At 41.1% G+C, this 72,089-nt stretch overlaps 1 protein-coding gene across 1 annotated transcript; it reads left to right on the top strand.

Moving 5' to 3' along the window:
* Positions 1-54,195: 54,195 nt before the first annotated feature.
* Positions 54,196-71,029, top strand: LOC126456872 (uncharacterized). Its single transcript, XM_050092696.1, has 2 exons — positions 54,196-54,467; positions 70,795-71,029. The coding sequence occupies exons 1-2, from the start codon at positions 54,196-54,198 to the stop codon at positions 71,027-71,029; spliced, it is 507 nt and encodes a 168-aa protein (XP_049948653.1).
* The last annotated feature ends 1,060 nt before the right edge of the window (positions 71,030-72,089 follow it).

Below are 72,089 nucleotides of genomic sequence, written 5' to 3'. Positions count from 1 at the left end.
TATTTTCATTAAAATAAGTTCGGGACCACCGGTGCACATTCATTTTTACACATTTGTATTACGTTGGGCATTTATGTCTGCAGAGTTGCGTAATTTGAATTTGCCCCTGTGATAATTGTGAAGATGGCGGCAAACAATTGATAGAGACTTTATATTGTTAGAGCAAATAAGTATTTTAAATGCTTATTGAACTTTACAGAAACTCTACTTTCGTATTGTGCACTATTTAGACTTCATCAAGCAAACATTTGATTTGTTTCTAAGGAAAACACAGACAAAAACGCGATACAAATCGCTATCATCAATGGCTGCACTCCTTGCAGCGGAAAGAAACAATTAACACAGATAATGCTTACTGAGAGAGGAATTAAAGTTACAAATAATTATTCACTCACGTTTGTAATAATAATGAACTCTATTTTCAAGTAATAATTAACAAATAATTACAATTTCGTAACAGGCCTCAGTTTAATATGCGTCTTGCGTGCTGAACCTACAAAAGCCAATCAACAAAAGGTAAAAACAAAGGAAGACAAATCGCAGATCATAAAAGGAATTTACAATTAACATTGTCTTTGTATGATACGCATCGATATGTCTAATTACATCATAGAATATTATATAAATAATTAATTCACTATTTTTTCATATGCCGAATAGATAATTTTTATAGCTGTTACAGGCATAATTTCCTCTCGTCGCATTGTAGCCAAAAATTTACCTCGTGGATGTTACACTCGCCATAAATTCATCCTTTGCTGCTTCAGCAGTATCATACTAGTTGTTCTCTTCACTGATGCTTTCAGAGTAATAACGGCACTTACACCTGTTATTGCTGATTTATACGAAACACGTCTTTAGATTACAACGTTAGCTTCAGCTACTGTTGTTGTTCTCTACATGATGTCATTCCTTAGTGGAGACGTGTTGGTACTTGTTAGGACATGGAAAAATATGGCAGGGACAGTTATCTTGCTGGAATATACCATCACCATAAGCGAAGACATCAAGCTTGAAAGAGTAAGTAGGCTGTTTAGGTTTTTATATTGGTAACGCCACGTAGCGCTCTGTATGAAAATCACTGGCTGTGCTGTGTGCAGTCTGTGGCTGGTTGGCATTGTTGTAATATTCTCTGTTGTAGTGTTGGGCAGTTGGCTGTTAACAGCACGTAGCGTTGCGCAGTTGGAGGTGAGCCGCCAGCAGTGGTGGATGTGGGGAGTGAGATGGCGGAGTTTTGAGAGCGTATGATCTGCACGTGTGCCCGACAGAGAGAGTAAACTTGTAATATAGAGCGAATTTCCTTTGTAGTTGAAGTTTTTCATTGTTGTACAATAAAACAGTTGTGGCATGCATGTAGATTTGCACCAAGTATTTCGCAGCTGCGCTTGCAATTAACTAGATATTATTTTCAGTGCTATGTTAATGTGTTTTCTTATTTTTGCTCTTCAAATTGTGCTTTTCTTGTTATCATGTGAAATACGTGATAATTATGGCGTGTGAAAAACGTAACACTAGGCTCCAAAGTAAATTGAGAAATGATAGTGACGACGAGCGTAGCTTATCAGCACCACCGTGTAATGAATTAACAAACATTCAAAGTAGTAATTTGGTAACTGTGCATATGGAAATGGAGCGGAGAGCAAATAATGGTACAGACACTGAAACAATCAGTGAACAGGGAAGCATTATCGATCGATCGGTCGGCAACAGCTCGCCTCAGGAATCCGAAATGACACGACACAATCTCGCAAATACTGTACATTCAGGTTTTGGGCCCTCACCGTTTTCTCAAATGAGTCAAGACACATTTTCTGCTTTTCAAAATGCGAATATTGCCGGTTCAAATGCACTGCCGAATAGCACTGAGGAACATGTTACAGACACCAGTGCATTGTTATTACAATTAATGCAACAAATGGGACAAAAGCTTCAAAAGTTAGACACAATGGAACAAAATCAGTGACAAACACAGCAACAGCTTCAAAAGTTAGACTCAATGGAACAAACGCTTGAACAAAGACGTGAAGGTTTAACTACTGAGTTACTTAAAATCGAATCGAAATGTCAAAAAGTCTGTAATGACGTTAAAACACAAATTTGTGAGCATTTTCAAACTATTTTTTCGTGGTATGAAAATGCATTACAGAATCACGAAGCAGCCATAAAGGAACTGCAAACTATTGTTCATGAAAATCACGAGACCTTGCCGGCTCTAATTGACTCAGTTGCATCTACCGATTCGATTCCGCTACTTGCAAATCTCAGGAAAACTTAAAGGACACAGTAGATACTCCGAAAATTGGTTCAGAAAGATACATGGAGGAAATTAGTTCATTATCAGAGCAAGTAGTCGAACTTTCGGATCAGCTAAATAATTTATCTACGAAGGTAGATGATAATCTGAATGACACAAGACCGGTAGTCTTTAATGATACAGAAGATTACGAACAAATTAGGAAATTCAAACAACATCAAAATCAAATTAATACGCGACACCAAAGAGAAATCCGGGAAGTACAAGATCAGTTGACACAGGTAATACAAGAATTACATATTTCAGAAGACACTCGCACTCCAAGAGAAGAGGGACATAGAAATACGGAACAGCCACAAAATAATAACACGAGGCACTTCGTAAATTATGAAATAAATTGGCAAGGTACACCGAGTTTTGAGATGGAACCGCCGAAAAGAAGTAACAATGACCGATATGCGACTCGCCGACATGATGATTTTGACTATAAGCTGTTCATTACTACACGTAAATTCAAGACATTTAAGAATTCTGGCAACGACATTCATCCACAAGCATGGCTCCATCAATTCTTTCATTGTTTTCCTCCCATGTGGTCATTGGAGCACAGGTTAGAATTGATGTGTGGCTACTTAGAGAATGAACCAGCTGTAAGAATGCGATCGGTGATTCACGATTGTCACAGTGAAGGAGAATTTGATCATGCCTTTCTCTCAGCATATTGGTCTCAAGCTACACAAGACCGAGTAAAACATAGCATCATAATGATGAAACATTTCGAACAATTTGAATTTTTCAGTCTTGTGAAATATTTTGAAGATATGTTGCACAAGAATCAGTACCTGTCAAACCCATACAGCCCCTCAGAACTCATCCGCATTTGTTTAATCAAATTGCCTGAACAATTACGACATATTATTTTGGCAGGACGTTGCAAAGACGACATTCAAGCTTTTCAGGGACTGTTACAAGAATTCGAAATTGACACTGACAATCGCGGGACGCGAAAACAGGGACACAACAATTACAGGTCACATCCGTCACAATTATGCGATGAAAGAAAAAATAACCGGACACTACAAGGCTATTCATACAACGCAAATCGTGACCAAAACAGACACCACCCGTATGACAACTGTTGGCAGAGTAGTAATAATTACAGAGAAAGATCGCATTTCCATAGAGACAACTATAGAAACAGACAATATGGGAACCAAAACAATTATTATCAAGGGAGACAGAATAACTTCAGACACAACGGTCCTCCGCGCAGTAACGACTCAGGGAGAAGTTCTCCACCACGTGACCGACAAGAAATTAATTACAGAAATTACCGACGTGACGATAGACGATATAATCGTAACGACAGACCTGAATTTCATCAGAACTGGCGAGATTCAAACAGGGCAGGGCCTTCTCGTCAAGGTGAATTTGTAGAAGTTAGGTCTCTTAACCCTATTAACGACGCGCGCCAACAAAGACACAGACAATGACTCGCACCGCAGGCAGCCAAGTGCGGCAGCTGGCTCAGAGAAAAATGGCATAGACGTTAACCTTGAGAAAAATTTTAGCATTCCTTACCGACATATACAAAATGATAATTGCTTTGAAGTTGAAAGTCTGCTCACTAGAAAGGGTAAAAGATTGCACAATATTTCACATGTAAAACCGTTTATTGAAAGATAATCTGCTTTTTAACTTAGTCTTTGCCATAAAATTTTTCTCTTCACGTTACTAGTACACTTTGTCACACTTAGAAACTGTTAAAATGCAACTATGTTTTAGAGTTAACAATCCAGCCAAGAACCTAGGGAACTTATTTAGACAGTAATTACAAATGCATTGTTATAGTGAACAGACGACACAGTGTTATTGTGTGTGTACATTCTTGCTTGTTAGTTGCACGATTACGAAACGACTATAAGGCTTACATACTTAGAACATATACTGCTAATGAGATTTTAATGCAGCATTTTGGTTTACTTGAAAGGACATTCTTTATTTGAAGTACTTTCTGTGAGACTAAAGATGACTTAGTATTTAGTTTCTTTGACAGCTACATGATTATATCACGACGCTACTAATGAGTGACACAATTTACATTGTTGCTTTTGTGCTGTATCTGTTTTATACCTGCACAGTTTTTCTGAATTCTTCTGGAAAGTAAAACATGTTTTAGTAGTAACTTTTGCGGTATAGCAACAATGAGAAAGTCTTTTTTGTAGCACAACAATACGTTACAGTATAGTACTTTCTTGATCACGGTACTGTACGTGATAACTACGATATCTACACACATAGCATTTCACTTTTGTTTAATACGACGTAAGTACATTGACTTCTACAGAACTTTGCTTACGGACGACGATAGTTATGACACTTGCTACATTTTTACCCTTAAGTAATGACAGAGATTATCTTACAACAAGGCGCACAATTTAGCGCTACAGTACACGTATTTGAGTGATTAATTTTGTACTAAAACGTTTATTTTTAAAGATTTTTGAATTACAAAGACACCAAGGTTTACCGTGATATATTTCATTCCATTGCTGTAATCTGTAACACCTGAGGGTATAATTACATTAATCCTGAGAGCGGTACACGCCTACTTTATGTAACATGTGTTTGGCAAGCACAAGGAGCCCTAGCTAATATGGTATTTGCTTATACAACTTTACAAATCGGTACCTTATTTCTCTAACACAGAATTACAAAGCTATTTGATTATTTAACTGAGAGAGACAAACATTTCTTTCGACTGTGTCAGTGACAGATTTTTACGTAATTACACAGTTGGATAACTTCACACTTATGAAATTGTATTTTGTCTGTACTTTGTGTACTGTTTATATTTTTTCGGAACCATTGTGATACTGTGAGAGCTTTGAATGTCGTATTTGGTAAGGGATCATGATTTTTGAAGTACGTTTCAGGTAGATGACTTTATTGAAGGTTTTGAAATTTTTGAAAGAAGCTGCGACAATTTTGAGATGTGATTGATCTGTTATGATGTTATTATTATGACGACGATGTGTATTATGCTGTTGAGGTATGATCAATAAGCTGATGCTATATGAGGAATTTGATTATGCTATGTATCTATTATGATGAAATATTGAAGAAGTGTCGACGAATATGTATATGTGTAATAAGGTAAGGAATAATGAGTAGTGGTTAGGGACTCTGATTTGAGAAAAAGGATGTTGGAAACCAAGAATCGTACTTTAAGAGTTATGAAATGTGTGTATATGTGCGAATGTATAACGATGCTGGCGAAAATTTTTTGGACACTGTTATATTTATAGAATTTCGTTTCTACACATGTGTAACGCAAATTCTCGACTTGTGAATTTTTTTTTTTTATTTGAGACTGTCACTGTAGCGCAAACTGCTGTCATAAATATTTCGGTAAGAAAACTAAGTGACCTTGACGTAATGCGTTGTGGGTGCCCAGCTGAGCCACCTGCCTGAAAAAAAAAAAGCCATTAGGTGGAGAGAAAAAGAGGCCATTAAGCTCGCTATTGACATTCCTTTGTAGAAAGCATCGCAAATATGACACGCTATTACTTGGGAACATATGATTATACTGTGGAGCATGTACTTTGTGCTACTTACTGAAATGCTTATGAATTGATGGGAAATATTCTTACATCTGCACATCTGATTATGACAAGTGTCTTTCTACGAGAATTGAGAGAATTCTACTAACTTATGAAATGCCACATGGCTATTGAATGATATATTTATGCTTTGCTTTACATAGTTGCTTATTTCATTTGATATCTGGTTTCTAGCTGTGTTGCAGCAATGGTGTTATAAAATAAAATCAAATGCATTTGCTAATGTAAACACTTTATGTCAACAGATCTATTAAATAATAATTTTATGATCCACATTCTTCGAAAAAGGAGCACTTGGAAAGGAAAGAACAATAAGAAGGGACTAATAACAGTAACTGCATACATAATTTTCTTTTCAAGTACTTGGTAATTTCTTTTGTAGAATAAGTTGTGGTGCACCACTTTAATTATATAGACATTAAGATGTGAATAAACATTTCCCTTATCTGCATTGTTGTCTTTAGTGTACTATTATTTCTGCTTGAGCTTTGTCATGTTTAGATATAAGTTATAGCATTTGCTGCTGTTGTTTGTCAGGCATAATGCTACTAAATTTCACTTTGTATTACTCGGTTAAGCCAGTTTTACTACTGATTTATTTTTCTTGTTGCTGCACATTGGCTCATATTAGTTGTAATGTTGCATTTGTTCTGCTAATTTAGGTATGCTGCTGCTTGCTTTGCCAATTTCCATTTTTTTGTCATTGCTGTTTGTGTTAATTTGCTTGGTGCTGCTGCATTGCCTCCTCCCTTAGTATATGTATCTGAGGTCAGTAGATTTAAGTTAGCTTAAGAGCGGGTAGACTATATAAGAAACTAACTATCAAGAATAGGGAAAGAATGCATAGAGAAGTTATTTGAAAAAAGTTTGTAAAAAGAAAAGGTACTGTACAATGAAGAATAGTTACTCAGAAAGAGGATTTGAATAGAATACAGAAAGCAGGTATAGATAGGACTTTTTGGGAATAATGATGAATGAAGGGAGATCTCCAAGAAGTAAAGAAAGTTTTGTTTGGAAAATACTGCAGTAAAACAAACCCTGTCCTTTCCTTTTGTGTTATTCCGTTATGTGTTTGTGTACCCTTGTGTATTTGTGTTCTTCCTGTCTTTACATGTTTATCTTACAAGAGTTATGTTGTAGAATTTTTCTAATAATGTTATTTACTTTGTAAAGATGTATAGACGTTATTTATTCTGTTCTGTTTTATTGCTCATGTGTGAAATTAATGTTTCGAAAACTATTCTCACTATTTTATATATTTACTTATGTCATAATTCCTGTAATGCTGATGTATATGTTTATTTCTATTCTTTTGTAAAGCCTGTATTACTACAAATGTTATCTGTATTATTATGTTCTTTAATGATGTTTTCTGTACCTCTGTAATTGTATTCTCATGTTATAAAATTGTAATGGACACCAGTTCATCAAATTAAGTAACTTGTAAGCATACATTTCACTGCACACGTTTTTGTTGGTCATAGTACACGCAGAATATGCGAAAAAAAGGGGACTGTTAGCATTTGCATGTGTGTTGATAATTCAGCAAGGGACTGGTTAACAGCATTGCTGGTTCTAAGGACATTAAAAAAATTGTGAGTGCACGAGTGGTGGTTTATGGACTTGCTATACTATCCGCAAGACTCTCCGATGGTGATTGTGCACCTGCACAGTCGCAACAGATGGCTGCTGGCCGTACAAGGACTGCAGTGGGTCTGCACCTCTGCAATACCGTAATCTCTACAAGGACTACAGTGAGTCTGCACCTTTGACGGCCCACCAATACCATAATTTCATACATTGATGACTCACCAGTATCATTATTTCTACATGGACTACAGTGGGTCTGCTCTGTGATGACCTACCTACCAATATTCTTCAAAACTTCGACTGACACTGCTGTGGGTTTGCCCTGTTGTGACCCATTACCTGTCTGCATGTCAAGAGGCAGCATTGTCTTTCCGTTGGAAGAACAACATTACTTCTTCAAGACTGTATGGAAATTCACAACTTCCATGTGCATTTTCTTTTACTGCTCAGTCTTTGTTCATAAAATTGTTATTAATACTGTGATGAATGATCAGGACTGTCTTTATGGTCTGTGAGAAAATTTTAACTTTTGACCAACATTGTATCGATAAGTGTGTGCATTTGATATATTTGTTAACGCTAATATAAATTTTTTTTAAGAAATATGTATTGGTCAGTGCCCAAAAGAATTTGTAAAATTTTTTGTGGGGAGCATGGGGGCTATGTAAGTAGGATGTTTAGGTTTTTATATTGGTAACGCAAGGTAGCGCTCTGTATGAAAATCACTGGTTGTGCTGTGTGCAGTCTGTGGCTGGTTGGCATTGTTGTAATATTCTCTGTTGTAGTGTTGGGCAGTTGGCTGTTAACAGCGCGTAGCGTTGCGCAGTTGGAGGTGAGCCGCCAGCAGTGGTGGATATGGGGAGTGAGATGGCGGAGTTTTGAGAGTGCATGATCTGGACGTGTGTCCATCAGAGAGAGTAAATTTGTAGGTCTGGCTGTCACGAACTGATATATATATATATATATATATATATATATATATATATATATATATATATATATATATATATATATATATATAATGACTTTTGAACACTATTAAGGTAAATTTGCTAACTATGCCTATCAGTAGTTAGTGCCTTCAGTAGTTAGAATCTTTTATTCAGCTGGCAGTATTGGTGCACGCTGTATTGCAGTAGTTTGAGTAACGTAGATTTTTGTGAGGTAAGTGATTCCTGAAAGGTATAGGTTATTGTTAGTCAGGGCCATTCTTTGTAGGGATTATTGAAAGTCAGACTGCGTTGCGCTAAAATTTTGTGTGTGAGTTTAGTGAATGTCTGAGCACGTTCAGTTTTGCTCAGGTGTTTGAAAATCAAATAATGTAGATGTTTTCCAACACTGTCATTTATAAAAATTTTCTAAGGGGACGTTTCAAAAGGACGGAGGTGATACACAATTATGTTCACATAGTGCACATCAGTCATGGTGTTCTAGATTACAACAAACGACCCCATGGAAGCCATCATAAATATCCTCTATGGCTTAATAGTGCCCCATTGGCCTGAGTTCGATGTAACGACAAACATCCGGCCATGTTACACAGTTCCATCGATCGATTCTCTAATTTCGATAATCCCATTCCCAATGCAATAGTAAGTCAGATGTCATGTTGTCAACACGGGTAGACCGGGAGTCGTTTGCTTCAAAGCAGCATGTTCACCAGCGTGCGCTGAACAGTAGTCTCGAAAAGTATTCTGCTTATACAAGATTTTTACTCGTTGTTAGATCTGCCTGATATCGCCGTCTGTCGTTTCGATAATGAAGTGTGGACTTGCAACGCATTGTCGTCTACTTGTGTTTTAATATCCTTTCAACAACTTTCCGTAGATTCTCACCAGAGTTGCATGCGGACAGCTTACCACCTTCGCTATTTTCGAAATGCATGTTCCTAGTCATCTGGTCACAGCAATCTGCCCTTCGAGAGGGTCGCTTGCGTCATGATATTTCCCCCGTTGGAATGGTTACCCTTATGTCTCCACTCCACTTTTATGTTATGCTTGCCACGTCGCGCTCCCGCACTACAGCTAGTGGTATTGAACTTCGAAGTGGCCAGAGGTCATAATATTTTAGTATGTTAGTATATATTGTGCATGTACTCATAGATCGATTTTACATCCTTGGAAGGTGCCCGAAGATTATGCAGTTATGCTCTGAAATCTGTACCACATATATTGAATACAGTAAATGTTATGATGCGAGTCGGCAACCGTTATGTTCTGAGCAGCGATATGTCATGTCTTCGTTGCTAATGATAGATGTGGAAAATGGCCGAAGGTATCTGTGGCCTTAGGAACATGGGCAGCTAAGCAAAAGATTAGCTGACACAAGTGCACTTTAATAATAATAATAATAATAACTTTATTCAACATCGAATGGTACACTGCACATGTACAAAGAAACAATAATGATTCCAGTTATTTGTACAATACACAAGACACATTCTTCTGAATACATCATTAATTTACAGCAAAATTACAATAAGATGTTTACTGATTTCTATTTACATAATTTCACAAAGCATTTGTTGTTCTTCATATAAGTATGGTACTCTTCTAATGTGTAGAAATGGTGTTTTACTAAAAATTTCTTAAGCTGGTGTTTCAGTTTAATTGCAGGAAGAGCCATGACGGTATTAGGCAGTGCATTAGTTAATTTTATACCTGTGTACTGATGCTCCTTTTCGTAAAGTACTGTTCTGTGGTTGCCGATGTAAAATCTTTCTTTATTTCTAGTATTGTACTGGTGGAATTTGGGTGCAGTCTTTTCACAAAAAATATGGCTTTTAGAATGTATATGTTTATAACATTAACACCCCTGTTTCAGGAAACAAGTTGCGACAAGATTCCCTATATTTTGCTCAAAAGATTATTGTCACATCCCTTTTTTGAAGAATGAGTAGCTTATCTAAATTAGTTTTGCTTGTTTTCTCCCGAATTTCAATACCGTAATTCAAGTGAGAGTTGAAAAGAGCATGGCATGCAGTCTTTGGGACTACAGTGTCTTTACACGCCAGCCGTGGTGGCCGAGCGGTTCTAGGCGCTTCAGTCCGGAACCACGCGACTGCTACGGTCGCAGGTTCGAATCCTGCCTCGGGCATGGATGTGAGTGATGTCCTTAGGTTAGTTAGGTTTGAGTAGTTCTAAGTTCTAGGGGACTGATGACCACAGATGTTAAGTCCCATAGTGCTCAGAGCCATTTGAGTCTTTACAGAACTTGCTAGTAGTACCGATTGCAAATATATTTTTTTTACAACTTAGTTGCTAGGGAGTCAGTATATGTGTCTCATTTCAGGTTGGTTTGGATTGTTAGGCAGAGGAATTTTACACTAGACTCTTTCTTTACCAATTCGTTGCCAATGTATAATTTAATTTCATTATTCAAACTACATTTGTTAAACTCCATCAAACATGTTTTAGTGGCGCTTACATTGAAGTGGCTTTCATTAAAAAATCAAAGGCTTTTTCCAGGTGTAGGTATACACCCGCCACATGTTCCTTGCCTTCGATACGCCGTGACACCTCTGCAGTGCTAGTTGACTTACGTGTTAGGAATCCATTTTGATTTTCACACATCAGGTTGCGTTTGTTAAGAAAGTTTATAATCCTGTTGTATATAACATTCTCAACTATTTTGGAAAATACAGAAAGGATCGAGACTGGTCTGTAGTTTTCTATTTTTTTATTGTTACCTGTGCTAGATTTAGTCTATCTGGAAAGGTGCATGATACTATTATATTGTTGTCTGCTACAGACAGAGGCACAGAGACATTTTGGGTACAGGCTTTTAAAACATTAATATTTAGGCCATCGTGTGCAGCTGAATTGGAGGGCTTTAGAGAGCTAATGATGTCCATTATTTCTGCACAGTTTTTGGGGGCTAGATATATACTATGGTCACATGCATTACCTTTATAACTGTAGTGCATGTTTTTATGTTTGTCATTTATGGCTTCCCCTATGGAAGAAAAATATTCGTTAAAACTATTTACAATTTCCAGTTGGTCTTTTATGAGCATGACATTATGGTTAATAGTAAAGTCCATACAGGAATTGTCATTGCAGGTTCTAAAACTATTGAAATAAATATATTTTACTCAATTTGTTGCTGGGCAACTGCTACGACAACGTGTGTCAGCCGTGGCTAACTATAAGCAGGAGCCCGACTCGAGCGTGCGTCTACGTACACTGAGTGTTTGCCGGTAGAGCTAGCTATCAGCAAGTCGGTGTAACGTTCGGCGCCAACTAGCAACACGGAACTAATCTCGAACTAGCAAAAGGTAGTCAGGCGCCCGCCACTTACAACACCGTCCTTACGGTGTTACTTAATCGGCGGCTGGAGGTTTTCAATAGTCGGGTCATTCTATTGTTGGCAATGTTAAAAGCAACGCTCGCGGTTCCCGCAGGAATCTTTATTGAACCGCCAGCTCCAGCAGTACCGATAAGCCACGATACTACAGTAAACTCTCTGGAATGGGTAAAGAAAGAAAAAGGAAGAATGTTTGCTTTCTTCTGTGAAAAGTTTTAATTACTGAAACTGCCTTTTTTAATAGTAGAGAAGCGAAACTAGGTTATTTACTCCATACAGCGTTCTCACTTGTTAGTTTAATACACTTAAGAGCAATTGTGCGAGCTTGGCAGGGGTAGCTTCCTGACAAAGCGTAACTTTGGCGTACCAAAAGATATGAGATTTAACACAACTTTAAACCAGACTACGCTGGCCATACGTAAATTAGTGACGAGAACAGTGAAAATGCTATATTTCTTCTCCCTCTCCCCTCTCCCCTCCTCCGTCCGTCACCTCATCCTCTGAGTAGCATTGTTTGCAACTTAAATGTGCATCAACGGAAATTTGGAGGAAAACAAATGTGAAGTATTAGAAATGCTTCTGCAACTCAAGAATGATAAAAATCGAAAGTGAAGAAATACTAAACGGAAAAGGTGACAGAAGAAGTTTATTGAAGAGTGTGGCGTTCGCTGTGTTATTCAGCGGTTTAGTATTTAACTAATTTGTAAATGGAAATGATAATCTTATTTTATTACATTGAGTAATTACTAAATAATTTTTCTCCCTGCTAAAGATTTGGTCAAGTTGCTAAAGAACTCCAAGTTGACGTCGTGTTAAAGTGTTGCCTGTAAGTTGTGTAAGTGTCACTAAATCACAGTTCATACAACAGATTCTATACAACTATGGATTATGACGGAAACAGTTATCTTCAGCAAAATGACCATTAAAACCACAGAATATCAGCCGCGCACAACACTGACGTATGTTACCTGAAACAATATTCCTCTCAACTCGTGCGTAATTAATTTCGGCTCTATACATTAGCTAGAAAAGTTTGTTATGACGATCGTGCTATGAGCACTGTTTTTAAAGAACCAATCTGATTCGAATTATTTTCATTAAAATGAGTTCGGAACCACCGGTGCACATTTATTTTTACACATTTGTATTACGTTCGGCATTTATGTCTGCAGAGTTGCGTAATTTGAATTTGCCGCTGAGATAATTGTTAAGATGGAGGCAGACAATGGATAGAGACTTTGTATTGTTAGAGCAAATAAGTAAATATTTAAAATGTTTATTAAACGCTATAAACTATACTTTCATATTGTGCAGTATTTAGACCTCATCAAGCAAACATTTGATTTGTTTCTAAGGAAAGCACAGACAATAACGCGATACAAATCGCTATCATCAATGGCTGCGCTCGTTGCAGCGGAAAGAAATACTTAACACAGATAATGCTTACTGAGAGAGGAATTAAAGTTACAAATAATTATTCACTCATGTTTAGAATAATAATGAACTCTATTTTCAGGTAATAATTAACAAATAATTACAATTTCTTAACAGACCTCAGTTCGATATGCGTCAGCAACTTACAAAAGCCAACCAATAAAAGGTAAAAACAAAGGCAGACAAACGCAGATCATAAAAGGAATTTACAATTATTATTGTCTTTGTATGATACACATCGCTATGTCTAATTACATCATAGAATATTATATAAATAATTAATATTTATAAGTTTTCATTGTTTTTTCATACGTCGAATACATAATGTTTATAACTGTTAGAGGCATAATTTCCTCTCGTCGCACTGTAGCCAAAAATATATCTCGTGGATGTTACAAGAGCCCTAACGGAGCAAGGGACAAGTTAAAGGGGCATCTTCAGCTTTATCAAGGAACAGCTAAGTTTTCTCTTCATGGAGAAGTATAGGGGGAAAATAGCACAGACAAAGACCATAGGATGCACAGGAGATAGTAGAAAATGTAGGCTGTAGTAGATACGTAGAGCTGGAAAGATCAGACAGACGACAGCATCAAAGCAGACGAAAGATTAATGCCTTAACACTATGGACGTTTCCTTCTCAGATGTAAATCTACGAAAAATGGACTAGAAAAAATTGCCTCAATAATGCTTTAAGGGAACACAGTTTCCCGCCAGTGCCGTAGGTACATATACTTTAAGCTCCTAATTCATTTTCCCCTCTTTAGACAACTTCTTCTTAACTTTCCTGATCGTCTTTCTTCTTCAATTCACAGATCTGTGACAGATTATACCATCAAAACATTTTCCCCATTAATGGTGACTGTAATTACCAGCTTTTGCTCATGAACCAGCTGTTACAAAGGCTATGAGCTGCAGAAAGGGTTCTTTTTAATCGACGGGTACCAAGGGAGATTATTTTAAAAATGACAGTGAACTGTTAACATATGTATACTCGTTCAGTACAGCTTTTAATCATCATTCTTACATCGTGCACTAGATGTTGACGATTTTAAGAGCATACAAAAATCTGCACAAATGAACTCAGAATTTAACCTGTTACTACTTCAAATTAGTATAAAATTAATTTTAACCAACAGTGAAGACGTACATTTATTGGAGTTCATCTTTCATTAGCGTTTATCCTAGCAATTGGGAGCAGTCTTTTACCATTTTCGTATGCAATCTTTATCATATTGTATCCGGACTAAAGCCTATAGGAAGAGTGGGGTATTCGTTTTACTTAATTCTATCTTATACTTTATCAGTTGCCTCTTTTTTCTGAACACTACGTGTTTTGCATGAAATCCATTCTCTTACTTTGTCTGTGGGCTAAGGCGAATTATCTGCTCACTCCAAGCTTAGAAACGGAGGGCTCAATCACTGGAATGCACAGGACAATAGAAGGGGGGGGGGGGGGAGGAGAGAGATGGGAGGAATCGAAGAACAAGGAGATAAATGGTGGCAGAGAACCCCAGCGCTCTCTGTCTCGACGTACGTGTCTTGGAGCACGTAGGTGGAACGATCTTTCCCGCAGAAATAGTGGGCGACAGTTTCCACTGGTTGCTGGAAAACAGCGGTAGAAGCTTAGTATTTTACCTAGGAAATCTGTTAGTTGAAACGGACGAAAAAGGGGTCCGTAGCGTATGCTTTTTGATGCGAGCTGTTGTTTTGCACCCGGAAACTAGGTTCGTTATTTACCGGAAAGTAGAGCCAGAAGGTGCGCCCTCTCCGAAGTGTTGAGGAAGGAACGACAGGCAGTCGAAGAAGGGGCGAGCTACAGGCTGGATGCTGTGGGACTGTGGGTACACTCCGTGCAGATGCAACACGAGACAATGATGGCGAGAAGCAAAGCAGCTGCTTGCTGGCACGCTGCTAGTTAACTCGCGATAACAGCTTGTCCATAGTTACAGTTCTTTGTACCAAAATCCTTCCGAATCGCTGAAATCTTGGTCACGCGTTTGTCATCAGGCAAATTCTTTACAACGCCCTGTTCTAGGTTGACCAGTATGTTCGTTCCCTTGCTTCAGTAACTGTAAAGCGTATCCATTTTTCTCTCGCTTTGCTCTTGTCCCGCGCACACCGGGTAACGAAATTTTAGGCTTATCAGCACCACGAATCTCTGAGAATGAGTAATAACAACTTCCTCTCTGATTCTTCGCCCTCAGCAACGCAACACACAGAATTGCCGAGTGTGGGGATCTTCACCTCCAGTCACCGTGTATGACGTTCCTCTGTACGGTGAACGTGTCACTGCATGATGTGGCTTCAAGGCTACGTTCATCATTGGCTCAATCTGTTTTGAACAGGTTGGCGCTCAAGGACCATAAACGTGCAGTGCGACTGGCCAGCGTTAGTGCGGTGTGCTTCGCCACCGTGTCATACCCGCCCTACAGGAGAGAGACGCATTGGACGGAATAGTTGTCATGCAAGATGGGGCCCCTCCTCAGATCGCTCGTGAAGTTCACCTGCTTCTCCGAAACACATTTGGAAATGACCGGCTGATAATTCGATCTCACTCCCTGTGATTCTTGGTTTTGCGGCTACCTAAAGGACAGGGTTTGCCAAGGTAACATTCCAACATGCGCCGATCTGAAGCGCAGCATGTCAAGAGAGGCACCCAGCAAACATATGGACATGATTACTTCTGCTGTGCAGAATGGAGTCCTGCGCTCTCAGGTCCTTCTGGAAGCTGATTGGCGACATATTGACCCCCTTTTGTAGCAGTAATGGTACCAATATGTCATGGCATCATGTACCGTACCAGCACGTTAAAAGTGTTTGAGTTGAATTGATCCTGCATTATTTCTCTTCCCCATGTCCGTGTCATTAAAGCTACCAAGTTTGGTAATTGTACGGTAATTAGTTTCCGTATTATAACACGTTAAATGATGGAAGATTAATTATAACCACCGGTATTTCGTTTATTCGGTCACTTTTGTGGACAATAATATTGTGTCTGACAAAAATCAACTTGCAGCATGGCATCCCAGCATTGATTCATTATTGTTTTCTTTTGCTGACTATTGATTCTAAATATACAGCTACTCTTGCATTCTCACCTCCCATGATACTCAAAATGTTGGTTATTATTTATAATTAATGCGACGATGAGCGACTCTGGAATGAAAGATAAGAATTTCTCAGTACTACAGTGACGTTCTTCAAACAAGAATGATAAATATGCGTCATTACTTTTTTTCTAACTGTGGAATTCTGGAAGTGAATAAACCGTTCTGGAATCTCCGCACAGAACAGCACGGAAGAGTACTTTGGTAAAATGAGTTCAAATGTTCACGTTGTTTGAATTTCCAAGGGTCCATATTGCTGAGGTCGTCGGTCCCTGCATTTACACACTACTTAAACTAATTTAAACTAAAGCTAAGAACAACAGACACACCCTTGCCCGAGGGAGGACTCGAACCTTCTGCGAGAGGGGTCGCGCAGTCCGTGACATGGCGCCTCAAACCGCTCGGCCACTCCGCGAGTCTAAAATCAGTAACAGTTAATTCGAATAGTAAGTTTCAGAAGACACATTTATTTTAGAACAACAATAATACAGGGTAGCTGCCACACAGTAATTTTGAAATAGTACAATCTCTTGCTGCAGTGTTTTCTGTGTTATGTGTGTGCACTGTTGTGTGTACATATGCAAGTGTTGTATTGTCGAAGTAAATCCTGGATAACCTGTAACACCATAGCTCTAATGCTGTACTGATTTATTTTGCTTTTGTTTCATTCAATGTTACATCATTGAGTATCTGTAAATGTATGAATCGATAACATAAAATTGTATACTCCTTTCTTTGTAAAAACTTTGATGTCATGGTTTGGTTCTATACAATGTAGTATATGTCATTTAAATTCTTTGTCCCATTTGGAGGGAACAAAACTTACTATGTATAATTGTAATTTTTGTGTGAATAATTTTTTGTAGAAATGTCAATATGTGCAAATGTTCTGTTTTATTTAACATATTTGTTCTCTGTTATGTAAACTGCTGATCCTCACTTAGGGTTCTTAGTTAGTTTGTATGTAAAAGGTGTAGTGGTTCCCCTCGGGAACGGAACTGTGTAGCGCGCACAAATTGTGGTTGGCCTAGGTAGAAGAGGTGGAACAAGACTCAGTCTAGGACGAGCTACCAAACCGCGCACTGCCATGTAAATGTTGCATATTGTGGTGGTTCCGAGAGAGGTTTTTTTTGCTGCTTTCCAATGCCTCGGATGGATGGATAAATAGCTGGAACGATCGGGAATTGGTATTCATCATCGCCACCAAGAAGGGCCAGAGTCCAGCAGTTCTGCCTGTAAATCCACCTACCAACAAGCAGTTGCCACCACATTCTGCAATCACTGTAATGGAATACTATAATAATGTACAGTGAAGGATCAGCTTACTGGATGATTTAGTGTGCACAAATATAAGGTAATTTATATCTGAATTTATGTACCTACCTTGATTTTTCTCCTTATCATAACACCTCTCAGGTTCCTCTCCGTTTGAACTAAAGTGGTTTCCGAGTGTCCTTACTGAAAGAACTTTAAAGCCCAGTGTTTTGCTAATTGATGCCTCTTGAACATAGTAAAAAGAAAGTTAAAGTTAATGTGGCAAGAGAGTGAATTAGAGTTAATGATGCTTGATGAAAATAATTTTCCTAGTAAAACTGCTTATTAAAGTGTTGTTGCCAACTTCAAATTAAAAGTTCTTAAGACTGAGGCTTATAAAGTTTTGCTTAGTAAATGATCACATTACTGCCTTTTGTAAATCGCAGAAGGTGAGTCAGTATCTTACATATATGTTAATTTTGTGTCTCACTGTAGTAAAAGTGGAAAACTGCAGTTGTGAAACGTTATATACTCATGTTTGCTAAGTGTTTGTCTCTCTTGTGTATTAGAAGTGCATATTAATAGTATAACAGGATCCACAGTTTGTCTATTGTGTTAATGCTCGGTAACAAGTAACAGAAAGACCACTAATTAGGAAAACCATAATTTCTTTATTCAAATGATGGTGAGAAGCAACCTGTTTGTGGATTCCAATTAACTTTCATTTTAAATAGTAAAGTATTTAACTGAGAGAGACTTAACCTATATCCAATTAATGATTCTGCAGTGAATAGTAATAATAACGTTATAAACAACATTCAGTTTGTGTAAGCCCTGAAAGTAATAGTGTGTTTCGGTATCTAGTATAACTTTGCAAATAGTTTGTGCTGCTCTAACTATTAGTTTCAATCTTACCGTAAACATATGTATGTGTCAGAGGTCACTGTACTCGCGTGTGACAAAGTATAGGTTGTGTTTATCCATTAAAGTTAGTAATAACTATTTTCCTGAACGAGAATGTTAATTATTCTCTTGCCTAGTTACGCTGGCGATCGTTTTCTTTATCCGTTAAACAGTGCAGATAGGCAAAATTTTGTTTGTTACAGTTCAAGTATTTACGTAATTCTGACTTTCATTTCCGATAAGCCGCCTCCGTTAGGTACAACACGGTCAACATAACAAAATTCCTCTCAGAGGATAACACTGTTCTGTTGCTTTATACCATAATTGCTTTAACAAGATAGTTTTATTTCACCACCTGCGGACAGGAGCGTTATAAACCTTCCATAAAACCTTTGCATGAAAACGAAGGGACGATTATCGAAGCATTTAGAGAAGTTTTATAGCACTCGCGTTTTAGGTACTTTTTTGTACAGATAAAAAGTCCAGGCACTACCATCAACAACTGTTTGGATTGTATTCTCTTACAGCTGATAGTTTATTTTCTATAAATTACATGCCATGCTTTTAACTATGATACTTGCATAGAAAAGAAATGGAGGTTGTTGTCTTCCTAGAGGTAGAGATTTATGGGTCCTAGAACAGTGACCTGCTTCACATCCCCTCCCTCCCTGCTCCTGTGCCACTCCCCATTCCAGTTAACAGCACCCTGTTCTATGGTTGTTCACACTGTACTGCAGCAATTCGTTTCCTGTTTTGTAGATGTACGAGGGCAGTTCAATAAGTAATGCAACACTTTTTTTCTGAAACAGGGGTTGTTTTATTCAGCATTGAAATACACCAGGTTATTCCCCAGTCTTTTAGCTACACAACACTATTTTTCAACGTAATCTCCATTCAATGCTACGGCCTTACGCCACCTTGAAATGAGGGCCTGTATGCCTGCACGGTACCATTCCACTGGTCGATGTCGGAGCCAACGTCGTACTGCATCAATAACTTCTTCATCATCCGCGTAGTGCCTCCCACGGATTGCGTCCTTCATTGGGCCAAACATATGGAAATCCGACGGTGCGAGATCGGGGCTGTAGAGTGCATGAGGAAGAACAGTCCACTGAAGTTCTGTGAGCTCCTCTCGGGTGCGAAGACTTGTGTGAGGCCTTGCGTTGTCATGAAGAAGGAGAAGTTCGTTCAAATTTTTGTGCCTACGAACGTGCTGAAGTCGTTTCTTCAATTTCTGAAGAGTAGCACAATACACTTCAGAGTTGATCCTTTGACCATGGGGAAGGACATCGAACAGAATAACCCCTTCAGCGTCCCAGAAGACTGTAACCATGACTTTACCGGCTGAGGGTATGGCTTTAAACTTTTTCTTGGTAGGGGAGTGGGTGTGGCGCCACTCCATTGATTGCCGTTTTGTTTCAGGTTCGAAGTGATGAACCCATGTTTCATCGCCTGTAACAATCTTTGACAAGAAATTGTCACCCTCAGCCACATGACGAGCAAGCAATTCCGCACAGATGGTTCTTCTTTGCTCTTTATGGTGTTCGGTTAGACAACGAGGGACCCAGCGGGAACAAACCTTTGAAGATCCCAACTGGTGAACAATTGTGACAGCACTACCAACAGATATGTCAAGTTGAGCACTGAGTTGTTTGATGGTGATCCGTCGATCATCTCGAACGAGTGTGTTCGCACGCTCCGCCATTGCAGGAGTCACAGCTGTGCACGGCCGGCCCACACGCGGGAGATCAGACAGTCTTGCTTCACCTTGCGGCGATGATGACACACGCTTTGCCCAACGATTCACCATGCTTTTGTCCACTGCCAGATCACCGTAGACATTCTGCAAGCGCCTATGAATATCTGAGATGCCCTGGTTTTCCGCCAAAATAAACTCAATCACTGCCCGTTGTTTGCAACGCACATCCGTTACAGACGCCATTTTAACAGCTCCGTACAGCGCTGCCACCTGTCGGAAGTCAATGAAACTATACGAGACGAAGCGGGAATGTTTGAAAATATTCCACAAGAAATTTCCGGTTTTTTCAACCAAAATTGGCCGAGAAAAAAAATGTGTTGCATTACTTATTGAACTGCCCTCGTAAATCGAAATATTGTTCATCTTTTTGCTTGATTCCTTTTTTTTCCTGTTCCAGCTGGCATGACGGTCCGCGAAGTATGGATGTAGATCTAATTTACGCAAAAGTGTAGCACTGTCCATACAGTCAAATTTGTTAAATTAAAACAGACACCAACTGTTCTTAACATATCGTTGAGTCACAAAATTGCCCTCTGCCCCAAAGAATGCGCTTACGTTATTGCTAAAAGGGTTATATTTTTATGACAGTTGAAAACTTCATATTTGTTTCTGACCATTATTTCCTGACCTCAGTCTACTCAGTTTCTGCTAGGGGTTATGGAACGCCCTCTGTAGTGCATTCTAGTTGGGATGTCTTCTACAGTTTGTTGGAGTTAGTTACAATAGCAGCAGAAAGTCGTGTACGAAACTGGCTGTGTAACAAGTATTATTAACAGCCAGTTACACGAACCGACAGCTTATTTTCATCGGCTTTCAAAAGCACAGTTCTCCTTTGCCGCCATATCTTTTGCGACTTTCTCACCCGCTGGAGAGATGAAGCACAGGTTTCAGCACTTCCACAAAAGCACTTTTAGAGCGGATGACGGTACAGTCCCTCCTGCGAAATACGTCTCAGTTACCCGCACTTCCGATCTACTTGCTCGCACTTGGCACGCCAGATATCGGGAAAACTTTATAGCTTCGCTAGAACTTTGATATTAAGTGCATTATTGTCCCTGTGGAGGGGAACATGTTTACGTCGTACAAACCGGAAACAATACGGTCGCTTAAACAAGAGTCGCGCTGCGGATTTCTCATTAAACGCCTTCCGGCTCAAGAAATTTCCCGCACTTTACGCCCATTGTTGCCTTCCGAGCAGCGGCGAGACTTTCTTTCGCTTCTGAACTGCCGCTGGTAACTAATTATCCGCTTTGTCTGCCGAGGGCGGAGAAGGAAAGCGCTCCCGCCAAACAACGGGCAGCAAAATTCTGAGAAGTCAAGAGGAACGTCTAAGGGGAACAGAGGCCGCAGGCGGCTCTCCAGTGCCTCCGCAGGGGGTTGACTGACTTTTAATAATTACAGATTTGAATTCTCGTGGAACGATCACAGTGGTTTAGTCCTAGAACACTGATGGGGCGGAAATGTTACATTGTTACTAAATCATCGCAACTTTTACTACTCCTTATTTTATTGGAAGTACGTTACTAAGCGTATAAGGTCCGATTAGGCTCGAAATGGAAACCACTGAGAAAATCCGATGGAACTTTGCACATATGTGTTGGGCAGTGTCTTTAGTGTGTCTGTCAATGGCTTCCCATCGCTCTTTTCATTTCAGAGCGCAAAGTGATCATGTAGAAATGTCTAAAACCATCAGTCTCTCCCGCCAAGTATGTGGAACTGGTGAGAGATTTCGCCTAAAACCATGCAGCCCGCATAACATAAATGTCACGCGTTTCTTTCTTCATGACAATTTTCAGTCGCATTCTGCAGGGGCAATGAAGACGCTCCTGCAGCATTTTCGATGGAAAGTGTTTGATCACCAACAATACAGCCCTTAATTGGCTCCCTCCACTGTTCATCTCTGCTCACATGAACCGCTGGCTAACGAAGACAACATTTTGGCACAAACAACGAAAGGAAGACCAGCGTAGAGAACTGGCTGAAAGCACAGACGGCTGATTTCTAAGACGAGCGTTCTGGAAAGTTTGTACAACGCCACGTCAGATGTCTAAGTCGGAGCGGCGACTAATTAGAGAGGTAGCTGGAAGGTGTGGCTAACTGTTGCGAATAAAAAATTTCTGATTTTCACTGTAGTTTTCATCTTGCTACCGATCGCATCTTACTTTCCGAACAGCCCTTGTACAATTTGTACTGTATGTTCTAGATAATTCCAATTACAAGATCTCTAGTGGTAGGTCAAACACAAAATAAGTACAAAATGTCCTGTTTTACATTCTATACTGAGAATACTAGACCGGCGGGAACCACGATGATACCAACTGCAAACGTAAATGTTTCGAGGGTTTAGTAGTCTAAGGTTAACCTTCAGTATAACGCTGGTCTTATATCGATAAAGTGAAGAGGATTTGTTCTATTTGTGTTAGAGAGAGATAAAGATGAAAATTAGCGTTTTAGTATGTTTCGTGTCCTGTCCACAGCCCTTGGCTATGTAACTAGGAAATTTCTGGTCTGCAGAGTGAATTGTTATGGTGCTAACGACAACCCTCTTGCATGAACCGCATTATCGGATTGTGTAACGGTCTCCTCATATCGCACATCCATACACTCGTTTTTTTTTCCTGTACCGGAGGACCAGAGAGATTTAAGAGGAATTATGGGCGCTAGAATCAATTTACGTTTTGGATCACCGTGTACTAATTATTTAGAAACCTACGTATGTTTTTGAATAGGGTCCGCCTTTAGCAAAACACAATTTTGTTTTTTTACCCAAACGTGTTACATTGCAGTTGCAGCATCTTCAGTGGGCTCTTATTTCTCATCTGTTAAAGATAAAGAAGGTTCTTTACTGTTCATGTATATATGTAACTATTAGTTTTTAAGTCGTAATTACAGATATTTGAAAAAAAAACACAAATTATGAATTCATACCTTTTTACCATATGGTTTGGTTTTTCTGATATGTTGTGTTTCTTCAGTGACTGTTTTGTTCCGCAGTTTGTCATCTGCAACCACCTACACCTTAAAGTAGATAAATTGTTTAAACCAATATTACGATTTGAAATGGTTATTTCTATGCCTGAAATTAATTAATTCTAGAATTAATTAGTGTAAGTGGTTGCAGATGACAAACTGTCGAACAAAACAGTCAATATAGAAACACAACACATCAGAAAAACCACACCATGTGGTAACAAGGTATGAATTCATAATTTATGTGGTTTTCAAACATCTTTAATTACTACTTAAAGCCGGCCAGGGTGACCGAGCGGTTCTAGCCGCTACAGTCTGGAACCGCGCGACCGCTACGGTCACAGGTTCGAATCCTGCCTCGGGCATGGATGTATGTACTGTCCTTAGGTTAGTTAGGTTTAAGTAGTTCTAAGTCCTAGGGGAATGATGATCTTAGAAGTTATGTCCCATAGCGCTCAGAGCCATTTTTTACGACTTAAAATCTAATAGTTACATGTATACAAACAGTAAAGTACTTTATTTATGTTTAACAGATGAGAAATAAAAGCCCACTGAAGATGCTGCAACTGCAGTGAAACATGTTTGGGTTAGAAAACAAAACTGTGTTTTGCTAAAGGCGGACCCTATCCAAAAACATAGGTATTGTTAAAGCAAACACGGAGAAAAGAGCTTCAACCCCAAGATGATTATTTCGAAGCCTGTTGTAGTTAGAAAAACACGCCGCCATGCATTTGTCTCGAGCACTAGCGAAAGAAGTACCTAACCTCATCAGCTTGTGCGATGACAGCAAAGTGACAATGGACCGGCAGCCAAGAGTGTCGGGACGCCATTACCACTGATAAAGATATGATAAAAAATGTAACCGTCAGCCGTTGCATCGTGTAACTGCCTGGCTGTTAATACTCTTATGTTGCGACACGCCGGATTATTTGAAGATAACTGTTGTTAATGTGAGATGAAATACTTGATGACAGGTAAGGAAATCGTGGCGTATTGTGTGTGGTATTTAATTAAAGACTATGACGAAAAAAATCGCAACACCAAGAAGGAGTTGTGCAATATAAGTGTAAGTTTCTAGGGGTGTTCCTACATCTAAAAGGTGATACCGATTCAAATTTCACGGCTGCCGCATATGAATAGCGTTAGTGGCGCCACGATGAGGACGCAAATTAGGTTTGCTTTAAATACAAGCTCTAACGGTCGTGAGCGTTAGTTATCTTTGAGACTGGACGTGGTGAGTTGATGTTAGTCAAGAATGCCTTTAAGTCAACAAAGACGCCATGACGCCCTTATCATCACCTCATTGAGTGTGAACGATGGGTACTAGGAACTGGATGTCTGCGATATTCCAGAAAGACTTGGCAGGAATATAGCCACTGTACATTACTGTTGGCAGCAGTGGTAACGAGAATGTATGGCCGCAAGAAGACCGGATTTCGGATGGTCACTGAGAGAAAAGATCGCAATGTTTGAAATATAGCTCTCGCACATCTTATTCCACCTGCAGCAGCAATTTGTGCAGCAGTTGGCACCTCAGCGAGACAACGAACTGTTACACATCGGTTACTTCAAAGACACCTCCGAGCTAGACGTCCTGTAGCGTACATTCCATTCACCCCAGACCACCGCCATTTGCAACTTCAGTGGTGTCAAGGGAAAGCTCACTGGAGGACAGGGTGGAGGTATGTTGTGTTTTCTGGTGAAAGCTGGTTCTCCCTCGGTGCAAGTGAATGCCATGTGTGAGTTAGAAAGAGGCCAGTTGGGGGCCTGCAAGCAACATATCTGCGTGCTAGACACACTGGATGTACACCTGGAATCATGGTCTGGGGTGCGATTTCGTGTGACAGCAGGAACACACTCGTAGTTATCACGTGCCCCCCTTCTAACAGCCGTGTACCGCAAGTCTTTAGAGGAACGGAAGTTTCCAGATGATTGGAAAAGAGCACAGGTAGTCTTAGTCTTCAAGAAGGGTCGTCGAGCAGACCTATATCTCTGATGTCGATCTGTCGTAGAATTTTAGAACATGTTTTTTGCTCGCGTATCATGTCGTTTTTGGAAACCCAGAATCTACTCTGTAGGAATCAACATGGATTCCGGAAACAGTGATCGTGTGAGACCCAACTCGCTTTATTTGTTCATGAGACCCAGAAAATATTAGATACAGGCTCCGAGGTAGATGCTATTTTCCTTGACTTCCGGAAGGCGTTCGATACGGTTCCGCACTGTCGCCTGATAAACAAAGTAAGAGCCTACGGAATATCAGACCAGCTGTGTGGCTGGATTGAAGAGTTTTTAGCAAACAGAACACAGCATGTTGTTATCAATGGAGAGACGTCTACAGACGTTAAAGTAACCTCTGGCGTGCTATAGGGGAGTGTTATGGGACCATTGCTTTTCTCAATATATATAGATGACCTAGTAGATAGTGTCGGAAGTTCCATGCGGCTTTTCGCGGATGATGCTGTAGTATACAGAGAAATTGCAGCATTAGAAAATTGTAGCCAAATGTAGGAAGATCTGCAGTGGATAGGCACTTGGTGCAGGGAGTGGCAACTGACCCTTAACATAGACAAATGTAAAGTATTGCGAATACATAGAAAGAAGGATCCTTTATTATGATTATATGATAGCGGAACAAACACTGGTAGCAGTTACTTCTGTAAAATATCTGGGAGTATGCGTACGGAACGATTTGAAATGGAATGATCACATAAAATTAATTGTTGGTAAGGCGGGTACCAGGTTGAGATTCATTGGGAGAGTCCTTAGAAAATGTAGTCCATCAACAAAGGAGGTGGCTTACAAAACACTCGTTCGACCTATACTTGAGTATTGCTCATCAGTGTGGGATCCGTACCAGATAAGGTTGACGGAGGAGATAGAGAAGATCCAAAGAAGAGCGGCGCGTTTCGTCACAGGGTTATTTGGTAACCGTGATAGCGTTACGGAGATGTTTAGCAGACTCAAGTGGCAGACTCTGCAAGAGAGGCGCTCTGCATTGCGGTGTAGCTTGCTCTCCAGGTTTCGAGAGGGTGCGTTTCTGGATGAGGTCTCGAATATATTGCTTCCCCCTACTTATAACTCCCGAGGAGATCACGAACGTAAAATTAGAGAGATTTGAGCGCGCACGGAGGCTTTCCGACAGTCGTTCTTCCCGCGAACCATACGCGACTGCGACAGGAAAGGGAGGTAACGACAGTGGCACGTAAAGTGCCCTCCGCCACACACTTTTGGGTGGCTTGCGGAGTATAAATGTAGATGTAGACTGATAGAAGAGGTAGAGAAGATCGGATGAAGGGCGGCGCTTTCCGTCACGGGTTCGTTTAGTCGGCGTGAGAGCTTTAAAGAGGTGCTCAACCGACTCCAGCGGCAGACGTTACAAGAGAGGCATTGTGCATCACGGAGAATTTTACAATTGAAATATCGAGAGTACTTTCCGGGAAGAGTCGGAGAACGCATTACTTCCCCCCACATAGATCTCGCGTATTGACCACGAGGAGTATAAAATGTAGATGTAGATGCAAATTTGTAAGGTGAGTCGACCTGTTGTGCTGATTTTCATGAACAGCATTCCAGGTGGTGTTTCCCAACACGATAACGATGGTCCACAAACAGCTGTTGTAACCCAAAGTGCTCTACAAAGTGTCGAAAACTTGCATTGATCTCCTCGATCACCAGATCTGTCTCCAATCGAGCACATATGGTACATTATTTGCGGTGACTCCAGCGTCATGCACAAACAGCACTAACCGCCATCTAAAAACAGCAGGGAACCTCCACCTTGCTGCACTCGCTGGACAGTGTGTCTAAGACATTCCTCCTGACCGCGTTACCTCCAAACACGTCTCCGACGATTGTCTGGTTGAAGGCATACGCGTCACTCGTCGGTGAAGAGAACGTGATGCCAATCGTGAGCGGTCCATTCGTCATGTTGTTGGGCCCATCTGTACCATCCTGCATGGTGTCGTTGTCGCCAAGATGGACCTCGCCATGGACGTCGGGAGTAAAGTTGGGCATCATGCAGTCTATTGCCCACAGTTGGAGTCGTAACACGACGACCTGTGGCTACACGAAAGGCATTATTCAACATGGCTGCGTTGCTGCTAGAGTTCTTCCGAGCCATAATCCGTAGGTAGTGGTCATCTACTGCAGTAGTAGTCCTTGGGCGGCATGAGCGAGGCATGTCATGGACAGTACCTGTCTCTCTGTATCTCCTCCATGTCCGAACAACATCCCTTTGGTTCACTGCGAGACGCCAGAACAATTCCCTTGCTGAGAATCCTTCCTGGCACAAAGTAACAATGCGGACGCGATAGAACCACGGTAGTGACCGTCTAGACATGGTTGAACTATAGACAACATGAGTCGTGTACCTCCTTCCTGGCGGAATGACTGGAAATGATCGGCTGTCGGACCCCCTCTGTCTAATAAGCGCTGCTCATGTATCGTTGTTTACATCTGTGGGTGGGTTTAGTGACATCTCTGAACAGTCAAAGGGACTGTGTCTGTGATACAATATCCACAGTCAATGTCTATCTTCAGGAGTTTCTAGTATGGTAAAAAAAATTTAGGTTAAATATATTTGAATTTTTTTTCAAATTTAATCTAATAATTGTATATATATAGTGCGTTTCATACTAGAATGTCGTGTTCCCAGTTTGGCACAGCTTTGCCACAGGAGACACGAAAGCGGTCGAAGACATCCGTCTTCTGGTCGGCTCCTGATCGTTGTCAGAAGGAGGCTAGTTTTTGATTACGCAAAGACTTCTATTATTTCGAAAAGAACAACCCGGATTTCTTTAGGTAACCAATATGAATTTTATAATTACCTGAGGGACCTTTAACGACGAACAATAAAAAAATTGCACTTGGAAATGAAATCATTAATAAACGGGGCAGCTATGAGTTGTATAGAAGACAAGGAGGGGCCTTCTGTCTACGACCAGGATGCCGCAGTATTCTCTGCTGTAGTAAAGGCTGTTTGATCTTTATAAAAATAATATGGCATGGAGGTTAAAAAAGTATAAAGGAAAAGAACAGAATAAGAAACCTTGTAAACACTAAATGTATTCAAACAATTCTCACTAGCAAATTAGGGCTTATTTATAAACAGTATAACTTACATAAGTACTTTTCTAACTGTATGGTGTGATCAGATTTCAGCCTGTTCTGTACTAGCTCCTTGGTTTACGTTTTTGTCACAAATCACAGTTATTACTTTTCTCCTTCCCTCGAGACAATTCTTGCACCGTTCAACACCTTCATAACAATAACTTGCCGATTTACAGTTTCGAACATAAATTACTTGAATTTTATTAATTAATAATGTTGTCTGCACGTTGGCAAGACCGCTCACTTTTTTAGCTTAAAGTCGACCTTCTTTACGTTTTCACATTACAAGCAGAAGTACATTAAAAATCTGAAGATCTACAAAAGTTTTTTACTGTCATCTTTCATTTAGATCGAAGCGGAACGTCAGTTCAGCTTCTGTTAAAATGTTTCTTTGACTGCGCAATCGATGTATTAGCGTCCGCGCTAGATGCTCATCTTTACAGTTACGTAAATTATACAAAACAGATGTCTTTCCAAGAATATGTCTCATCTCATAAGTTGATCATTTAATATACAGATAGGTGAATGCCGTTCCAAGGGTACTCACAGCTTTCATACTACGGAAATCCCAATAATATTACATCGCTTCCCGCTTGAGGAGTAATGATTCTGAAAGATCGTTACGACTCACGCGCAGTCGTAATATTATTGGATTCACGTACTTAGTGAATGAAGTATTTAAGGATCTCTCCTTGTAGGGAGCAAAACAAACATAACATAAGGAATATAGAGGTATATACGTTTTACACTAAGTCGTCAAAGCTACTCACAGTTGCTTGATCATTAACAAACTTGGTTGTGGCATGATGCCATCATAAGCGTTCAAGGATTTAACATAGGTTCCTTTTCGGAGTGTTCTCAAGAATTACTCTCATTCAATCAATAGAAACATTGAAATACTAACATAGATACAAGTACAAATCAAATACAGATACAGATACATATATACATAAATACTGACAAAAAGAAAAAAAATTCGATTACAGTATTGGTGCAGTTCCGCCAATTTTGAACAGAACATAAAACTTTTATCAGTCTTTCTCGTAGCGACGTCACTCTTCACTTTGTAGTTGGGAGTATTTCTCATGAACTCGGGTGATTTTCACAGGGGAATTCTTTCATCACCTTTCACTTTTCACTGGGGATCACCTTTTCACATTCTGGTGGAAAACACTGGGAATATCACTATGTGAAGGGGGAAGTGATATTTCTTGACTCGACGAACCATCAGGTCATGTCGGGAAACAGGGAAGTTGATGACCGGTTCAATGACGAATGAGTCAGTTTGGTAGCTGTCTTAATCTCATTTCAGTTCATGTTTCAGCACATGAAAATACAAAAAAAAATCTGTATTAGGACTTGCTCATTAACTAGCATCTTAATCTAAGGGAATATATAGAGTAAGAATTTAAGACAATAAAAATTACTACATAGACTATGTACATATACATTATATATTATTCATGTTCTGTGTCTAGGTTTTATATTCTTTCGTTAGCAAATATTAGCGAAACACGTTTCGTCTTGTACAGGTCTTTCTTAAGCAATGTATTTAGCAATATTGCCGTAGCAATTTTCATAGTTAAGGAAAAGTCATCATTAGTGTCCTTTTAATCTAAATATAGTAAAATCGTGCGTAGTTTATCAACGTTTTATAATTTTTATGCCCATTTTCGTCTCAAATCTGGAGCACGCTCGCGCCCGTTATGGAGAGGAGTGCTTGTTGTTGCGTATGGGCCGGCGAGCAGCCATTGAATGTTGCCACAGTGCTTCACAGTCACTTGGTAACGAACTGGCGGTTTAACAGCGTTGGCAGTCCGCGACCTGCACGAGGCAGATGGTTCAGTGGCTACCAACCGTTTTTTTTTTTTTTTTTTAACTTTTGCATTTTGTTGAATCGTGGGTACTGGAGCAGCCCGTCAAGGCGACATGGTCAACCTGGACGGTAAATTGACTGCACCAGCGACGAAGAACAGTCATCGATGAAAATGACTACTGTCACCTATTGCAGTGAGTACAATAGCTTGTCTATCCTTTGGCTGATAGTCACTGTATCGTCGTTACAACGTGAGAATACTTGTAATGCCACTTCACACGCGGAACATCTCACGTGTCCATAGGTTTATTACAGTTTTGACTCACAGAGATAACTAGTTTTTCGTGTCCATACATGTGTCAAATTACGATTTTACACCTGTGTCCATCATTTTGTCACTGAGTCACACGCATCAATCCATACGTGTCCATTTAGGTGTCTTTATATTACAGAGTAGTACAGGTAATGCTAAAATTACTTATCATGAAAGGATCATTTACAAAATATATATAGTTTTCTTTATTACTGTCCAAGACCTAACGAAAAACGTGTTTGCTATTCTGAATGGTGCTTCTGAAGCATGTTAGCTTTTATATGTATGTTAAATCTGATCTTTTTCCTTTTCTTATTGTTCTATAACAGCCCTTTTTTTGTTTTTTTTTATTTACTCGGTTACATCAATAATCAGTAAAATATACCCACTTTGGCGTGCCAAACAGTTCACTTTCAAAACTTCATCTAACAGAAATCGGGAAAATTATTCATATTTCCTAGGATGCTTTTGCTCACAGCAAATCAGATTTACATCACGTTTCGATAAGTAACTGCAGATAAGCATTAACCAACGAGCCACGGTCGTCAATACATACAATATACACACGTCAAGTCTTTTGAACCAATTTCCAAATTTCTTCCCCTACCGGGTAGGGTAGAAAGGTAAGAATGCTAAAGAAGAAAACTACAATACGATAGTGAAAAAAATGAAAGATACGAAGATAGATAATAGGTGAAATAATCAGTTTAGCAAATTCATTCTTCGGCTCCACCGTTTTTAGTGTCATCCACGTGGCATAACTTGACTTCAGTATTAAAATTTCGCACAAATACGCTTCCAAAGCATCTTCAAATACATCTCAAAATCACGGCATGCGGACATAGCAGAAGAATATAAGCAGATTATCTCAGTCCTCAACTAGGTGTCTTAATATCGAAGGTTTCTGCATGATACTCATGACATAGGAATAGTCTCTCTAAGTTTCTCCAACACAGGACCTAATTATCATTATAAATCCATATTTCTTAACTGGTTGACTCATAGTAATAAATAAATTAAAGTTGCTCTCCAGTTGCGAGTACCATTATTCATTTCTTTGTACATTAACTGTATGTTGCTGCTTATACTCGGTGTAATCTACAGATTACAATGTATCAGTTTTACTTCGGATATCGTTCTAGCGACTTAAAATATCAATCCTTTGCAAGCTTAACTTAGGTTATTACTTCACATATACGGACATTCGGGTCTGAATGAGGGAGAGGGATTTAAAGAAAACCTTTACTACTTGGTAAAAAGGAGATTTGCCATACCTTAAAACTAAAGCAGCAGGTGGCACTTTGGCACATCCCTTACTCAATTCAACGACTGCAGCCCTCTATTGCTCAAGAAACTTAAAACTAAGGCAAATCTTATTTTTTCAAATACGTAGAGTACCTCCATCATCACTTCGTATCTTTCAAGCTCCATCATTACTTTGTGTCCACCTCACTCAAATGATTACGTCACTTGCAGAATACATGTACATGCTGTTGACTCACATACTTTCTAAACAGATCACACTCTTGTTTCAAGTTGCAGCTTAACGTAATAAACGATATTTTTTAAAATGTTTTTCATGGTACTTCTTTAGGTCTACATGGTGGTAAAGTCCTTTTATTCGTCCACTAACTGGATCTGCCAACACGTAACAACCATTATGTGGCTTCCTGACTATAACAAACGGTCCTTCGTATAGGTTTTGCCACTTACGATTTTTACATAAGATAAGAGATGGTTTGAAGTGTGTCCTCAGAAGAACACGCTCGTTCAGGCGATACGACAGAACTTTATTGATATGCTTGTCAAATGAGTTGTGAGAGAGATCAGGGCTTGTCTTAACTTATTATCTTGGTTGACTTCTGGACCTTGTATCTTGGGGATAGGATCAGTCCATTCATTGCTTTCCTTTTACCTGGAGATTAGTTCCGAAGGTGTGAAACCGGTCGAAATGTGCGGAAGATTATTTACAATCTCTTCAAATGGAGTAACGAAATCGACCCACCGTGTTTGCTGGTTCGGTACATAGGTGCGAATAAAACGATTAAATTCTTTGAAGACTCGTTCTGTCGGTTTACTTTGCGGTCTAAATCTTGAGATTAGAATCTGTCTAATACCATTATTGGCAAGAAACTGTCTCCACTCTTTTCCAACGAAGTTTGAAGCCTTATCAGACAACACGGTTTATGGCTTACCAAAAAGAGGAGAATAATCGTTTTCTATTCGTCTTATTAAAGATTTTGCTCTGGAAGACTTCATCGCGTATAAACCCACGTGCTTAGTGAAGAGGTCTAGCAAACCAGCAAGGTACTTAGCACCTCCTCTTCCTCTCGGAAGTGGACCTGCATAGTGGAGATTGACGATTTGGTTAGGACGCTCAGTGTAGATACGATTCAAAGGTATGACATTCGAAAGAGTGAAGGGCTTTGCCTTCTGACAGATTAAACAAGTGCTTAGCAGTTTATGAATTCTCTTATGCAGATTGGGTACATAGCAATAGGCAGAAATCTTTCTTTTACACTTCTCGGAGCCATAATGTCCCCAGGATAGGTGAGAGTACCATATGAGATATTCAACGTACTCCTCAGGAATACAAACACACCATTGCTCCGTCAACATAGATGTACGATGAAATAAAACACCATTGTTTGATTTATAAAATTTCGACAAACGATGATTGGGGTTGTCTTGTAGAAGCTGTTTGACTCTCTTCCATTTACGGTCACTTTCTTGCAGAGTACCTATCTGTCGGCAAAGACGTAGAAATTAACTAAGATTCAAGGGATCTTTCATAAGGAGTATCTTGTGATTGGAAATCTGTTCTACAAGTTCCGTAGGCTCCGGCATACCTTCCGGCATGGGTGACGGTGCATCTGCAACGATGTTGGTCTTGTCTCTCACATAAACAATTTCGAAATTGTACTCCTGTAGAAACAGGCACCAGCGGGTAAGCCTTGAATGATAGAGCTTACACGAAAGGAGAAAGCTAGGAGCTTGATGGTCGGAATACACTTTGATCGGATGACCATAAATGTAATACTTAAAACGGCGGAACGCCCATACAACTGCCAATCCTTATAACTCTGTAACAGAGTACGACCTCTCGCACTCCGTCAGCACACGACTGGCGAAACTAACTATCCTAATCTCTTCTTTATCTCCAGTTTTCTTTAGCTGGAACAAACAAGCGCCCAAGCCTTGAAATGAGGCGTCACAAGAAATGCAGAATTCGGAGTTAATATCCGGATGACTGAGGATATTGCTATTCAGAAGAGCTTGTTTGATTTTGTCAAAGGCTTGCTGACATTCAGAGGTCCATACCCAATGAACGTTTTTCTTTAATAGATTGTGCAACACTGGACTGTTCATGGATTGATTCGGTATAAAGCGACGAAAGAAAGACGTTGACCCTAGAAACCCTAGTAATTGTCTTTTGGTGCAGGGCACAGGGAAGTTCCTTATTGCAGACAGTTTGTTAAGATCGGGAGAGATTCCCTCAGAAGAGATAATATGACCAAGGAATTTTACTTCCTTTTTTACAAACATTAATTTCTGTAAATTGGTACTGACGCCAAAGTTAGCAAACCTCACGAAGATTTTCCGAATCAAGTCAAGATGTTCCTCCCATGAAGTCGAGGCTACTAAGATATCATCGACATAGACATTCATTTTGTCCAGTAAATCATGACCTACGACATGGTCAAGTGCGGCAATAAAGACACCTGAACTAATATTCAAGCCAAAGGGTACGACACAAAATTGATATGACCGACCCGCAAAGATAAAGGCCGTGTACTTCCTTGAAGATGGCGGCAACTTCACCTGCCAATAGCTACTTCGAAGGTCGATGGAGGTTAGAAATTTGATACCATAAAACCTTTGCAGTTGCTCCTCCAATGCTTCCGGTCGGGTACACACAGGAACAATAATTTTGTTGATGTTCCTAGCGTCTAGAACAAGCCCAACACTTCTGTCCTGTTTAAATATAGACAATAATGGGCTCGAATATGGAGAGTCAGAGGGCTCAATTATTTTCCAGTTTAACATCTTGCGGATGTCCTGTCGTACTGCTTCCTTGCGGGATTGCGGAACTGCATAGGTGGTTTTACAGTAGGTGCTGTGGGGCTTAACATTCATGTCGAATACACAGTTGACTATGAGTCCCGGTTTCTGAGAAAACACATTGGTAAATTGTGTCAACAGGTCGTATAGTTCCTTTCTTTGTCGGTCACCTAAACTGTCAGATTCATTTGCCTTCGTCAGTAATTCTTCATGTGCCGGTAATAAGTCCAAGTCTTCGTCCGCATCTCCTGACTCATCTAAATAATTGAAATATTGTTGCCGAGATGTGAGCTTGCGTAGCTTTACTTTATGTTCTTGGCTGGACAACTTAACTTTGGTCCTCATAAGTCGAATCACTATCCTCTTATCACTGCATCTGAAAGTACATGTACCTTCATGCAAATCTATGATGACACGATTCTTACGTAGAAACTCCATTCCTAGGAGGCAAGGTACTGACAGATTTTTAACAACTAGAAAAGTACATGGTACGGTGTCTGATGCAAATCTCACTGGTACATGAATTTGTAGCGTCACCTTTTGAACTAGAGAGCCTACAGCTCCGGATACGGTACATCCTTGTACTGGCAATGACAGAACGTTTGCTACAGAACACACTTTCTTATATACAAATAAAGAGAAAACATTGATATTGGCACCAGTATCTATTATAGCGACAGGTGGTACATCATGAATATGAATCATAGTGGATGCCTGAACCTAGTTTTCCCATAAATCCTCACCATTCAAAACGTCATTCTCCTTCAGCAAGTCATCTCGTAAGTCATAGTCATTGTCATATCGTATAAGGTTGATTTGCCTTCTAATGAAATCGCCGCCAACATGTTCCGCAGCTTTCCCAAGGAGGAAAGAAAAGGAAGCTGCTTTTAGTTTTCCGCATGTTCATTAGATTGAATTTCGCTCACAATTACTTTTGAAGTACCGGGCGGTACGCTCGGTACGAAGTTTGCTTCCGTATTCCACCTAATTTGCGAGCTATTTGCCGGAATTTCAGCGGAGATGGGGTGTGTTGGCTGGTTTCCTCGGGCATAATAGATGCGAGAATTTTGAGGTTCATGATTTTGAACTTGATTGTTAGTAAAATGTGGAGGACTATTCCTAAAGTTTGGAGCATACAGTTCTTTGTATTGTTTGGAAGGATCTGGAGCATTTCTCCCTTGAGAACAGTGCTGGAATCTAGGCTGGATACCATACTGCTGTTGTATGTTGGTGTTACTCCAACGTCCTTTTCCATTGAAATTATTATTGCCTTGGCGATCGTTATTGTAGTGATAGCGATCATTGTAATTAACTGGTGAATTACCGTATTGCTGTTGTGTTGTCTGGTATATGGGGTGGTATTTGTTTTGATCCTGGAATTTATGTTTCTGCTTCCCGTTACGGCGATAGTAGATGTTATTATCACCCGGAACGTCGTATCCTTTACTGTTGTTGGGTTGGTATGACATACTTGAGTCTGCGCCTACACCGTGCGGCTGTGTAGTGTGCGGGCCAAGATTACAATTACTCCGCACACTAGCACGCACGTCTTCTTTAATCATGTCAAGGTTGTCAAGTACTGACAGAAAAGCCTCCGTGTCGTCGTCACTGACATTTACTAACTTCTCCCTGATTGGTACCGATAGCTTTGACTTAAGGATCATAATTACGTCCTTCGTGCAAATGGGCGTGTCCCAATATTGTATTTTTCGCAGGTATTGCTCAAAGTACCTACGGAGACCAGCACTTCTCGTATTAAACGGTTCAGCATTATATACTTCCTTTCTAAGGCGTTGTTGTATGCCTGAACTCCAGAATTTGTTCAGAAATTGCTTTTCGAAGTCAGCGTAATTATTACATCTGTCAATTACTTCTGTTCCCCAGACAGAACCCTCTCCTTGAATGTAACGTACTATAAAGCGCATACGTTGCTTGTCATCCCAGCTCTCAGGAAAAACACCATTAAATGACTTCAGAAAAACCATTGGGTGGATGTTGCGTTTCTCTGGCAGAGAAGGCTGGAACACGCAGTACTTGAGAACGCTTTCTTCTTTCATGAGCTCGACAAGAGTTACTTGATCATTCTGGTTGCGTCCTAACGGACTCTTACTGCTGTGACCATGTACAAGTGGAGAGAATTTTACACGAGACGCGGGATTATTATTGTATTCATGTTCTGAAAAAAAGAAATGTCGTGTGACGAGGGCCTCCTGTTGCGTAGACCGCTCGCCTGGTGCAAGTCTTTCGATTTGACGCCACTTCGGCGACTTGCGCGTCGATGGGGATGAAATGACGATGATTAGGACAACACAACACCCAGTCCCTGAGCGGAGAAAATCTCCGACCCAGCCGGGAATCGAATCCGGGCTCTTTGGATTGACAGTCTGTCGCGCTGACCACTTTTTGTTTTTTTTGTTTTTTTGTTTATCTCATTTTAATCTATATTGTTCGTTGAATTTGTTCGTGGCGGACGTCCGATGACAATTGTTCAGGTTGTTCGTTGATCCGTTTACTCAGTTTTTATATTACAGAGGGTCGCTAAACCCTCTGACCGAACACGCTGAGCTACCGTGCCGGCGTGACCACTCAGCTCCCGGGGCGGACTATCCATGTTCTGAAGAAAGCAAGTGTGAATAGTCACTTCTATTATCATTAGGAAAATCATTGACTTGATGTTTCAACTGCTCGATTTCCTCAGTGAGGCGTCGTTTCCGCTCGGGAAGATCTCGGTGAAAAACTCTACGAATCTCTCCTAAGTCCCTGAGAAGCGTATCTCCTGATATACCTGGAGCAGCTAAAACTTCAACTGTGGCTGACTTAACGGCTTCTTTTAAGTCGTGTTGAACGTTGTTTTGGCCGGTCGCGGTGGTCTAGCGGTTCTAGGCGCTCAGTCCGGAACCGCGCGACTTCTACGGTCGCAGGTTCGAATCCTGCCTCGGGCATGGATGAGTGTGATGTCCTTAGGTTAGTTAGGTTTAAGTAGTTCTAAGTTCTAGGGGACTGATGACCACAGATGTTAAGTCCCATAGTGCTCAGAGCCATTTGAACCATTTTTTTGAACGTTGTTTTCTATGTACTGTTCTTTTGTCTCGACCCATTCTACAAATTCTTTTCTTATCGTGGAACGTACGTTGGCTGCAGCATCATTCACCCTCTTTTCAATGTTTATTTCGGATAGCGCCTGTGTCAGGTCATTGACCTGGCCTTGCAGAGTGACGACATTGTCTGCAAGCTTGTTTACTTTAGCTCCGACTTCAGCGGACTTTTTTGAAACTTCCGTTGTAACTGCCTGGCAACTTTCGATTTGTACTTTGATGTCTTTGTGCACGTTACCCACTGTGCTCTCACATGCATCTACCTTCTGCAGAACACCTTCTATCCTTTCATTAACTTTAGTACTTAATTCCGCGATATATTCCACCGTGACTGTCCTTATTCTTGCCTCTAAGTTGGTACCAATATTATCTATTTTTCATTGTACCAATGGTGGTATTTAGGTCAATCCATTTTCGCTCTGTCTACCGTTTCTCCTGTTCTCTATCACGTTTTTTTTGTAATTTATAAGCTTCCCTTTCCAGTTTCTCCTGTTCTCTATCTTGAAAAAAAATTCTCATCATTTCAACCATCGAATTTTCCCCCGCTTGCTGTGACGATGATTGCTGTGACGATACGCCACGCACACCATCATCGTCTGCCGTTCTCTCCATTCGCGAATCGGGTCTGCCTGTTCCCGTTCGCGAACGTAGTGGGTATGTGTTATATCCTAGCCAGTAATGCCACCCGAGCCCGCTGCCAAAAGGTTGGCAGCATCAGAGTCCGGACGCCGTCCGCGTAAGCAGCGCCAGCGAGACAGGAAATCGCCGCAAGTCTGCGCGCGCCACCGCTGGCTTCTGGGTTCTTAAGCGCTGGAGTCGCGAGCGCTAGGACAGTTCTGTATTCGCCGCTCAGTTGTATACTCGCCACCGAATTGTGTACTTGCTAGTCAGTTGTGTGTTCATCGCAGCAGAGTTGTTGTTTGTCGTCAGCCGACGCTGACCTAGCCGCTCCGACTCGAACTAGACAGATTTCTGTAGACACCGAGTTCACTACTGTGTTTCTGTATCTTCGTTAATAAAGATAAGTACCGACTTTTATTAATCAGAGTGTTTGGGTTTTCATCTTTCTGGTCACTGTTCCAGCGGACCGGTCGGCCCGCTATTAAAAGTGTGGCGGTGACTTCGTAAGCCGTTTCTACAGCGAATTGTTTGTCGCTACGAACGCCGCCACAAAACTGGCGACGAGGACTTCCGAACTCGTGTGCAGGGCTGGTTCAACTTGTTTCTGGTTATACTAATTATAGCGATAAAATTTTGGGGGCTGGTTTAATTTGTGTTCACTATGTCTGCCGACTTACAACAGTTGATCTTGTTACAGAGTCAGCAAATACAAAGTCTGGTGGAAGCAATCGCCAAACAAGCGGCTAATCCTCCAACACAAAAGGAACAAGCACAGGCAGCACCACCTTTCCGTGCTTCTGATGCATCAAGAGAAGAATGGCGAGAATATTTCGCGCAGTTGCAGGCGCGCATGACAGTCTACAAAATCACAGGTACTGAGCGGCAGCTTTATTTAATTTCCACTGCAGGCGTGGAAGTCTATCGACTACTTTGTAAGTTGTTCCCGGAATCCCAGCCAGAAGCTTTAGACTATGAGGTTGTTATTAACAAGCTTGCTGAGTATTTCGAGTCGCGAGTTCATGTGGCAGCAGCCAGATTCAAGTTCTTCAGATTAAAGAAACTGCCACATCAATCTAATAAACAGTGGTTAACAGATTTACGGGGCCTCACCCGTCAGTGCCGATTTAATTGTGTGTGTGGAGCTTCCTACAGTGATGTCATGCTACGAGACGCTATTACTCAAAACATTGCAGATTCTCGTATTCGTGCTGAAACGTCCCCTTTGTACAATTATACAGGACTGTGCTTAACCTGACACACAATATTTTTTAGCGCAACGCAATCTGACTTTCAAAATTCCCTACTAAAGAATGGCCCTGACAAACATTAAACTATACCTTTCACAAATCACTTACCTCACAAAAATCTTCGCTGCTCAAGCTACTGCAATACAGCGAGCGCCACTACTGCCAGCTAAATAAAAGATTCAAACTACTGAAGGCACTAACTACTGATAGGGGTAGTTAGCAAATGAAAGATATTAATAGAGAGCAAACAATGTATTTACCTTAATATCATCACAAGTCATAATATATATATCAGTTCATGACAAATTACAAACCTCCGCCATCTCTCTCCCCACATCCACCACTGCTGGCGGCTCACCTCCAACTGCGCAACGCTACGCGCTGTTCACAGCCAGCTGCCTCTGCCCAACACTACAATGGCAGACAACAATGCAAACTACCCACAGACTGCACACAGCACAGCCAGTGATTTTCATACAGAGGTGGCGTTACCAATAAAAAACCTAAACAGCATACTTACATAGCCCCCATGCTCCCCACAAAAATTTTTACATATTGGATTGGGCAGTGGCCAATACAGATTTGAAAAAAAATTTTTCATAATTACAATAACAAAGAAATCAAATGCACACACTTATTGATACAATGTTGGTCAAAAGCTAAAATTTTCTCACAGTGCATAAAGATAGTCCTGATTCATCACAGTAAAATAGCAGTGTTTTTCTCAAAGTCTGAGCAGTAAAAGAAAATGCACACAGAAGTAGTGGATTTCCATGCTGTCTTGAAGAAGTAGTGTTGTCCTTCCAACGGAAAGACAGTGCTGACTCTCGACGTGCTGACAGGTAGTGGGCCACAACAGAGCAAACCCACTGCAGAGTCAGTCGAAGTTTTGATGAATATTGGTAGGTAGGTCATCACAGAGCAGACCCACCGTAGTCCTGGTAGAGATTACGATATTGGTGGGCCACCAGAGGTGCAGACCCACTGCAGTCCTTGTAGAGATAATGGTATTGGTGGGCCACCAGAGGTGCAGACCCACTGCAGTCCTTGTAGAAATAGCCAGCAGCCATCTGTTGTGACTGTGCAGGTGCACAATCACCATTGAAGAGTCTTGTGGATAATATAGCAAGTCCATAAACCACCACTTGTGCACTCACAAAGTTTCTGGAATTGTCCTTAGAACCAGCAATGCTGTTATCCAGTCCCTTGCTGAATTATAAACACACGTGCAAACACTAACAGTCCCAACTTCTCACATATTGTCCATATACTATGACCAACAGAAACGTGTGCAGTGAAATGTAACTTACAAGTTAATAATGTCATGAACTGGTGACAATTACAATTTTATAACAGAAGAATACAATAACAAAGGTACAAAATACATCATTAAAGAACATAACAATACAGATAACATTTGTAGTACAGGCTTTACAAAAGAATCGAACTAACATATACATCAGTGGAATTATGACATGAGTACATACATAAAAGATCACAATTGAAACATCACCTTCACATGTGAGCATTTAAACAGAATGAATAATGTCTAACATCTTTACAAAGTAAATAACATATTATTAATGCCAATTATATTCGAGGATAACAGTATTCCTCATCATAGTGAATGTAGCTTAATATTAAAAGAAGAAGAAAATTCTATGAAATTACACAGAGACAGGAAGAAAACAAATACACAAGGGTACACACACACATAGTGGGATAACACCAATAGGAAAGGACAGGGTTCGTTTTCAGTGTAACATTTGGTACTGCAGTCCAACCCAAAACTTCATATATCTTTCCTCTTATTTCATCCTTTGTTTCCACCAAAAGAATTCTATCTAAGCATGCTTTCTGTATTTATATGTTCACACATTTCTTACCTCAACATTTATTTCCAAGAAAATCCTACCTAAACCTGTTTTCTCAATGCATTTCTTCCAATTCATCACAACTCATTCTCTTAGAGGCTACCCCCTCTTAAGCTAACTTAAATCTACTGAGCTCAGATGCTAAACTAAGGGACGAGGCAATGCAGCAGCACGTAAGACAATTATTATAAACAGCAATGAAAAAATGGAAAATTGCAAAGCAAGCTACAGTATAAATTAGCAAAAGTCAAATTCAATAACACTATGCCTGGCAAACAGCAGCAACTTATACCTAAACATGACATAGCGCAAGCAGAAAAAATATTACACTAAAATGGCCATGTCTAATACCTATGTCACATCTTAACATTAGAGTGATGCATCACAATTTATTCTACAAAAGAAATTACCAAGTACTTGAAAAGAAAATTATAGATGCAGTTACTGGTATTAGTCCCTTCTTATTGTTCTCTCCATTCCAAGTGCTCCTTTTTTAAAGAATGTGGATCATAAAATAATTATTTAATAGATCTGTTGACAGAAAGTGTTCACATTAGCAAATGCATTTCATTTTATAAAAGCAATGCTGCAACACAGCTGGAAACCAGATATCAAATGAAATAAGCAACTATGAAAAGCAAAGCATAAAAATATCATTCAGTAGTCATGTGACATTTCATAAGTTAGTAGAAATTCTCTCAACTCTCATAGAAAGACGCTTGTCATAATCAGGTGTGCAGATGTACGAATATTTCCCATCAATTCATAAGCATTTCAGTAATTAGCACAAAGTGCGAGTAATCATATGTTTTCAAGTAACGAGGGTGTCGCATTAGCGATGAAAGGCACACCCTAATGGCTTGTTCTCCAGGTGTTTGACACGTCCCACGTCCCCTTTTTTTTCTACCTGTGCCGCTGAAAAGGGCTCGCAATAATGGCTTTTTCTCCAGGCGTCTGACACAGCTGGGTGCCCGCGACGCATTACGTGCAGGTGGTCACTTAACTTTCGTACGGAAATATTTACGACAGGAGATTCTGCTACCGTTGCAGTCTCATTTAAAAATATTTCACAGGTCAAGAATTAGCGTTGCAAATCTGTAGAAACAAAATCCTATAAATATAAGTGTCCAAAGAAAAATATTCGTCAGCATTGTGATACAGTCACACATTTCATAACTCTTAAAGTACGTTTCTTGGTTTCCAACATCCTTTTCATAAATCAGAGTCCCTAAACACTACTCATTATTCCTTACCTCATTATACGTATACATATTCGTCGACACTTCTTCAATATTTCGTCGTGAGAAATACGTAGCATAATAAACATTCCTCAACAACATAATACACATCGTCGTCGTAATAATAACATCATAACACCTCAGTCAAATCTCAAAATCGTCGTAACTTCCTCCAATAATTTCTGAGCCTAAAAAAATTCTCTGCTCATTTCAATAGTGTCATCTACCTCAAACGTACTTTAAAATCATGCTCCCTTACGAAATACGTCATTCAAAGCTCTCATAGTATCACAATGATTCCGAAAAATATGAGCGTTTCTCAAAGTACAGACAAAATACAGTTTCATAAGTGTGAAGTTACCCAACTGTGTATTGCGTAAACATGTGTCACTGATGTAGTAAAAAGAATGTTTGTTTCTCTGTCAAATAATCAGATAGCTGTGTAATTCTGTGTTAGAGAAATATGGTACCGATGTGTAAAGTTGTATAAGCAAATACCATATTAGCTAGTGTTCCTTGTGGTTGCCACACACATGGTACACAAAGTAAGCGTGTACCCCCCTGAGGATTAATGTAATTATACCCTCAGGTGTTACAGATTACAGCAATGGAATGAAATGTATCACGCAAAACTTTCTTTGTAATTCAAAAATCTTTAAAAATAAATGTTTTAAGTATAAAATTGATCACTCAAATACGTGTACTGTAGCGCTAAACTGTGCGTCTTGTAACATAATCTCTGTGGAAGTGTCGTAGTTATCGTCCTCCGAAAGCTAAGTTCTGCAGAAGTCAATGTACTTACCTCATGATAAACAAAAGTGAAATGCTTTGCGTATAGATATCATAGTTATTATGGTTATTGGCGTGATGAAGAAAGTACTGTACAGTAACGTATTGTTGTGCCACAAAAAAGGCTGTCTCATTGTTGCTATACCACAAAAGTTACTACTAAAACCTGTTTTACTTTCCAGAAGAATTCAGAAAAACTGTGCAGATATAAAACAGATACACCGCAAAAGCAACATTGTAAATTGTCACTCATTAGTAGCGTCGTGATAAAACCGTGTAGTTGTCACTTAAACTAACCACTGTGCCGTCTGGTATCTCACAGAAAGTACATTAAACCCAGAATGTATTTTCAAGTAAACCAAAATGTTGCATTAAAATCTCATTAGCAGTACTGGTATAGGTTCTTAGTATGTAAGCCTGATAGTCGTTACGTAATCGTGCAACTAACAAGCAAGAATGTACAAATACAATAACACTGTGACGTCTGTTCACTATAACAATGCAATCGTAATTCCTGTTTAAAAATGTTCCCTAGGTTCTAGACTGGATATTTAACTTCAAACATTGTTGCATGTTAACAGTTTCTTAAGTCTGACAAAGCATACTAGTAATGTGAAGTGAAAAGTTTTATGGCAAAGACAAAGTTAAAAAGCAGATTATCTTTCAATAAACGGTTTTACATGTGAAATGTGGTGTAAACCTTTACTCTTCCTAGTACGCAGAGTTTCAACTTCAACGCAATTATCATGTGGTATACGTCGTATTCTGTAAGGTCCATTGTAAACTAGAAAGAATTTGTGACTCAAGTGTTTCTTCTTATGTGACAATGAATGAGCTTTAATGAGAACTTTCTGACCAATATACAATTTCTTTGTATTTGCTTTACCGTGTAGTTTTCTCCTTTTGTCTGCTGCAGATTTTATATTTTTAAGAGCCAAATCAATTATGTCTTTGTGTCGAAGTTTACGTGTATTTGGGAAAGGTACAAGCTCTCTGATTCTGTTCGGTGGTTCTTCATTCTTTAGTACAAGAGTAGGTGGTAAAGCAGTGGAATCATGAGGCATTTCATTCAGCACATTTTGAAATAAGTGTAAATATCTGTCCCAATGCTGATGCTTTCTGTGACAATAAAGTCTGCAAAGCTTATTGATTTCTTTCATAATCCGTTCAGACGGGTTACAATGTGGTGAGTACAATGAAATAAAAACAGGTTTGATTTTATGGTTGCGAAGCATGCGTGACCAAACAGCAGATCTGAATTGCGGTCCGTTATCTGAAATGACTTTACTAACGTGTCCAACTTCACGTAAGAAATTTTTAACAAAGGCGTTGGATACAGACCGTCCAGTGGCTTTACGTAACGGTGTGAAAGAAACAAATTTTGAAGTAAGTTCAACAGCGACTAGAACGTACGAAAATCCATTAGATGTTCTGACAAGCTGTCCCAAGAGATCAACAGCAGCAAATTCTTTTAATTTAGAAGGAATGATAGGAAACAACGGAGCACGATGTGAGACAGTAGATGGTTTCGCCTTTTGACAAAGTTTACAAATAGACAAGACTCTTCGAATTCGCTTTTCCATATTGTTAAAATAACAAGTCGTTCGAAGAATATGATAACATTTTCGTGGACCAAAATGTGCGTAGCTGAAATGAATGTACCAAATGAGCTTATTAACAAAATCGTCAGGAATGCAAAGTACCCATAGCTTGTCATCAACAGTGCAGCGTTTGAACAGTATGTTGTTTCTAACCAGATAATAATGCCGAATCTGTGTGTGTGTCCTTTCATGCCATTTGCTCTTGATGTCTTTCCAAATCGGATCTTTATCTTGTTCATGAGCAATGTCCTTTAAAGATGTGGTGATGAAGTTTTCAAAGGCGACTTTCTGAATGTAAAGAATACTGAAATTTTTCTCGAGGTTGCCTTCTGTGGTACTTTTCTCAAGCCCAGCCGGTGCGCGTGACAGTGCGTCCGCAACAATGTTCTCCTTGCCGGGAATGTAGACTATTGTGAAGCGGAATTCTTGCAGAAACAATGCCCAACGTTTTAACCTGTCATGATTTAATTTTGAAGACATAAGAAATTGTAATGCACGATGATCACTGTATACTTTTACGTGCTTACCAGAAAGAAAGAAACGGAATTTGTTAAATGCCCAAACGATAGCTAAAGCTTCTAATTCAGTAACGGAATAATTTTTTTCAGATTTGGTTAGCACTCGGCTAGCAAAAGCAATGGTTTTCTGAATGGTAGTGTCATTTTCTATGGCTTCTTGAAATAAATGGGCACCAAGACCGACTTTAGAAGAATCCGTGCTAAGGCAGAAATCTTGTGACAGATCTGGATGAGCTAAGATTGGCGCGTGAAGTAACGCTTCTTTCAAAGAATTGAATTCCAATTGTGCTTGTTCGTCCCATTTCCAAATAGTATTTTTTCCAGTGAGAGAACAAAGTTTTGGTGTAACAAGAATTTGCATATTCAGAAAACGACGGTAAAAATTTACGAGACCTAGAAAACTGCGGACTTGTCTTTTTGTGGATGGAACTGGAATGGCTCTGATTGCTTCTAACTTTTCAGGATCCGGCTGAATCCCTTCAGAAGAAATAATATGTCCCAAAAACTTCACCTTTGTCCTACCGAATTCAGACTTTTCCAAGTTAACTGTAATTCCAGATTCTGCAAAAATACGTAACAAACTGTTGAGGATGCGATTATGTTGTTCCCATGAAGCTTCTGCTATCAGAATATCGTCCACATACAAGGTGATGTGACGTTTTAAGAACTCAGGTAATATGGAATTTAACCCACGAATGAATGCTGCCGAAGAAATGTTCAAACCAAAAGGAAGTTTCCGAAACTGATAACAAACGCCGAAACAAAGGAAAGCTGTGTATTTTCTACATTCTGGATGAAGTTCGATCTGATAAAAGCTGGATCTGAGATCAATGGAAGACAACACTTTTACACCATTAAAATTTTGAAGAAGTTCTTCTAACGTTTGCGGCCTGTCTGTTTCAGGAATAATGATCGTATTGATTTGTCTCGAATCTAAGACAAGCCTGATCGATCCATTTTTCTTCTCAACAACATGTAATGGATTGTTGTATGAGCTTACTGCAGGCTCAATAATGCCCTCATCGAGCATAGATTGTATTTCTGTTCTAACACGGTCCCTATAATGTGCTGGAATTACATATGGTCTAACACAAAATTTAGTATGCTCACGAACACGAAATTGGTATTGAAATCCCTTGATTGTTCCTGTTTTATGAGTAAAAACTGTGGAATGTGCTTGTAAAATCTCAAAAAGGTCCTGCCTATCAGTGTCATTACAATTCTCAATTGTTTGAATTTTATTCTGAATCAACTTATTAGTGTCAAATGCGCCGTCGATATCATCCCTGTCAGTACTTGCAGAGTGATTGTTAGTGTCTAGTTCCGTAGAAAATTCCGAACTGTTGTCTAACAGAACGTAAAGCCGATTAATTTCCTCATCATGGTTTGAGAGCCAATCTTCAAATTTCAAAGCTATTGACTTACCTTCTTTTTCTAAAGTTATTTCAGCATCGTGAAAGTTTAAGATTGCTTTGTATTCATTCAAAAAGTCTACTCCCAGTATAATTTCCGTCGACAATAATGGAACAATAAGGAAGTTCGTAGAGAAGCTGTGGCTTTGACAAAAGAATTCTAGGTTGGTTTGTTGGCGTACATCTACACTTTTTCCAAAGATTGCACCTTGTAATTTAATCTTACGTAACGGAAGTGTGGGGCAATCGTTCGATTTGTTGCATTTGCTAAAGGCTGTTTCACTGATTACTGAAATGGGACTGCCAGAGTCAAGTACTGCCGTAAATTTTACGTCATTTACTGTAATGCAAATCACAGGATATGCAACGTTGTTATGTTTTACGTTGTGTTCTTGGAGTAAGATGTCCCTAATATCTTCCATTTTTACGTAATTACTAGCTACGGCAGCTGCGTCGTTAGTGTCATAAGAACGTTTTGTGGCTGCCAGCGGTGTGAGTCATTGCCTATTGTCTCTTTGTTGGCGCGCGTCGTTATTGGGGTTTGGAGACCTAACTTCTACAAATTCACCGTGACGAGAGGGCCCTGCTCTGTTTGAATCCCGCCAGTTCTGATGCAATTCAGGTCTGTCGTTACGATCATATCGTCTGTCGTCATGTCGGTAGATTCCATAGTTTCTTTCTTGTCGGTCACATGGTGGAGAATTTCTCCCTGAATCGTAACTGCGCGCTGGTCCGTTGCGTCTAAAGTTATTCTGTCTCCCTTGATAGTATTTATTTTGGTTCCCATATTGTCTGTTTCTCTTATTGTCTCTGTGATAGTCATTACCACGGAGAGGTGATCTTTCCCTGTAGTTATTACTACTCTGCCAACGGTTGTCATACGGGTGGTGTCTGTTTTGGTCACGATTTGTGTTGTGAGAATAGCCTTGTCGTGTCAAGTTATTACTTCTTTCATCGCGGAATTGCGACGGATGTGACCTGTAATTGTTGTGTTCCTGTTTCCGCATTCCGCGATTGTCAGTGTCAATTTCCAATTCTTGTAACAGTCCCTGAAAAGCTTCAATGTCGTCTTTGCAACGTCCTGCCAAAATAATATGTCGTAAATGTTCAGGTAATTTGATTAAGCAAATGCGGATGAGTTCTGAGGGGCTGTATGGGTTTGACAGGTACTGATTCTTGTGCAACATGTCTTCAAAATATTTCACAAGACTGGAGAATTCAGATTGTTCGAAATGTTTCATCATTATGATACCATGTTTTACCCGGTCTTGTGTGGCTTGAGACCAATATGCTGAGAGGAAGGCATGGTAAAATTCTCCTTCACTGTGGCAATCGTGAATGACCGATCGCATTCTTACAGCTGGTTCATTCTCTAAGTAGCCACACATAAATTCTAACCTGTGCTCCAATGACCAGTTGGGAGGGAAACAATGAGAGAATTGATGGAGCCACGCTTGTGGATGAATGTCGTTGGCAGAATTCTTAAACGTTTTGAATTTACGTGTAGTAATGAACAGCTTATAGTCAAAATCATCATGTCGGCGAGTCGCATATCGGTCATTGTTAGGTCGTGTCGGCCGTTCCATCTCAAAATTCGGTGCACATTGCCAATTTCTTTCATAACTTCCGAAATGCCCTGTGTTATTATTTTGCGGCTTTTCCGTGTTTCTAAGTCCCTCTTCCCAAGTTGGGGCACGAGTATCCTCTGAAATACGTAATTCTTGTATTAACTGTGTCAGCTGATCTTGTACTTCCCGGATTTCTCTTTGGTGTTGCGTATTAATCTGATTCTGATTTTGTTTGAATTTTCTTATTTGTCCATACTCTTCTGTGTCAGTGAAGGCTATGGGTCTTGTGTCATTCAGATCATCATCTACCTTTGTAGATAAGTTAGTGACCCGATCCGAAAGTTCGGCTACTTTCTCCGATAGTGAACACATTTCCTCAGTGTGTTTTTCTGAACCAAGTTTCAGAGTATCTACTGTGTCCTTAAAGTTTTCCTGAGTTTTTGCAAGTTGCGTAACCGAATCGGTAGATGCAACTGAGTCAAATTTAGCTTGCAAGGTCTCATGATTTTCATGAACAATAATTTGCAGTTCTTTTATGGCTGCTTCGTGATTCTGTAATGCATTTTCATGCCGCGAAAAAATAGGTTGAAAATGCTCACAAATTTGTGTTTTTACGTCATTACAGACTTTTTGACATTTCGATTCAATGTGATGTAACTCAGTAGTTAAATCTTCACGTGTTTGTTCAAGTGTTTGTTCCAATGAGTCTAACTTTTTAAGATTTTGTTCCACTGTGTCTAACTTTTGAAGCTTTTGCTGTGTCTGTCCCATTTGTTGTATTAATTGTAATAACAATGCATTGGTGTCTGAAACATGTTCCTCAGTGCTTTTCGGCAGTGAATTTACACCGGAAACATTCACATTTTGACAAGCAGAAAATGTGTCTTGACTTATTCGAGAAAACGGCGAGGATCCAAAACCTGAATCGACAGTATTTGCGAGATCGTGTCGTGTCATTTCGGCTTCCTGAGGCGAGCTATTGCCGACCGGTCGATCGATAATACTTCCCTCTTCACTAATTGTTTCACTGTCCACGCCATTGTTTGCCGCCTGCTCCATTTCCCTATGAACAGTTACCAAATTACTACTTTGAACATCAGTTAATTCATTACTCGGTGGCGCTAACACACTGCTCTCATTTTCACTGTCATTTCTCAGTTTACTTTGGAGCCTAGTATTACGTTTTTCACACGCCATTATTGTCACAGTATTTCACACGACAACACAGAAAAACACAATTTGAAGAGCAAAAATAAGAGAACACATTAACATAACACTGAAAATAATATCTAGTTAATTACAGCTGCGAAATACTTGGTGCAAATCTATATGCATGCCACAACTGTTTTACTGTACAACAATGAGAGGCTACAACTACAAAGGAGATTCTCTCTACAATTACGCGCTAGCAATAAACAAAAGCTACACTAAATACACAAACTACAAGAAAAATCAGAAGATTCCAGTGAGGTATCCTAGGCCAAGGGTCGACATATGAAACGTCCCCTTTGAACAATTATACAGGACTGTGCTTAACCTGACACACAATATTTTTTAGCGCAACGCAATCTGACTTTCAAAATTCCCTACTAAAGAATGGCCCTGACAAACATTAAACTATACCTTTCACAAATCACTTACCTCACAAAAATCTTCGCTGCTCAAGCTACTGCAATACAGCGAGCGCCACTACTGCCAGCTAAATAAAAGATTCAAACTACTGAAGGCACTAACTACTGATAGGGGTAGTTAGCAAATGAAAGATATTAATAGAGAGCAAACAATGTATTTACCTTAATATCATCACAAGTCATAATATATATATCAGTTCATGACAAATTACAAACCTCCGCCATCTCTCTCCCCACATCCACCACTGCTGGCGGCTCACCTCCAACTGCGCAACGCTACGCGCTGTTCACAGCCAGCTGCCTCTGCCCAACACTACAATGGCAGACAACAATGCAAACTACCCACAGACTGCACACAGCACAGCCAGTGATTTTCATACAGAGGTGGCGTTACCAATAAAAAACCTAAACAGCATACTTACAGTGCTGCTATCTTAAAGTTGCCTGACCCGTCATTAGAGACTGTGATGAACATCATTGAAGCCCAAGATACTTTTGACTATGCTGAGTGTGAGTTAGATCAGCCATGTATTTCTCAAATTGCCTGTGCTAAGCAAGTTATGTCACGCCCGCGGCCCCACCGGCAGAGTCCGACTGTAAACACTAGCCGGCCGCGTCATGTTAAACACATTCGTCAGCCGCGTGTGCAAAATGATAGAGTTAAGTCTTGCCCTAAGTGTGTTCTTGCTCATCCTCGTGAACGTTGCCCGTTAAGAAACGCGGTTTGTCACTTTTGTCAAAGGAAAGGATACATCCAGACTGTTTGTTTGCGTAAACGCAAGAACAATTCTAGTGCTGCCCAGCCCATGGATATTCATGTTCTTCAAAGCCAGCCCGCCCAGAAGGTCGCGTTTGAAGACTCTTCCACGGTTCGTGTGGGTAATAAACTTGTTCTCAATAAGCCACCCACCCAGCCCTCTGCTATGCGACCCAAGCGTAATTCAAACGCTGTAAAAAGTAATGTACAGACTGCACGTGAAGCGGGAGTTGTTCCACCCGCCCAACCCACGAGTTGTCGTAAGCAGCGAACACGCGCTAAACGCACTGATTTTGTGTCTTCCGCCTCCACTGCACCGATCCAGAGATAGTGTAATAAACTATTTGTGAAGCTACGCATCCAGGATAAGACCTTCAATTTTCAATTAGACACTGGTGCGTCTGTGACTCTCATAAATGGTGCTACGTATGCGGCTATCGGCCGCCCTAAACTTTCAGCGGCAAAACATTCTTTGGCTACTTATAGTGGAGAACAAATTCCTGTGTTAGGTGTATGTCGCGTGCCAGCCACATTCCGTGGCAATACAAAAACAGTTTCATTCACAGTGCTCCGCGCTACAGACAGTGTAAACATTTTCGGATTAGACTGTTTTGACTTGTTTGGCCTGTCTATCCAAGACAATGTGTTGCAAATTAATTCTGTTGTTGTTCCTCAAGACAGCATAACCGATTTGTGTAAACAATACAGTGACATATTTAAAGACGAACTAGGTTGTGCTGCGAACTTTGCCGCTCATATTACGTTAAAAGATAATGCTCAGCCTCGATTTTTTCGTGCTCGTCCAGTGCCTCACGCCCTCCGGGCACCTGTAGAAGATGAACTTCGTCGTTGGCAAAACAACGGTGTTATTCAACCCGTTTCAGCGAGCCAGTGGGCTTCTCCCTTAGTTATTATAAAGAAACCGTCTGGCAAGTTACGTTTGTGTGCTGATTTTAAGTCGACAGTTAATCCTCAGACTGTCATTGATTCTTTTCCTTTGCCTAGACCGGACGAGCTGATGGATAAGTTAGGGGAAGCTCGTTTCTTTTCCAAAATTGATCTCCGTGAAGCATATTTGCAATTGCCCCTCGACGAGCAATCACAACAGTATTTTGTCATAAACACGTCGTTGGGGTTGTTCCGTTTTCTGCGTTTGCCTTTTGGTTGTGCGTCAGCTCCAGCTGTTTTTCAGCGTTTTTTGTCACAACTTCTGGCTAATGTGCCATCGTGTTGCAACTATTTAGACGATATTGTTGTGTCCGGTCGGACGCCTGCTGAACATTTCCGTAATTTGGAGTGTTTGTTTTAAGTGTTGTCTCAGGCAGGCCTACGTTGCAACATCGATAAATGTTCATTTTTCCTTACGGAGATGGAGTATCTGGGACATGTTATTAATGCTCAAGGCATTCATCCCTCCCAGTCACATTTCGCAGCTATTCGTGATTTGCCCGCCCCTCGCAATCTGCAGGAATTGCAAGCAGTTCTTGGCAAACTGACATATTATATTAGGTTTATACCTAATGCATCACAGATTGCTGCACCGTTGCATCGTCTCCGCCGTAAGAATGTTCCGTTTGTGTGGTCAGCTGATTGCCAATCAGCCTTTCAGCAGCTTAAAGAGGCTTTATTGAATGATCGTTGTCTGGTCCATTACGACCCTAACAAGCCTCTGGTGTTAGCTTGTGATGCCTCTTCTTTCGGCCTCGGTGCTGTGTTGTCTCACCGAGTCGGTAACACCGAACGTCCTATTGCGTTCGTATCTAAATTGGTAAACAAAGCTCAGTGTAATTATAGCCAATTGGACAAGGAAGCGTTGGCTATTGTGTTCGGTGTCACAAAATTCCATCACTACCTCTATGGTAGACAATTCTATTTAGTAACAGATCACAAGCCCCTGACGTCACTGTTTCATCCGTCTAAACCAGTTCCTCAGCGGACAGCTCAGAGACTACAACGTTGGGCTCTTTTGTTATCACAATACCAGTATGAGATACTGTATCGCCTTACAGCTCAGCATGCAAACGCTGACGCGCTTTCTAGATTGCCGATTGCTGCGGATGATGTCTTCGATTCCTCTGACGACTCTTGCCATCAGATTGACGCCGATGAGCATCAATCCCTCCGGGATTTTCCGATTGATTATCGTCAGGTGGCACGTGAGACAGCTACGGATCCTCATCTGAGTTTACTATTACGTTTTGTTCAACGTGGCTGGCCGTCCAAGGCAAAGGACATATCGGATCCTGTGGTTCGTCGCTATTATCCGCAACGTCATCTGTTGTCTGTTTCGCACGGAGTTTTGCTGTTACGCACCGAGAATGACCAGCTTCGTGTAGTGGTTCCCCAAGTGCTCCAATCCAAGGTCCTCGACTTGTTGCATCAAGGTCATTGGGGAGTGGTCCGCACCAAGCAGCTTGCCCGCCGTCATTGTACATGGATCGGCATTGATAAGCAGATTACGCAGATGTCTACAGATTGTTCGACGTGTGCCGAACACCAAGCTGCTCCGCCTCAACGCTATTTTGAGTGGGCACGCCCTGCCGGTCCCTGGGAGCGAGTACATATTGATTTCGCTGGTCCACATGGGAATTCTCGTTGGCTCATCGTGATAGATGCATTTAGTAATTTTCCGTTTGTTGTGCCCATGCAGTCTACAACGTCTGCACAAACTATACAGGCGTTGACTTCAATTTTTTGTATTGAGGGTCTTCCAGAAGTTTTAGTGTCTGACAATGGTCCACAATTTACCTCTGCTGAATTTGAAAGTTTTTGTTCTGCCAATGGCATTCGCCATGTTCTTACTCCGCCGTTCCACCCTCAATCGAATGGTGCAGCGGAACGTTTTGTACGCACATTCAAGGATCATATGGACCGCCTTCGTGCTACGCACTCTCGTCAGCAGGCCCTCATCACGTTCCTATCGTCGTACCGGACCACGCCACGCGACGGCCCTTCGCCTGCGGAGCTTCTCCACGGCCGTCGTCATCGCACCCTACTACGGTTGTTGCACCCCCCGGATCGACCCGCCGCTTCTGAGCATGCACGCGTTTTCAGCGCAACGACGCCGTTTTTTTCAGAGTTTATCACGGTCGCCGTCGTTGGGAACGTGGTACCGTGATAAGTGTCCAGGGTCGCGGTTTTTATACTGTTCAAGGTGCTACTGGGGTGCACAGGAGGCATCAGAACCAGTTGCGCCGCGCTGGCCGCCCGGATTCTGCCGCTCGTTCTTTGTCCACAGATTTGGTCCGCGGCGGGTTCCAGCCGCGCCTTCCGCCTTCGCTGCCGCCCCCAGGGCAGCAGCAGCAGCCGTCGCCGCTACCACGCCGACAGCCCGTCCCGTTGATGCCTCCCGCGCAGCTTCATCCGGGAGCGCCCCAGGTGGTCGCTCCGGCGCCTGCGGTCCCTCTTCAGTCGCCACCGCCTTCGGAGCTGATGGACGTCGACCCCTCAGCCGGGCCGCCTTCCCAAGCGGTGGCTGTGCAGCCTGTCCTGCAGCCGCTTTCCTTGGGCACCCCCAAGGAGTCTGACACCGCAGCGCCTTGTCCGGGGCCCACTCAGCAGCCGTCGACGCAGCGTCAGGAGACGCTGCCTCTCTTCGTGGGTCCCGACGCCCCGTCGCGTCCAGTACCAGAAGCTGCGCCCGTGGTCACAGGCGTGCACCCTGCCCTCGGTTTTCAGTCGGTGTTTCCCGAGGCCCCGCGCAGCCAATGCTGGGGTGCGGACCGGGGACTGCCACCGACAACAGTCTCCGCCCCGGTCTCTTCTGCTACGCCTGCGGCCAGACCCCTCCCTCGCCGTCGACGCTCGCCACGTCATTATTCAACGACGGTGCGGCGATTTGGGGGGGAGGAGTGTTATATCCTAGCCAGTAATGCCACCCGAGCCCGCTGCCAAAAGGTTGGCAGCATCAGAGTCCGGACGCCGTCCGCGTAAGCAGCGCCAGCGCCACAAAAGTATGACTTGACAACTGTGTCATCAACGTCATCCACACTCTTTGTCGGCTTGCCTCTGTCATCTGACATGTTTATTTTCAAGTTTGTGACGTAACTGCTCAAAGAAATCTTTCGCAGCACGCCGATCGACAACTATCAAATGCGAACGCTGCGACGCTTCCTGATAGTCAAAGGTCACACCGCGGTAGCTGACAATTGCAGAGCTATACCGGGTAGAAGACAAGATGGTGGCTAACTTTGAAAATAAGTGACAAACACCTACTAGACACTTAATCCTGCTATTATGGCATCCATCTTGTGTTCTTATCCATAGCAACAATGAAAATGCTAATAATGCTAACAAATAAACTCTGCATTAAGAGATGATCAGAAATGAATTCTAACTACGTAAATAAGCAACTCTGCAAGGAAATAACAGCGATAGGATAAAATGAAGCAGTAAGGAAAGAAATTCCGGAAATCAGTTTTTTTTTATACAAGATGTGAGATTTTATGCGTAATGAAAACCGTACTTACATCAGTCGTTTTGCGTACTGCTGCTATTTTTCAAAATTTTTTTAACACTTCCACAGTTTTGTTCAGTACTTCCTTTATGGCTTCCCGATGTCCACCGGATGATGTCACGAAACAATAACAGAACAGATTTAAATTTTTTTATCTGGTCCCTGTTCGGGCGCCACAGCTTTGCCACAGGAGACACGAAAGCGGTCGAAGACGTCCGTCTTCTGGTCGGCTCCTGATCGTCGTCAGGAGGAGGCTAGTTTCTGATTACGCAAAGACTTCTATTACTTGGAAAAGAACAACCCGGATTTCTTTAGGTAATCAGTATGAATTTTATAATTACCTAAGGGACCTTTAACAATGAATAGTAAAAAAATTGCACTTGCAAATGAAATCATTAATAAATGGGGCAGCTATGAGTTGTATAGAAGACAAGGGGCGGCCTTCTGTCTACGACCAGGATGCCGCAGTATTCTCTGCTGTAGTAAAGGCTGTTTGACATTTATAAAAATAATATGGCATGGAGGTTAAAAAAGTATAAAGGAAAAGAACAGAATAAGAAACCTGGTAAACACTAAATGTATTCAAACAATTCTCACTAGCAAATTAGGGCTTATTTATAAACAGTATAACTTACATAAGTACTTTTCTAACTGTATGGTGCGATCAGATTTCAGCCTGTTCTGTACTAGCTCCTTGGTTTACGTTTTTGTCACAAATCACAGTTATTACTTTTCTCCTTCCCTCGAGACAATTCTTGCACCGTTCAACACCTTCATAACAATAACTTGCCGATTTACAGTTTCGAACATAAATTACTTGAATTTTATTAATTAATGATGTTGTCTGCACGTTGGCAAGACCGCTCACTTTTTTAGCTTAAACTCGACCTTCTTTACGTTTTCACATTACAAGCAGAAGTACATTAAAAATCTGAAGATCTACAAAAGTTTTTTGCTGTCATCTTTTATTTAGATCGAAGCGGAACGTCAGAGCAGCTTCTGTTAAAATGTTCCTTTGACTGCGCAATCGATGTATTAGCGTCCGCGCTAGATGCGCATCTTTACAGTTACGTAAATTATACAAAATAAATGTTTTCAAAGAATATGTCTCATCTCATAAGTTGATCATTTAATATACAGATAGGTGAATGCCTCTCCAAGGGTACTCACAGCTTTCATTCTACGGAAATCCCAATAATATTACAAGTTCTGGGGACCAGGGTGATGCAAAACTTTTTTTGATGCGTGTATATTCTCTGGAATTTATATAACTCTTAGGACTCTGAACTTTAGATGTGATGTGGGGACGAAGTTATTTTAGTACATCAGATGTATATCTAGAGACGAAGACAGACAGCTTCAATTAAACTTTAGTTGGGAATATTTGTGGCTCTGGGTTTCACCTGGAGTTGAGTAATTTTTTTCGTGCCCTGGATAGGAAGTTAGGGAACAGACAGATAGTAAACTATTCCCAGCCCCTTAATATCAGAAATGCCGCAAGTGTTGTGGGGCGGCGGTTAGAAAATTTACTGTTGTATATATATTTGAATGTTGAAACACTTCATTTCCCGGCCGATGCACCATATGTGGGGTGGCTGGTGAAATTAATTGTTTATATAAATGTTCCTGAACGCAAAACCAGTTCCTACTATTTATGGTGTCTTTTGCCGTTCCCAACACTGGCTCTCTAACTACAATATTGGCAACCAGAAAGTGATTAGCAAAACGTGAAGCCTGTAATTAGAATTCCTAGTGCCCACTTCATCTGAGAAATACACTTATAGCTCCAGCTTATAGCTTTGAGGAATTATGAGATTGTCTGGGAATCATAATCAAAAACGATCGTGAAAAAAAACTTTCTCTACATGCTGAAAGTCACAAATGAAAAAAAAAAAAATGAATCCACACAATCTAACTAACAGAGCAGTTCAGAGTCTAATGCGCTGATGCCACTACAACTGTCCAAATTAAATATTTAAATGAATGTTCGCCATAATTTGATGATTAGGTTCATCAAACGCCACGCTAAATAATGGTAGAATGTTTGTCCCGCGGCGGCACGTGAAAATACGACATACGCAAACTGAAGATATATCATTAAAGCCATCCCAGAATTAACACTTCACTCGAAAATGATTTCATGGTTACGCGTATCCCGAGTAACTTAATACGGCATCCGAGGCTGTTTATAGCAATGATACCGACGCGACGCGACTCCCGACACAGATGGCGTGCTATTCAGCATCTGGAGAGAACTGGGGCCTTCCTTCCTCGCGCAGCGCTCTTATATATAAAGCCGCGGTGAGGACGACTAAGGGAACGCCTGATCAAATCGGCTCTCCCGACTAGCCGCTGGACTAGTAATGCACCACTTCAAGTTATTGAATAAATCATAGCTTCTTTTGCTGATGGCCGTTGAAGCTCTCAATTGAAATGTGCATTCAACACACAGGTAAGTAATCATAATAAAAGTTTGACGTGGCTAAGTTAGATATTTTGGGCGAGAGAATTAATTTAATTACACTGCACGCAGTAGACGAGCTCTGAACTTGCCCTTTGGAGATACGTTATCGCTATAGTTTTATAGTTATTCAAATGAAACTTCTCACATCTTTATGATTATAGCGGATCTCCAATCTACTTAAATATAAACATCCTAGCCTTATTTATTAACCTACTTAATCTATCTTGCTTCCTTAATTTTTAAGACAAAAACCAGAAAATCATGAATTTCAACTAAAATCTTAATTTGTGAGATCCAGAAGACTGTTTCTATTAAATTATTATGAAAAAGGAATCTAAATATAAATTTTTAAATCTCTAGCTCTTTTCTGTTGTGCCAACGATTTTTACAGAAAAACGTCCAAATTTCGAAAATGGTTAAAGTTATCGAACTGACAATCAACACATATTAATTTAGTGTTACTCCTGACATGCTAGAACCGTTTTAGGTTATTTACTTAATTTTTAAAGTATTGCGCAACATTTATGACGTCAGAGCTAGTTACAGCGGACTGGCTGGCACACAATGGAAAGACTGATGTGAATTTACTATGGCGTGAGTAGGCTGCTTCCCTACAGTGTGACACAGGAATTGAACAGATCTCAGAATGAAGGACAATAGTACATGGAATTCCAGGAGGATTAGTGCTAGACCCACGCTTGACCTTAAAGAACGTAAATAACCTTCCAAATGACTTTAAAGCTGACTCAAATCTGTAGTGTTCACTGATGACACGACAATACAAATCAGAGGACAAGAATGAGCCGTACCTAATACAGTGAAGGTGACAGCTGAACAAACCCGAAAGTGATTCACTCCAATAGTTTTAGTCTTAACCTCACAGACTTGTATCACATTATTTGAAGCAACCAAAAAAGACCCTCTACATCAGGAGTAGTCGTTAAAAGTGCCAGACTACATGCCAGACTGTGTAACGTTTCTTGTATTCCAGCAAAATAACAATTTAAAATACAAACAGCTCAACGACAATAAAGAAACTAAATTTTGTATGTTTTACTCGTAGAATAATCTACGTACTACGTTTTTGCCATCAACATGGCCCGCATACACCTGTGTCACTTATTTTTAGCACTTACACGTGTTTCACATTAAACATATTGCAAACGTATTTCTGATCATATTTCTAGCAAATTTCGCCTTGCAAATTCATACGAAGTCTCAGAAAAGTTGTAGTTCTACACGTAACTGATTCTCGTTCGAGAAAAAGGTCTCTCCTTTCAAACTGTCCGATTCACCGCTGTTATACATCTTACTACTCTAGAAACATCATTAAATGTATCCCTGGTATTGAGCTATGTGGCACATTTAAACCCGAAAGACGCTGTAAAATTTTTGTCCTTCTGCGCTGTTCACTGTCAGAACATTGCTGACCACTGAACATCGCAAATAAGAGACAGCTGTTCTTTGCTCTTTTAAAGTATCCCAATTCTACTAAATACGGGAAAGAAATACCAACAGCAGGTTTTCGGATGTTTCTAAACGTAACTCCTTCTCAACATTACCCCCCTAGTGGCAGTAGGAGATTCACAGCAGATTTATACACATAAAAACTCTGGTGTTACAGAGATACGGAGACATGACACTGTCACCCGCCCCCTCCCTAGGGATAGAGATAAGAGTGAAACGTCCGTTTTGAATCGCCAGTCTTGTGGTTTAATGCGTTCCGCCACTAATTCCTCTTCTGGCCAACCTTTTAGTTTCAGAGTAGCAACCCCAGCCAACGACCAAAATTATTGGTTGGATGTATTCCAGTCTCTGCTTTCCTCTACAGTTCCCTCTACGGTTCCCTCTAGTACCATGAAAGCTATTACCAGATGTCTTAACAGATGTCCTGTCATCCTGTCTCTTCTTCTTGTCAGTGTTTAGCACATATCCCTTTCGTCTCGGATTCTTCGTTGAACCTCCTCACTACTTACCTTATCAGTCCACCCAATTTTCAACATTCGTCTGTAGCACCAGATCTCAAATGCTTCGATTCTATTTTGTTCCGATTTTCCCACAGTCCATGTTTCACTACCACACAATGGTGTGCTCCAAACGTACGTTCTCAGAAATTTCTTCCTCAAATTAAGGCCGAAGTTTGATACTTGTTGGCTTCCCTTGACCAGGAATGCCATTTTTGCCAGTGCTAGTCTGCTTTTTACGACTTTCTTGCGCCGTCCGTCGTTGGTAAGTAGTAGAATTCCATAACTAAGTCTTCTTCCACATCCCCAGTTCTGAGGTTAAGTTTCTCGCTGTTCTCATTTCTGCTATTTCCCATTCCTTTCGTCTTCCTTCGATTTACCTCTGTCCATATTCTGTCTCATTAGAATGTTCATTCCATTCAACAGATCCTGTAATTCTTCTGTACTTTTCCTGAGGATAGCAATGTCATAAGCAAATCTTATCACTAATGTCCTTTTACGTCCAATTTCAGTCCCACTCTTGACCCTTTCTTTGAATTCCGTCACTGCTTCTTTGATTAGCATTGTTGTGTCATCAGCAAACATTACATCTTTTTTAAAGTCACTTGGAGAGTCATTTACTTTCGTTAAGGTCAAGTGTGGACTGAACATTAGGGGTGAAAGACTACATCCCTGCCTTACACCCTTTCAATCGGTGCGCTTCGTTCTTGGTCTTGCAGTCTTATTGTTCCATCTTGGTTCTTGCACATACTGTACATTATACACTTTTCACTGTAGCTTACACATACTTTTCTCTTGCACATTTTACATAGTCGAGCCTTTCTTCCAGGCCGACAAATCCTATGAACTTGTCTTGATTTTTCTTCCGTCTTGCTTCCAACCGCAATGTCAGAACTGCCTCTCTGGTACCTTTACCTTCCCTAAGCCCAAAGTGATGTTTTTCCCAAAGACTGATGGTACATCGCTTGTCTGTAACATTCTACACACCAACGTGTATAGTCGTTTTGTTTCCACTCCCCCGAATGATTTTAGAAATTCCGATGAATGTTACCCATCCCATCTGTCTTCTTTGACCTCCATCCATCCAAAGCTTCTACAAATTCCAATTCTAACACTGGATACTCCCTCTCTTCCTTGTCGACTCTTGTTTTTTCTTCTATCGGACAGGTCCTCCCCATCGCAGAAGATTTTAGTGTACTGTTTCCACCTATCCGCTCTCATCTCTGAATTGAACAGTGGAACTCCCATTGCACTCGTAATGTTACCGATTTTGAGTTTAGGTTCACCAAAGGTTGTTTTGACTTTGCTAAATGCTGAATCACTTCTTCCGACAATCATTTCGTTTTCAATTACTTCACACTTTTCATGCAGCCATTTCACCTTAGCTTCCCTGCAATTCCTATTTATTTCTTTCCTGAGTGATTTGTATTGATGTATCCCATCCGAATAGGGAACTAGCCCAGAATCTTCTGCCAATGAAGAGATTTAATCTGTCAGGCTTCATATCAGCGCACACTCCGCTGCAGAGTGAAAATCTCACTCTGGAAACATCCCCCAGGCTGTGGCTAAGCCATGTCTCTGCAACATCCTTTCTACCAGGAGAGCTAGTTCTTCAAGGTTCGTAGAAGAGCTTCTGTGAAATTTGGAAGGCAGGAGACGAGGTACTAGCAGAATTGAAGCTGTGAGGACGATTCGTGAGTCGTGCTTGGGTAGCTCAGATGGTAGAGCACTTGCCTGCGAAAGGCAAAGGTCCCGAGTTCGAGTTTCGGTCCAGCACACAGTTTTAGTCTGTCAGGAAGTTTCATATCAGCGCACACTCTCCTGCAGAGTGAAAATGTCCTGTGGCTACACGTTCTGCAATATCAAGGCGTGGATCATTGCTGATTCTTCAGGGGCAGTTACCCACCACAAGGGTAAGTCCTCTTTGACAAGGCCGTTGGCAGAACGATGGTGACATCTTATGCTGTACGTATTAAGCCACCATTTCTGATGATTTTTATTCAAAATTTATGCAATATTGCGGTTCGAATCCGTGACCCAGGCTGTCTGTAGCCTAGCGACCCCGAAGACTGTGAATTTGATTCTAACATCGGTCGTTATCGAATATTATTTCATGTCACGTCTTCTCACTCCAACCCAGGTGTGACTGAGGTTTATAATGTCCTCAATATTTTCATACAAATTATTTTAGAGATAATGAATTGGGTATGCATAAAATTTGATTGAAATTCTTCCAGAAGTTCCTGAATTAAGCTTCCTTGTCGACGCCTTTTTACCCTTACCCTTATTGGTGATAGGTAGTGAAAGGTGCGTGTGTGTTAAAACGTAAGCCATTCTCAGAAATAGTGAAGAAGGAGCCCCAGATATTATAGTGAGATGCCTAAGTAATGGAAATTAAAAAATTGCTAACGATATTTGACGTGAAGCTTTAGGAAAAAATACAGAGCACACGCCTTCATATAATTAAGCGCATCATTTGAATAAGGGTCAGCATTTCTCAGTATAAAATACAATACGTAAATAAATAAATTCATGACTGTAACGGGTGCCACTACTTTGTATAAGCTTCATGCTTATACAGCCCCGCGCTGTCTGCCCGAGTTTGTATTCATCTGGTCAAAACGAATGCATCAATTAAACATGCGCATAGCAATCATTCAATCTCATTTCCACACCGCACATATGTGAACTGAATATGGGATATGAGCCAGCTACCAACGTAGAGCCTTATATCCTATGACGCCTGAAAATTAACCACATCCTCATGTCATGACACGAAGTTCTAATCGTCAATAATGATTCACTTCTGGTAGTGCTCATCTAACCGAAGTTTGGAAATATGGCGGCAGTATGTGTGCCGTAAATTTAAATAAAACATGAATAAACAAAGTGTCCGGAGTAGATATGACTGTTCAGCTCGCGTAATTAAAATGAAAATATTTATCTTCAATAAAACGGAAGCACAAAATTACAGTTTCACAGTGATAATCGTGATCGTAGTTAATTTTACAAAACAATCTTACACTAAGGCAGCAGAACCAGATATCATTGGGATAACCAACGTCCTCTTTTTCATATCAATTGGGATGGGAGATCTGAAAACACAATCAAATGAAATAAACTTGAAAAATGATGCGGTAACTAATTGCAATACTGGATTGTTCTTATTCTCTCATAGCCTACATCACTGGCGCACGGAAGGATACGAAATTTCGGGTCGTCATCTACCATACCATCATTTTCCACAATAAATTAACACGGAATTGTTTCACAGGTACTATGATGTATCGTACAGTAATTCAAAAGCATAACACTCCTTATGGTAAACTAATTTCATCAGAGCAGCGTGTTCTTCAAATACGGCTCCAGTACAAAGCACTTCACATCATTCCAAGGCAGAGAATACGTCCTTCCAGAGCAATTACTACTTCTTGAACGAAGGTTGGTTGCAAAAACAGACATAATGTCTGATGGGTTACCGCAATCACTGGTTCTAAAATGTTAATTATAATCCGTCTTGATTTCAAAAATGTTTATTCATATGACCAGTTTCCGTTCCTCTAGCACCATCTTCAGATCTGCAGGTTCGGTTACAGGAGTGACCCGCCCACACACAGCAACCTTAACATGGTTGGTTTAAAGGGGGAGGGAGAAGGGATCAAACTACTTGGTCATCGTCTAGAACGTAGGAATAAAGAATAACAACGGTTGACTTACTTTTAGGTCCCGAAGCACATTGCAAATACAACCAACTAGGCCTGTGATGGGCAGGCGGCCAACCGCTCACCGAAACATGTATAACGATGCACTCATTATGCAAAGAGCCTACAAACGTACGAGAATCGATAAGTGATGAAGCTGGGTGGATTAAAGTTCTAGAGATAGCTAAGGAATAAACGAGGACTATGCGGAGAGTAAGGAACGATGTGTCGCGAAATGTAAACCACAGCGAAAATCGAAACTGTTGTTTTTGCACCACTTAGCTACAACTTCCAGCTACGTCGTCGCTCCAACTTAGCCATATCTAGTAGTGTTGTACCAACTTTTCAATACAATCGTCACAGAGGGCAGCCTCCTGTGTTTTCCAATAATGTTCGAGGCTGGAGTGCACCTCGCTACCTGTGCCAAAATGTTGTGTTCATAGCCAGCGTTTCGTTTCAGCAGAGATGAATGTCAGAGGCAGCCAGATCATGGCTGTATGGTGTGTCATAAAAAACTTCCCACCGAAACTCCTGCCGGAGCTTCCCTATTTCCCCCAGCAATGTGCAGACAAGAACTGTCATGAAGAAGGAAATGCATGACATGTTACGTGGTGTTGCATGAAATCAGGCGAAATCCCTCGGCAGGCACCCACACTTGGCGGGTCACGCTATTTTCTGGGCAGCTTTCCGCGCCCCCTGCGCGCTCACGAGGTCCGCGAGGAAGAAAGGCCGTGTTACGTACGTCACAGCACGTGACACTGAAGGTCTTACGAGTGACAGCAGCAGTCTCCAGCGGGGATCGAGTAACCATTCTAGACGAGTTTAATAATTCTTGACTGCGCGTTTAAATGCACGCAAGTTCTCGATAGTACACAACAAAATTAAGATCGTTAGTGGGTATCTTTTCAATTAAATATTGATTTATTGTGGGCTCTACATGGAGCCGAGCGTTCGCGAAGTGTGACGGACAAGCCGACTAACGTGACGTCACAAGTTCGTTCCTCGGCCCGTATATTTCATTGGCCCCAGGGGCTCAGAACTGACGCTATCTGCGGGGATATTAGAGACACTGACCAACACACCTCTGCAAAGCTTCATTCGATTTTTCATTTCGTGACCGATCGTTCCTTATTTTCCGAATAGCCCTATCATGTTACAGATATTGATGAAGGTTAAACAGGTGGTGACAAAATGAAGGAGCAAACAACAGACACTTTTCAGTGATTCTTATCTTTATAGAATGATCACGAGCGTGTAATCGGATGAATGGTACAGGAACACACACAAGAGCACAAACAAGTAACCTTTTTTCTGTATTAGATTAGAATTATTATGGAAAATTTGACTAAGTAGAATTATTTTAAACAGGAGCACAAATATTATTATCCTTTTCCTTATTTGAAATTTGGCGCATGGTACTGCATACAGCCAACCTTGGACCATATCGTGAAACAAAATCGGTATACCGATGAGCAAAAGCAACATGACCACTGTCCATCGCGACACTGAACGTCGCCTGGACATGTTGTGGTCACATGACGTGTAAGGAAAGCATATGAGTGGCGCAAAGGCGAATGAGAAATCGGTCTAGCGACGATGCAAGCCGCAAACAGGGAATTCCACTGACATAAGCCACACTGGCAGACTGTTACGGTCCAGCGTTTCGAAACAATTCGCAAGCAGCGAGGCTGGTCGACTGTTCGTTTGTTGCTATAGAATGTGGCTGAAGGACTGTGAAACCACGAGTAGGAGGCAGGGTGTTGATTGTCTGCATCTACGTCTACATCTACATCTACGCCTCACTGCAGAATGTGGAGGTCGGTGGCCTGCCCCCTCCACCGAACAATATCGAACAAAATAAGATAAAATAAATAAATAAATAAGCTGGTAGAGCACTTGCCCCCGAAAGGCAAAGCTCCCGAGTTCGAGTCTCGGTCCGGTACACAGTTTTAATCTGCCAGGAAGTTTCATATCAGCGAACACTCCGCTGCAGAGTGAAAATTTAGTTCTGGATACATTCATCCAGCTTTTCATTCCATAATCTCACTATTTTTCTAGAATTCAATTAAAAAGGATTATTGACAGGCCATCGCCTTGCTATTCACCTGCCGGCCGGTGTGGCTGAGCGGTGCTAGGCGCTTCAGTCTGGAACCGCGCGACCACTACGGTCGCAGGTTCGAATCCTGCCTCGGGCATAGATGTGTGTGATGTCCTTAGGTTAGTTAGGTTTAAGTAGTTCTAAGTTCTAGGGGATTGATGACCTCAGATGTTAAGTCCCATAGTGCTCAGAGCCATTTGAACCATTTTGCTATACACCTGTGCTTATTTCGATGGCTGGGTTATTTCTCCAATAAATTTCACTTTAGGTACTGTGTCTGTAAGTGTTGCACGTATTATATTTGCTAATTTAATCTTTACACCGAATTCTCGGATTATTTTAACTTAGTTGTCTGTCAAAGGAATCAAGGACCTTTCTGAATTCAACAACCGTTACTAGAATATCTTTTGAATTCAGTAGTCAGTGGCGAATAGTAATATTTATTTCTCGGATTATTTTACCTTAGTTGGTCTGTCAAAGGAATCAAGGACCTTTCTGAATTCAACAACCGTTACTAGAATATCTTTTGAATTCAGTAGTCAGTGGCGAACAGTAATATTTATTTCTCGGATTATTTTACCTTAGTTGGTCTGTCAAAGGAATCAAGGACCTTTCTGAATTCAGCAACCGTTACTAGAATATCTTTTGAATTCAGTAGTCAGAGGCGAATAGTAATATTGATTTCTCGGATTATTTTACCTTAGTTGGTCTGTCAAAGGAATCAATGACCTTTCTGAATTCAACAACCGTTACTAGAATATCCTGTGACACCAAGACGACACGTGTTCATGTAGCAACATGTGGTCGTGCATTGTCTTACTGAACAATGGTTCAAAAAATGGTTCAAATGGCTCTGAGCACTATGGGACTTAACATCTGAGGTCATTAGTTCCCTAGAACGTAGAACTACTTAAACCTAAGGACATCACACACATCCATACGCGAGGCAGGATTCGAACCTGCGACCGTGGCGGTCGCGCGGTTCCAGACTGAAGCGCCTAGAACTGCTCGGCCACTGAACGATGGTGTCAGGTGTGCTGTGCAAGAGCATGGCTTGGGGTCTCAGAATGTCATACACGTAGGTCACACTCGTCACAGTGCCCTGGACACGCACCAACTGTGATTTGTGGTTGTACCCAATGGCAGCCCACGCCAGAAGGCCTTGGATTGGCGCTGTATGTCGTGCGAATGCAGTCACTGTGATGCCACTATCCCTGCCTGCGGCGAAACAAAATGCGGCCATCATTTTCAAACAAACAGAACCTGGATTCGTCCGAAAGTACTATCTGATGCGATTCCTGTCCCCAGTGGCGTCATTCCATATGCCATTGCCGTCTAGCATGTTTGTATCTTTCTGCACATTCGTCAAATATAGTCGGAGAAGTGGATGAGGTGCACGTAACCCTAATAACTGGCACAATGGGACGTACCCCTTGCCATGCACTTTACTGTGGTTTGCAGAGTATAGATGCGGATGTAGGTACATATATCAGGCTATTTTCCAGTTTTCGAGCCGTATCGTCCCGACCATAATTACCACCCACCTCTACTCCACTGAACTACATTTGCATCTATATCAATACTCCGGAAGCTACCTGACGGTGCGTGGCGGAGGGTACTTCTGATACCACTAATTGATCCCACCATCCCTGTTGCATTCGTTAAAGGCGCATGGGAAGAATCGCCTCTAATTTTCCTTTCTTTGCGGTCATTTTACTAGACTTTTGTCGGAGGAAGTAATAATATATTGCCCGACTGTTCCCACAAAGTACTCTCTCTAAATTTCAGTAGTAAACCTCTCCGTGATGCCCAACGCCTCTCTTGTAGCGTCTGCCAACTGAGTTCGTTGAGCATTTCTGTGACCCTCTCGCGCCTAATAAACGGCCCTGTGAGGAAACGCTCCGCTCTTCGTTGGATTTTCTCTACTTTGAGTCCAAGCTGGTGGCCTTGCCGCAGTGGTTACATCGGTTCCCGTGAGATCACGGAAGTTAAGCGCTGCCGGGCGTGGTCGGCACTTGGATGGGTGACCATCCAGGCCACCATGCGCTGTTGCCAATTTTCGGGGTGCACTCAGCCTCATGTTGTCAATTGAGGAGCTGTTCGACCGAATAGTAGCGGCTTCGGTCAAAAATACCATCATACCGACCGGAAGAGCGGTGTGCTGACCCCACGCCCCTCCCATCCGCATCCTCCACGGAAGATGACACGGCGGTCGGATGGTCCCGGTAGGCCACTCGTGGCGTGAAGACGCAGTGAGTCCTAGCTGGTAAGGCTCCCAGACTGATGAAAAACACTCAATAATCAGTCGAATAAGAGTTTTGTAAGCAACTTCTTTCGTGGATGAGTTCCATTTCAGTAAGATTCTTCCTATGAAACTCAGTCTAGCGCCTGATTTTCCCACTATTTTTTTACGGGGTTCTTTCCACTTAAATTCGCTCTGTATAGTTACCCGTCGATATTTTACGATATGTACTGTTCCCAGCAATTTGTCATCAGCATTGTAGTTGTAGAGTAAAGGATTTCTTTTTCTATGTATGCGCAATATGTTACACTTATTTACATTCGGGATCAACTCCCAGAGACTACGCCATTCATTAATCTTCTGTTGGTCGTTTTGCAAATCGATACTGTCTTCTGGCGTTGCTACTTCCTTGTAGACAGCATCATCATCTGCGAAGAGTCTTAAAGAGTTTTCACGCTTTCTACTAGACCATTTACATACTCTGTAGACAGTAACGGTTCTATCACACTTTCTTAATCTGTAACTTCCCTTTACATCTGTCGGTTTTGTTCCGTTAAGAGCGTCGTGTTGAGTTGTATCTGCAAGGAGCTCCTCAATGAAGTCGCAAATCTGGTCCGTTAGTCGGCAACCTCGTACTTTCTTTCTTTTTCCACTAGACGGCCGGCAGTGCGGGCCGGTGTCAAATTCCCTCACGAAATCCAGGAACACAGCATCAACCCAGGCACCATTGTCTATGGCACTGTTGATCTCCGGAAGGAGCAGAGCGAGCCGTGTTTAACAAGATCTCCGTTTGTGGAATCCATGTTGAAATTTATAGAGAAAATTTTCCCTCTCCTGAAACTTCAGAATATTTGAGTACAAAACATATTCCAAAATTCTACTACAGATAGATGATGTCAACCATATCGGCCTGTAGTTACGTGCATTGTCCAATGACAATTGTTGTAAACGAGAATGCCCTGTGCTTTTTTCCAGTTGCTAGGTGCCCTTTGTTGTTCCCGTGAACAACGATAAACTACTACCAGAAAGGGAGCAAGTTCTCTCGCATAATCTTTGTGGAATTTTACAGGTATCTTATCGGGTCCTAATGGCGTTCCGTTACTATTCAGCAGCCGGTTTTCTCAGTACCTGCCATTTGAGGTTCGTACGACCGTTTAAAGGAGTGGCCCTGTTGTACAATGTTCTGCGGTGAAACAATTTCGGAAGATCGAATTGAGTATTTCTACCTTCTCTTTGTCATCTATTTCGGTAACCGTACGGTCACTGAATGACTGACCAGATATCGACCCGTTTACTGATTTTACGTAACACCAAATCCTCTTAGGTTTTTTAGTCAGCTCGGCTGACAAAATTTTACTTTCAGAGTCACTGAATGCTTCTCTCGTCGCACTCCTTGCGCTCATTTTTGCTTCGTTCACCTTTCGTTTGTCTGATGGGTTTTGATTCTCTTGAATCGGCGATAAAGCACACATTGTTTACGTAGCAGTTTTCTAACACGGCTATTAAACCACTTTCCTTACCGTGACTCGCGCCCAAAACGCCATCATTCAGTCTTTTGGAAGGAAATACTGATAATATTTTGGAATTCTTCGTTACTTGTGGCAAGAAGAGCTAACTAGCCAGCTAAATCTGTGTTGATATGAGTTCCCCTTGGAAACTGATTCCTCTTCCAAAATGTTCTCCCATTTTCTTTACCTCTCGTTCGACATACAAATCAGAGAGCAGTGGATGTGACTGGGATAATTTTAATTCCCCTCTTGTTTTGCCATCTGCCTCCTTAAATTCGTTTTTTCTGTTTTTACAATTTACCATTAACATACGTAAGCATAATCCGCAATTCCAAAAAAGACAAAGGTTGGTCCTCATTTCTAAATGATTTAACACCAGATCTAATTGTGTGCTTAGTTTTATATATGTATTTGATTTTCTAATTTATTTTGGTTACTCCTAGTTAGTAACTTTCATTATAGGGCGGAAACAGTAATTGTTTCGTAACTTAAATTCTGTTGTTGACGTATAAACGCATATAAATTCTGTAATAATTATAAACATTTGGAAGACGAAATGCTAGCAGACTTTAAGTATATATTTCGCTCCAGTTGGAAACATGTTATCAAAGCCAGCCCTTCATTAATTCCAAAGCAATTAACAGTTTTGTCAAAAGTATTTCTTGTGTAACTATTTTTGTTAATTTCACGATTTAAATAAATAATTTGGTGTAACCCTCATAGTAGAAGAAACTTCTAAAAAGAACCAATTTTTCGTTGTATTCAATTAATTTAATGAGTTAAGTTTTAATTGTAATTTCTGTAAATCAAACTTCGAACAATGTGTAGTTTCAGCACCGATTATTGTGAAGATATATAAGGGCCCGATTTTTGGTCACGAGACAGTCAGTCCATGGCCGAGTTTCAGACGAGTAACCGGTGCTGGGTAGAACAACAACAATACTTCAAATTAACTGTGGAACAAGTGTTAAACAATTAGGTCGTGTGTAAAAACAGTGACAGTGTCTGTTCCATACGTACCTGATTAAAGAACTGTTAACTTTGTGGCTACGTTTTACTGCTCGTAGATGTTCAATAAGTAACTATTGTAGCAGTATGTGGAGTTTCGCCCGCTAGCTAATAATGAGGCTTATCAAAAGTTTAACAAGAGTGCACTGGCCATATAATGTGTATCATTAGTGGGTTGTGAACAACGAAATTAAAGTACTGTAAAACGTACTGGGCATATGTAGGCTACATCATTTAAAGTAGTCAGGGTCGGAATCCACAACCCATATTTTTTAGCCAGTGTAGCAACGCAGTATGTCGACACCGAGGACAGCAATCAACAAACGAAGAGTGAAAAGAAGTGGAACCGTCGCATGGCGACAAGCTGCTTCGTTGTCTTAGGTCGTTCTTAGTGCAAAACTGATCTTTCTTGACCTTCCAGTTTCGTTATTTTCACTTTTGTTTTGTAGATGTTGTGGGTTATTCGACTACGTCGCGTAGTGTCGCTGTAAACGTTGCAGCAGAAAGCGGATCCCTTCGTGGTCCGTGAAGCGCCACAAGACGCGGCTCTACTGGGCAGTGGAAGTGGGGCAGTCTCAAGCACAGATAGCGCCCACCCACTCCCCTCTCCTTGGCCGGCGTCCAGCGCTCAGCGTCCAGGGGTCGAGTCAGAGTGGCGCCGCGCCGTATATCTGCGCCTGCGCCGCGCCTCCTTATCTGTACCGCGTGTGCCTGAGGATGCGTTCGTCCGGCTGAAACTGCGCTTATCTGGACGCCTGCGCCCGTTTCCTAACAGCGCGGAAGGCGTATACTTCGGTCCCCCCCGGCCGAGGTACCGACCGAGATAACACACATACGCAGGAGCTGCTGGTGAAATACAGCTGGTGTGCATCTGTCCGCCATTCTTTACCGTCCGCACAATGTGAGCGATTCCACACGCTACAGTCCGCCACATTTGCACTTTTACACAAACCTGCACAAGAACCATAACTTTACCTGTTCGAAAGTTATAGTGGTTCTCTATATCTACATCTACCGCGATACTGTGAAAATCACATGTAAGTGCCTGGCAGAGGATTCATTGAACCACCTTCAGAGTTCTCTATTATTCCAATCTCGTACAGCGCCCGGATAGAATGAACACCTATATCTTTCCGTACGAGCTCTGATTTGCCTTATTTTATCGTGGTGATCGTTCCTCCCTATGTAGGTCGGTGTCAACAAAATATATTTCCCATATTTCGCGATAATACAAAACGTGCTGCCTTTCTTTGAACTTTTTCGATGCACTCCGTCAGTCCTATCTGGTAAGGACCGCAAACAGCGCAGCAGTATTCTAAAAGAGGACGGAAAAGGGTAGTGTAGGCAGTCTCCTTAGTAGGTCTGTTACATTTTGTAAGTGTCCTGCCAATAAATCGCAGTCTTTGGTTAGCCTTCCCCACAACATTTTCTGTGTGTTCCTTCCAATTTAAGTTGTTCGTAATTGTAATACCTAGGTATTTAGTTGAATTAATGGCTTTTAGATTAGACTGATTTATCGTGTAACCGAAGTTTAACGAGTTCCTTTTAGCACTCATGTGGATGACCTCACATTAATCTACGTTACTGGATAGTCTGCAACCCACGAAATGGAGTGTGGCGGAGGATACCTTATGTACTTACCGCCTTCCCTGTTCCAGTAGCGAATGCTACGTGAGAAGAACGATTTTTGGCAAGTCTGTGTGTGAGTTGTATAATTTTACGATCATGAGATTTTCGCGGGGTGTAAGTAGTCTGAAACAACATATTCACCGACGCTTCTAGGAATGTGCGAGCT

The sequence above is a fragment of the Schistocerca serialis genome, chromosome 1 (genome assembly GCF_023864345.2).
Source record: "Schistocerca serialis cubense isolate TAMUIC-IGC-003099 chromosome 1, iqSchSeri2.2, whole genome shotgun sequence".
Taxonomy (NCBI): Eukaryota; Metazoa; Arthropoda; class Insecta; order Orthoptera; family Acrididae; genus Schistocerca; species Schistocerca serialis.
Note: the sequence above shows the minus strand (reverse complement) of the source record. Positions and strands in the feature narration are given on the sequence as shown.

What these genes read in the sequence shown, in the direction of transcription:
- LOC126456872 (XM_050092696.1), top strand. Translation starts at nt 54,196, where the DNA reads ATGCCTCCCGCGCAGCTTCATCCGGGAGCGCCCCAGGTGGTCGCTCCG. An exon ending in TTCGTGGGTCCCGACGCCCC is followed by an intron (nt 54,468 to 70,794) that starts GTCGCGTCCAGT and finishes TAAACGTTGCAG; the next exon opens with CAGAAAGCGGATCCCTTCGT.